At 44.9% G+C, this 72,089-nt stretch overlaps 1 protein-coding gene across 4 annotated transcripts; it reads right to left on the bottom strand.

The window, feature by feature from the left end:
- Positions 1 to 12,649: 12,649 nt before the first annotated feature.
- NGF (nerve growth factor) lies at positions 12,650 to 60,784 on the bottom strand. 4 transcript variants are annotated; one of them, XM_054027164.1, is made up of 4 exons: positions 60,679 to 60,784; positions 16,876 to 17,014; positions 14,687 to 14,761; positions 12,650 to 13,504 (listed from the first exon to the last, which is right to left on the bottom strand). In XM_054027164.1, the coding sequence occupies exon 4, from the start codon at positions 13,490 to 13,492 to the stop codon at positions 12,764 to 12,766; it is 729 nt and encodes a 242-aa protein (XP_053883139.1). In that variant the 5' UTR covers positions 13,493 to 13,504; positions 14,687 to 14,761; positions 16,876 to 17,014; positions 60,679 to 60,784; the 3' UTR covers positions 12,650 to 12,763. The 4 variants fall into 4 exon arrangements, with proteins under 4 accessions (XP_053883139.1, XP_053883138.1, XP_053883137.1 ...); XM_054027163.1 differs by lacking the exon at positions 14,687 to 14,761 and having other exon boundaries at positions 16,876 to 17,017; XM_054027162.1 differs by lacking the exon at positions 14,687 to 14,761.
- Positions 60,785 to 72,089: the final 11,305 nt, after the last annotated feature.

Genomic DNA, 72,089 nt, shown 5'->3' with positions numbered 1-72,089 from the left:
TTGGCACCTAAGGCATAAGCAAGATTCTGACCCACTTGTAAGTGAGTATGAATGTAAGGAGCTAAGAGACTGGGGAGTAAGATTCCTAGCCAAGAACAAGAAATGGCTGTCTGCACAGTGTAAGAGGATGCTCAATATGTTTAATCCCATTGAGCTGCCCTGATGGCCACATAATAGGATTACACAACCAGTATGAAACAAGCAGGCAGGTGTATGGGATGGAGAGAGGCATTTTAATGAAGTCTCCAATTCTAGCTCTCCATAGGGGGCCCCATCTCTGCTCCACTGCTTGGCCAAGTTTCATGTAATTAGATTGGCAGGTACCCAAACATGTTCCACAAGGGAGAAGTCAAACTGTGAACTAAGCCCATGGTTCTCTGGCACTCTCAGATACAGTGTTCCACATTCATTCTCACAGGGCATGGGACCAGTCTCTGTCCAGCAGCACAGGGAGACTCTCAGAGATTCACGTTAGCAGGCAACAAGCTGTAAAATATCAATACAAATATTCTCAGACCTGAGAAATGTCAGCACTGACCAGGGAAGAAGAAATGAGACAAGTCAGTGAAACAAACAGGCCTGTAAAGCAAATGTTTGTGTTGAGTTAAGTTGGTTAAGTGCTGACAGCATGCTTAGTGCTGTGCAAGGTGAGTAAGAGGTGAAGGCATCATTCATCATAAGGGGAAAAGACGAAGGATTTTATTCATCATCCCAGACGGAGCTGTGCTTGTGTGGGGATTCACCCCTGGGGGGGGGAAGGCAAACAGCAATATTGCCACCATCCTCCACTGGTGAGAGCACTTCTAGGCTCCAGCTGGGGTTCCAAAGAAGCCCATTCGAGGCCACACCAGTCAGCTCCAGGTCACTGGCAGAATGGGGTCTGTAGCCCTGCTACTCTGCTCAAGGCGAGCTTTGCTCCAGCAGGGGAGCTCGGTTCTGCCAGTGGAACCCAGGCAGCGATTCAGGTTGCCTTCTGGTCTCTGCCTTTCACACAGAAATATTTTTTGTGGGTAAATTTCCAAAGTCAGTTTATGGCTGGTCAGAGGTGTAATATCAGCAGCTCTAGAGACTGAAGTCATCTGTGTAGCCTAAAAATAGGTACAGCATAGGTCATGGCAGATCAAGCTTCCCTCTTACACTGCCCCCTACCAGCATCCTACAACTCTGATCCCTTAAGAAATAAAGAGAACAATTGTAACAGAATAACGAACTGTTGAGTGTATTTAATCCTAAGAAATACAGCCCCAGTTACAAGCATTGCGTCTTTCCTTCTGTTGTTGGCAGCTTTAGACAGAGCCTGAGGTAGATAGGCTCTGGAGGGAGTGTTTTCCAAGAGTTACAGACACAGATGTTTTGGAAATGTAAACAGGCTGTCAAAACTCATATTTTGTAAGTAAAGAGCTGTTTGCATTTAAAGCGATAATAATACCACTTAATTCAGTGGTTTTTCATTTGTGGAGAGAGCAAATTTAACCCTCTAGATCATCTCTGCACAAGTCCTTTGGTCTTTGGCAGTCATGGCCCAGGAACCACTTGTTACCAAGGCTTTCAATGAAGTATAAAATCAGTGATGTTCCCATCACACGCTCCTTGTAGCATGTCTATAACTTTCCTGCATCTAGAACGACAGTAAAGTCCTGAGATCTCTCCCTAGCTCCTAATTTCTGCAAGAAGGGGTGTGGGAAATCTTCAAAACTAATTAAAAATATCAAATTCAGTAAGGAAATACTCAATGCCAACTTTTAAACGTCTGGAAAGATTACAAGGAACATGTTCCCACTGTGGCAGAAAAGTGAGGGAGTTTGCATTAGAATGAGATAGTGGAAAATAATCCTTACAGGAGCAATTAGCACTAGTGGAAGATTAGAGGCAAAATATCTCATCCAAGGAATTTTGACTCATCCCCAGGGCTTGCCATAGAACAAAGAACATAAGAAGATGAACCTCTGGTGCACAAGCTCCTGCACTTGGGAAGCCAGCCTCTCTTAAGATCGTAATCATCATCATCATTTATAGAACAGCGATGTAGGAAGGTGCTGAAGTTGTAAATTTTATTGCAGGACTAACACCAATAGAACAACACTAGAGATACTTTGCTAGAATACATCTTTATAACTACACCTCGACCCTGATAGAACGCTGTCCTTGGGAGCCAAAAAATCTCACCGCATTATAGGTGAAACCGTGTTATAGCGAACTTGCTTTGATCCACAGGAGTGCGCAGTCCCGCCCCCCCGGAGCACTGCTTTACCGCGTTATATCTGAATTCGTGTTATATCGGGTCGCGTTATATCAGGGTAGAGGTGTATATGAAAATTTCCACAGGAGCCAGTGGGTTTAATCAGGGGAAAGCACAAATACAATGTACAGTAATTCCGACATAACGTGAAGAGACTGTTACATTTACTAGTGGGCAACTTATATAACTGCTCTGGGAAACTGAAGCTTGTGACAGAGTAGCCATCTGGCATCAACAGCATTTCTTTTTATCACAAGTATGAGGAATTTCACCATAACCTGACTCGTGGGGGGCGGGGGGGGGGGGGGGGCGATGCTAGAAGGAGATTTCTGGTGTTCCAGGTGCTGGCATCAATTCAGTAAGCAGAACAGTAATTATCAACCCAACAGGATTTCACCCTTTCATGTTTCAAAGACTTCAGAAACCCATTTAGTAACAGCACTGATGAGACAGTGAGTCCCCTGTTAGGTGATGCAAACTGATTATAATCCCCACCCACTCCATCCTCCAGGAGAAAGAACTGCATTCCCTGTGGCCAAACCTACACTTTCACCTCTTAATCCAGTTAGTGAGCAGTGCTGGATTCTACATCCCAGTGCGTCTAGTGTTGTGCTTGGTTAAAGATGATGCCAGGAAGGTCACTTCCATTCTGCTGAAACGGAGCATATTCTGTTTGTTGGTTTGTTTTCTCTCTTGGGATCTATGGGTGAATTTGGTACTCTTGCAATAAATAATTCACCCATCTCCACTCAGAATCACATGCCTGATTCACAGCCCTCTTAACAACTGTGACTGGCTTCAAGTGGCTTCTATATTACTAATGGGTTTTCATGTTCGTAACACTGATGTTAAGAAAAAAGCAAGACACAACACAATTGAAACACGCCTAAAGGCAATTAACTATCTCACTCTCTACAAACGTCACTGAAATCCTGACAGGCGTCTTAATAATCCAGTTCCCAAAGAGAATTGAGCAAACTAGATGCACAAAACCTACATCTCACACAGGAAATGGCGAGTTGTAGATGTCTGGGCCACTCTTGTGAAATAAGGAGCTGCCTGGTAACTGCTCCTTTCACACTGAACACAGCTCCCATGGTTCTCACTTGTAGAAGTTCTTCTCTCCAAGTTCCCATCTATGCTAAAACTAAACACAGCTCCCATGGTTCTAACTTGTAGAAGTTCTTCTCTCCGAGTTCCCATCTATGCTAAAACTGAACACAGCTCCCATGGTTCTCACTTGTAGAAGTTCTTCTCTCCGAGTTCCCATCTATGCTAAAACTTTGGTGGGACATTCAACACATCTCCTGGTGGAGGGGCTGCAAACCCTCCAACCCGTCTGGATTGAACGAAAGAATCTTGAAATGCTGTAGAAGTTAACATAATGGACTGAAGATCATGAAAATACTGTGTACAGATCACAGTGTCCCAGATACTCTCTGGATACAGCAGAAACAAAGGGAATGTGGTGTATAGTTTGGGAAGGTGTATGTGGATTGAGGTTTTTGTGATAACAACTAGGAGGAATTGCTAGTATCTTGGATTATTCTAATTCTTTCAGACTTCCTCAATAAACAATACACAGTAAAAAGTTATATCGATACAGAGCTCTAGCTCCAACACTTGCTAATGTTGAAGACAGTAGATTCACCCTTTGTATTTTACCTATAAGAAAAGTTGTATATGATTAATGAAGCCCAGGACTGTGTTTACTTGCATTTATGCTGCTGAAATTGATCTGAAAACAGTCCAGGAGGAAGGATTTATTTATACAAATTGCATCTCATTGATAGGCAGGAGCAGTGGTGGATATTGTGAAGGAAAAGCTTGTTAAACATTATATAGTGTTTTATGCCTGTAAGCTATACTTGTCACAATGGCGTTTAAAATGCTGAAAGCTCAGCAGAGGAAATCTTATCACTAATTACATTGTTCTGAACCAGAACAATGTCAGCTCTTTTCCTTGGAAACTGATTTTGTGTTTTGTTTCTTTCTTAATCAAAAACAAACATTTAGCACAGCGGAAAAATATAACCTAGTGACTTAAGTAACTTGCCATACTAAGTCTATTTCCCCCTCACAACTGCTTATGTGTAGGGCCCTTCCAAATGCGCAGTCCATTTTCGTCAATTTCATGGTCATAGGATTTTAAAAATAATAAATGTCATGATTTCAGTATTTAAATCTGAAATGTCACAGTGTTGTAATTGTAGGGGTCCTCACCCAAAAAGGAGGGTGTGTGTGGTGGGTGTTGAAGTACTGCTACCCTTACTTCTGCATTGCTGCTGGTGGCAGCACTGTCTTCAGAGCTGGGCAGCGGGAGAGCGGTGGCTGCTGGCCAGGATCCCAGCTCTGAAGGCAGAGACACTGTCAGCAGTCCCGCAGAAGTAAGGATGGTATGGTATGGTATTGCCACCCTTACTTCTATGCTGCTGTTGGCAGAGCACTGCCTTCAGAGCTGGGTGCCTGGCCAACAACTGCCGCTCTCTGGCCACCCAGCTCTGAAGGCAGCGCAGAAGTAAGGGTGGCGATACTGTGACCCCCCTAAAATAACCTTGTGACCCGCCACAACCCCATTGTGGGTCAGGACCCTCAGTTTGAGAAATGCTGGTCTCCCCTGTGAAGTCTGTATAGTATAGGGTAAAAGCACACAAAAGCCCAGATTTCAAGGGGGGAGACCAGATTTCACGATCCGTGATGCGTTTTTTAATGGCCGTGAATTTGGTAGGGCCCTACTTATGTGTGAGAGATCAGAGCCAACATCCAAGTGGCAGAAGGCATTTACAAAAAGTGTGTCTCGGACCCAGCCAGGTCAATCAGAGAAAGAAATTTTATTGAATCATAAGTTGCGGTTTTCTTGTCCCCAAAAACAATCATTTGGGGAATAAAATAAAAACATGAGGACTTTAGAAACCTCTTAAGTGAACATCAGCTGAGGACAGACCAAGCCAGACTCTCCTGCTGACTTCCTGTAAACCAATGGGGTAACACCGGTGAGCGGCACTATTGGAACTGATGAGAGAATACCTTGCTACAAGGAAAAGGGCAGACAAGTCACTTAGAGACGGCTTTCACATTCTACATACAGCCAGTTTATCTCGTCTGATGTCTACACCACTTTCTGGATGTTGTCAAATATTTTTTTCTAGAGATTGGCATATATGGTATACAGTTCCTATTCTACAGGCCTGAGCTCCTGGATGCCTTAGTGAACTTCACTTGGTCAAAGAGGAAAAGAAATGTGTCCAAGTTTTTAATATGCATTTTTATATGTTTAGAAGTGGCTGAATGTTCTTCTAAAGTTTATGGTTTTATTTAGTGATCCTGTATCTTTAAAAAAGCGAGTCTCATTCTCCATCTGGCACTTTGCTTCCTGCATCCAGACAATCTGTAATCACATTGTATGTATCTGGCTGTGACATCACAAGGTCTTCTGGGTACCAACAGAAATTTTAAAAAAAGAAAGGGAAATATGAGAGACTACAAAATGCAAATTATTTCCAGTTAATAACAACAAAGATCATCCTGACCAAAAAATGTTCCTGGCCAGAGACTCAAGCCAGCAGGATATGCCAGAGGCAGCAAAGAAGCGTTAGTGAAATAAGTCTACTTTTTGCACTTGTCGCCTGGCTACCCAAGTGGGTTCTTTTGTGTGAACTGATAGAAAAAGAGTGAAATGTCCAAGTGGTTTACACAGTGAGGATCATAATCAGAGCCCACATGATGATTTTTCCTTGTGAACATCAGGACTTTGTCAGATGAAAGATTTTCATTTTGATTCAGAGATTGTCCCGAGCATCCTGTTGTTGTAGCATGAATGAATATAAGTGACTTGGTGATATCATCAAATGAAATCAGAGAATATATCAAGCTTAGATTTGTTAATTGCTCAGGCGATACTATGTGGATGTGCCAGTGTTTTATAAATATTTCCCCATCATCCTCAACTGGCAGTTACTTGTTCAGATCCAATATCTGCTTTACCCTCTCAGCTAATCATCTATAGAGATTATAATTATGTTACAATCTATTGTCTGTCATTATTATTTGCTCTCTCATAAAGATTCTGACACTGATGTTAACAATGAGCTGGGAGTATTTCCCTTAGTCTGTCAGGAAAACAACTTCAAACTAATATAGTCAGATCCGTTAGGGATAGATGGAGAGAGAACCTGAAAAATTATTTACAAGGCAGTGTACCAGTCAGTGATGAATTTGCTCTTTTGGTTGCCCTGAATCTCAAATGAAATGTTGCAGCTAGGTCCCTGTAAAGGCCTGAGGTAAAATCCCCATCCTTGGCTTCTGCAAGAGGGCTAGAGCACTGGCACCGAACAGGCAAAGTATCTGTAAGTATCTCATGCAGCTAACCACCGGAGTCAGTGTGTTGATTAATAGTATAGCCAACTGATCGACTATGCGTGCGGTTCATTATAAAGAATGTTCAAGAGACCAACTAACCAAACTTAGCCAAATTTTACCATCTCAAGACAAAACGAAAAGGAGACATACATGCCCTCCTTTTCAAAAGCAATTCTTGTCTCGCAGTATGTTCACCTTACACAGAAGGTATGCTTCAAAGACTCCTCCTCCAAAACAACTTATATTTATGTAATGGCTTTTTACAAGTTAAAGAGCACTTTATAGCCCACCTAAGATCCAGCCCACTAATTCCTTAACATGCTGGTCTGTATCTTTCCTTAGCTCAGTTTTGTAGGCCACACTCCAAACAGTTGGGTGTAGAAGTACAGCCTGTGCTAGGGAACACCATTTCATGAATCTTGGCTTTGACAGGCTTCCTGTTTTCTGTTGCCGAAGCTGACCTCAGCTTTCCAAAGTGTTGTGGAATACATGACATGGGTGAATAGAATCATGGGAAGAGCATAATACATTAAGTTAACTTCCCAACACTTATATACATATATAATGTATATTGAAACCATGCACATACTACCCTTTGATGTGGTGTATACTACACCTATCATATATGGATTGGCTAACAAGTGGTTACAGCCCTCCAATGATATTGACCTTTGCGACCCTGCTCCAGGTCATGTGACAGAGGACAGGACATAAAGTTCAGTCTCTTCCAGCACTCTTATTACACTGGCCATGTCGGAATGCAGGGGGCACAGTGGTGTAGAGGCCAGGGAGCAGCTAGGTGCCCCACTGTTCACAGCTCCCGGGAGTCAAGAGTCCTAACCAGGTGCAGCGGTGCAAAACGCCACCTTTGGCAATTAGAATTCATGACTAGCATTCACGATCCATCACGTCAAATCCAAACTGGAGTCACCTGTGGCTCCTTTTCTTTAATTTCTGGCCACTTGGTGTTAGCTCTCATTTACTGTTGCTTGGGGGCACTGGCCCATCTGGCCCATAAGGACTCATATGTCAACGGGTTCTGTTACAAAATAAGAAAGTAGGTAATGAGAACCCCAGGTCACGCCTTATGTCCAGTGCCAAGGTCAATAGTGCTATTAGATCCTGAGCACTGAATTGAGTGGGAGGAGAGGAGATTAACTAATTGTCAGTTTGTTTATGCTTAAACAGGCTTCTTTTCCTCTGCCAGGTCAGAGTGCTGGTGTGAAAGAAGTTGGTACAGTTCCCTTTACATAATAACATGAACAATACTGGAGCAAGATTATATCTGTCACTGAAGAAATACTATAGTGATGCCTGTCCTCAAAATCCATTAATTGTTTATGGGCTCAAAACCCTCCAGGTCGTGTCAGAAATCCACATAATATTCTGCAGTTTGCATTTGGATCTCTAATTTGGAGAACACATGTGAGAAAACACCCATAACAAGGTCATTGTCTCTTGCATGCACATCTGCAGCTGTTGAAGAGTGTAGATTATTCCAGCTAAAGTTTGCATTAGATTAAGTTGACTTTTTCCTCCAGAGATGCCTTTTTTTCAGACAGTACATTACAACGTTTTGTCTTGTTTTACTAAGAGCACCCACGTTTGTTAGATGCCTTCCTTCTGGCCCACTACTGGCAGGTCAGTACGGATGTTACATACAGATATACAAACTGCGTCATGCAAGCCTCTATCTTCTGTAGGTCAGGGTCAAGAAGCAGCTTCTCCATTGACCTGTAAAAGGCAAGATTTCAGACAAGCATTTCAGTGTGAACGTAAATGTTACTTCCAGTCAGCTTTTGTGTGGGATTCTGCTCACATCATTAATAAGAAAAACTCCTAGAAACTATAATTTGAGAAAAATTGTCCTCTAGTTTTTTAGTAACTTCCCAATCGTGTCTGTCACTGACACTCGATTGGCTATAAATCCTCTGAAGCATGGGAAGCAGGAGGTCATGGAAGTGGTTGTTGCCAACTAACTAAAGAATAACTAGAATTGTTTTTATTTTTAAACCACATTCTTTAAATATGACAGTGCAAACATGCTGCCTTCTGAAAAGTAGAATAAATGACATGAATACTGCACTGGGGAACTTCACAAATCCAGTTTCAGTGATGGCCGCACTGTATATGCAGTTCTGAGTGGCCAGCCAAGGTGACAGCACAAATACCAGGTTAGATCGCAATATTTTTGTTACTAAGTCAATTCATTTTATTTGAAACTTTTCCTTTATTTACATTACCAAAAGATTACAGATTTGCATTGATAATACGTTTTCATTTCCATAGATGTTCTTAGTCTGCCACTTCTCCTGGGCAGTAGGCATCACCCTACCGAACACCTGCTTCTCTATTATGTATCACACTGGAGAGTGGGTCATGAGAAAAGTGGCAGGGCCATGAGAACAGGGATGCATAGTCTTAGCGTTCGGAGTGTCACAGTTTGTAGCTATCTCTACTAAGTATGGAATTCTAAATTCCATGGTTAACTACAGTGTCAGGATCCAGGTGCATAAACTCCCTCTGGGAATTTTCTGATGATAAGGCAGAGACATCAACATGTAGCATAGTTCCTTGGCCATGTTTCTGTAGTAAAGGATGAAGCAATATTCTAATCTCAGTGGTGGGAGCACAGACAATCAATCTCCGAGGCAAGAGGCTGGGTGTAATAAATCAATGCCCTCACTAAAAATATGCATAACCACACTGTATAGCTGAATATTTTACTAGTGGAAATTTTAATCGAAGTCAAGATTTATAATAATGATGATGGTTATTTTATCAGCAACTATAGGCCCCCTAGACTGAGCTTTGTTGGGACTGATCTCATCCTTGGCAAGAATTTGTTTTAAGGAGTAACAGAAAAAACTGCAAGTGGCCTGATTGTGGAAAGAATGCCAGCTCCCCAGATTCCTACTGCAATCAGAAGAAAGCCCATGTCAGAATTCCACAGCTCTTTGAAGAGACTCCAGATCTGACACGTGTTTCAGATTATCAACTACAGTCTTGAGACAATATTTGAGCTGCAGTTTTGTTATGTCAATGGTAAAATAATGGCAGAGTCTTCATAAACCATGAAAAGCTAAGACATACAGAGATTTTATTCTTTGCTAACTGCATTGCTCTCAGGTAAGGCAGATGATCTGGCTAGAACACATAATATGTAACATCATTCATTGCTCTGAGGCCCCCCTGCTGTAAAGGTTGCAACCAAAAAGCATACAAAGGATTTAGCTCCGACTCTGGATAATTCTCTTCTTCAGTTGATCTGCAAGTGGCATCTCATTCCATTACTCCCCAGCTGATGTGCAGGAGGCTGGGTGGCAGATTTATGTTACCAATATGCCTGGGGCTTCAGGTGATCAGGCTGAGGCCGCATGATTGTTAGGGGAGGAGATGAAGGAGCACACCAAGTCACTCAGTTTAAAGCTTTGTTAACCAAATAACAGTGGTGAGTGCTGGGCATACCCCACATTACTCAGAGGGAGGAAGAAAGTGTTAGTGCCCGAGCCCTAACCCACTTTCATACTTACACACGCACAACCCAAGGCTGGCCAAGCCTGGGTGTAACGTAAGAAGAAGAGGGGGGGAAGGGTAGACGAGAGTTCTGTCCTGTGCCCAGATCGTCTAGGGTCCGCTGTAAATCTCCGACTTGCTTGAGCTCTCGGGAGAGTTTTAAGCCCTGGGTTCTTACGGAGGCGTTTTCGTCCAAGGACCCTTGTCCCCTGTGCTCTCAATACTGGTCTGAATTGGCCTTCCGGGGCTCCCTTAGTTTACCCAAAACACACCAGTTTCAGGGTCGCAAGACTGTTGTTTTTCAATTCACTGACCTTTGCAATCTTACTAATTTTGCAACCCCTTCAGTTCTGTCTGGCTCAGTTTTTTTTTCTTACGGCTGGCCGGGGTTGAGATACAGGCTTCTGGCTGTTTGGCAGCAGAGAGCTTGTTTGTGTGCGCTGGCGTTGGGCTGCAGTTTTGTTCCTTATTTCGGGCCTAGCTGGATCATTGAGTTAACCCATTCCTTTCTCCCTTCCTCCCCCTTTGGCTTCTTCTAACCTGCAAAGGAATTTTCCACGCCACACGCGCACCTTTAACCCTTCCCATGATACTTTTCAATGCATATAAAGGTGTTAGCAATATACAATGCTGGTGTTGACCCAGGGGACCCCATGTGGGGGAGGGGGCATTTTATTGTGACAGCTGCCACTGTTAAGAGCACCCATTCCCAGCGTAGCTGGGGGCTGCACCATTATCCATCACACCAGGAATGTGCCTATTTCACATCCATCCCTCCCCAGAGCAAGAATTAATGATTTTGGAGGCTTTGAACGGGTCAGAGTGAGAACCATATGATTCTGCCCTTCCCCAGCCTTCCACCTAGCAGCTGCACATGCAAACTTTGCATCTACCTTGCTGTTGAGAGCAAAAAACGTTAATCTGGTGCCTTTGTTCTGCACTATCACCAGCCACTAGAGGGGACTGGAGAGCAGTTTGCTGCTGTTCTTAAGCCTGAAAACACTCCTGTTTGAATGTGATAAACTAGCCCAAGGGTGGCTCAGACTGATAGGTCAGGATACATAGTACATCCCAATGGGCAGTCAGAATTTGTGGTATATGCCTCCTGAAGCCAGCCCAACTGGCATTATTTTAACACAAAGAATATTTTGTCTAGTTTAGGTTGTTTCCTGCTTAGTGAAAAGACAGTGAGACTGGATGGGTTTGGGGCTGGTTTCAGACAATGTGCGGCCTTCAATGCCAAGATCAATGTCTCTGCAAGTGAAGAATTGAGTGAAGAGTGAAAAGCTGTCCCTCTTTGCTGTTTGTACAGGCCAGGTAACAACGAGGGAGATTTTTTAGAGAAAATAACAGTATTTGTGAGGAGGAGGAGGTGAATGTTGGGAGATGGGTTCATCCTCTAGGGCTTGGGAGACACCACACTAAAAGTCCTTGGAATACTTGCTTTGAAACAGTTTATTGGCGGGAGAGCTGCTGCTTTTCCAAAGGAAACAATGGGAAGGTTTGTAGATTTTGTTCAGATTGCAATGGCTGGAACACACATTACAGGCCTCAGGCTGGCAGCTACACTAGGTCTATAAACCGTAGTGCTCTCAAGAGAGTGTGAGCAGAGAAACCATAAATGGAAGGGTTGTTTTTGGACCATTCTTACTGAAATATGGCCAAAAGATCTTTTTCTAGCTGCCTTAAAACATTTGCTCCCACATTAAGGCACTGTCGCCAAGATCCAGCTTTAAGTGAATGCCTACAGTTAAGTTATACGCCCCCGGAAATAGAGATTTCTGATTAAAAACATCATTAGCCCCATCAGTCTAGTACAACTCATAAATGATACCATTATCAGACAAAAATCTGCATCTTGGGCGACGTCATAATCTTTTCTCTAACATAACTTAGAGCTGGTTATTTTCATAATTGAAATATTTGGCAATTTTTTCAGGCACACTGAGAATTATACTCTGAAATATTCATAGTGGTATAAAACTACTGTACAGTGCACCAACAATTCATAGGATCCTAATGACTGACTAGAAGAATGGGGGTAAAACCAGCAATATATCTGTGTTTTTTTCTTCACGCTTTCATGAGTTGGAGAACAACATAACATTCTGGAACATAACATTCTGGGGGGAGGGATAGCTCAGTGGTTTGAGCATTGGCCTGCTAAACCCAGGGGTGCGAGATCAATCCTTGAGGGGGCCATTTAGGGATCGGGGGCAAAAATCTGTCTGGGGATTGGTTCTGCTTTGAGCAGGGGGTTGGACTAGATGACCTCCTGAGGTCCCTTCCAACCCTGATATTCTATGAAGCCACAGATTTTCACACCAAAAGGGCAGGTTTTGCCTGTGAAAAAGAGGGGGAGATGAAAAGCGCAAAATGTTTGTTTTTCACAGAACTGGTGAAAACAGCACTCGAATGGCCAAACTCTGTGGCTGACAAGGCTGAGATGAACATTTCCCCAGAAGATTGTTACGTCATTAAATTAAGTGCACAACACACAAGGGGTTTCCAAAAGAGTTTAATAAATAGCGAGGTTCTTTCTTTACTGTATAAACTATAAATATACCATGCGGTCCTTATAATTTAAAATAATTTACAGGCTGAGGTAGGGGGGGATGGGAGGATGTGGGCATGAGTGTTTGTTCCATCTCAGGGTCTCGCTGGTTTCCGGCTGAGCACGCACACACATGCGGTATCGATTCGGATAAATCTCCAGGCTGCTTGCTTGCCTTCCATTGTCAGTGCTTTGACAAAGGTGTGCGTGGTGGTGCAGTAGGAATTCCAGTGCTTAGCATCAATTCCCCGACACCCACTGGAGACTGGTTTAGGGTCCCTGCATTTGGTTTCGAAAAAGTACTGCTTGAAAACATTGTTGTTAATGTTCACCTCTCCCAGCACTGTCACCTCTTTGCCTTTGATGTCAGTAGCTGTGGTTTTGTCCCCAACCCACATGCTGACACTGTCACAAACTGAGAATTCTCCCCGGTGCAGCACAGGGTGAGCAGTCCGCTTGGTTCGAATAGTCCTGTTAAGAGAATCGGCACTGCCCAGATACTCCATGTTCTGCCCATCCCCCAACACTGGAGGGGGCTGCGTGCTGAACAGAACCCGAGGGGACCGGAATCGTCTCTTTCTGAAAAGCTTTGGATTGACAGTGATGTTTGTTGCCTGTCCAGCTTCTCTGCTGTCTACCTTCCCAGCAAGGTGATGATTGGCTGTGTGTTGAGCTGCCTTGGGAACGTGATTTGCTTTAGTCCGATGGATATTTGGAATGGTGGGTCCTGCAGGAAACCCCCATGGAGCATTGTCCTCTGACTTTGGTGCTGCCTGTATGCCGAGCAAAAAAGCTATAATCAGAGTGTAGTACAGCATGGACATTACGCTATGCACCTAGAATGAAACAAAAACTGAGGGTTACTACAAATGACAGGGACTTGAACCGAAAGCACTTGTGCTACATGAAAAGTGCCCACTCTGACCTTGACGGGTATTTACTGATCTAATGCTGCTAAGGACAATGAATTTGCTGGATATTTAGTACTGTAATGCTGATCATACAGATCTCATCAGGTATTCATGTGAGTCCCAGATGTTCTTCCAGAAAAGCTCATTCAAACAGCACTAATGTGCTTAATAAAGTGGGAATCCAAGGAAATAATGGCTGGATTATAATTAATTCCTTTGGTATTTGTTATTAGAACATTATATATGAAGCACTTGTTTGGGGTTATTAATGTGGAGACCATAGGATAAGAAGGTGTTCTCTGGAGTACATCTCTCCATTGATATTTTTCTCAAGCTCTTTGACAATGGCTACTGCCACTCTGGGGCCATAGCACTGGGAGTTATGGGTAGAGAAACACCCTTCTTTTTTTCGGACAGTCATGAGCAAGTTCAAGTTCCACAGACATCACTGAATAGAGAAACAGGGCCAGGGCTTGCCGCTCTGGAAACTGGTGAATATGCACATCTGTTTGGGTGTGGAAAAATGTAAAATCAATTTCTAAAAATTCTTCAAGAACAACGTTATGCCATAAGTCCAGTGACAGTGAAAGTTGCATTAGGCAACACAGACGTGTGTTAGGTAATGAATCAGTAGTGGGCATCCTATGAATAAGAGAGACATTTGAAACATAATCTGAAATTGCACTTAAGGGCAGACATTGAATTTCCCCTGCAAAGAGACAGGGTATAAACAGAACAAAAACTATCAAGCCAGACTCCTCCCCTGTCTCAGTGTCTCATTTTGCTTGACATGTTTCAGCTGGCCTTGGATTTCACTGCATGTCCGGCAGGCACGCACTGACTGGACAAACATGATTTCACAGGGGAAAATTCAAACTCTGCAATTTAGCTCTAATTTCCCATAATGTTTTAATATTTTTCTGGACATGGATCACTTATTACTAAAGCTCCCCCTCCCTTTCTGCTCAGCCTTCCCTAGCCTAAAATTGGGAGGATTACTAGAGTACTTGTTAAGTTTTTATGCTTTTGCTAAGACCAAGATCTCATGGAGAACTCAGGAGCCTATGAGGAAACTGCTATCTGAGATAAGAGCTGGATAGAACTAACCAGCTGAGTTTGTGCAGGACTGGATGATCTGATGGATTCAAGAAGCGAGCCGAAGATGCCAAATGGAAGGAGTTACTGAAGATGGTAATGATGCGAAAGTCCCTGCAATAAGGGGAGAGAGAGAGGCCAAGAGCCACTTTAGCAATTCTCAGTGCAGTGACCAAACTGGATTAAGTGGAGACTGAATGTTGGAGCAAGAGGCAGGTCTTGCTGCAGTGAAAATCTTCACCATCCCAAACCTAACCACATTTAGTGGGACCAGAGGCTGCCTTCTTCCCACATTCGGCTTGTGCTACACAGGCATCGTCTGTGTAAGGAAATAGAATTTGGAGGTGGGAGTAGCACTATAGCCATGTGAGTCTACGAGTAACCTCCCGTTCTCCAACTCAAATTAAAGTCAGATGGTTCACAACATCGCTAGAGTTTTCTTTTTTCAACAGAGATGTTATTGAAAAAGGTCTGCAGAACAAAATCCAGACGTAGTTTAAACACCCCCACAGCAGCCTCAACCAAATGTATTTACATATAGACCCTTTGTTTATACTTTCCTTCTATAGGAAAGAGAGCTTAGTGATGCCAATAAAAGCCTGTTTTCTGCTTTTGTGTGATTCAGAATTCACTAAAATGCAGCAACACGTAAAGAATGATTTATCTCCCTTCCTCCTGCTCTTTTATTACACAGTTACTAACATCATTGTAGTCTGTGCTTTAAACCTACTAACACAAAATTGAAACCATCTCCAATTTTTTCTCCCCACCCCCCAACTTTACAATCGCATTGCTCCATATTTCTCTTCACTGTAGCAAGTACTCTGTAGGCAGCACGATGTGAGGTAGGACTAACCAGGACAAAGCTATTTGTTTGGGATTTTTGGTAGTTATTTTTTAACCTTGAGAAAGCATTTTCAAAACTGGATCTCTCCATTTGTTTATGGGAAATGGAAGATGAAGGATTAAAGCAATGTGTACCTGAATCACAGTTAATTGTATGCGCAAAATAAATTTTAAGCCCAGGGAGACCTTGAGTGTGTGAAATATGGATTTGCTGTCTTACAGAAATGGCCATTCCGCAAGGTTTGTTTGTTTCTGTTCTTCCATTCACATGCTTAGTACATATTTGACTCTTAAGTGCTGCTCTTTGAAAATGTGTAAAGTGTATGCCAAGTGCATCTGAGCTTCAGAGAGGTTTTACAGAGCTGCAACCTTTAGGCATGAAATTCAGGGACCAGGGCCGGCTCCAGGCACCAGCATTCCAAGCAGGTGCTTGGGGCGGCAATCTGCAAGGGGCGGCAGTCCGCGTGTTTTTGCCGCTCCAAGCAGCACGCCGAATTGCCGCCGCGGACGGCGGGGGCAGTCTGTGTGCCGTTAGGGCGGCACACGTGTTTTCGCGGTGGCGGCAATTCGGCGGCAGCTTCTATGTTCAGCTGCCCACAGCAACAATTCGGCGGCTTCTGTCTTCCGGCTGAACATAGAAGCTGCCGCCAAATTGCTGTCGCCGCGGAAACGTGCGTGCCGCCCTAACGGCACATGGACTGCCCCCGCCATCTGTGGTGGCAATTGGGCGCGCTGCTTGGGGCAGCAAAAACAGTAGAGCCGGCCCTGTCAGGGACACCTCTTTGCAAATGTAGCCATGTGGGTCATCACAAACCTTTCAATTCTAAAAATGTAAATACTGCAATGGAGAGTATTTCATAACAGATGGGACTTCAGAATGGCTCAGCTTCCATTATAATACAGTAATTAGTAAACATTTCCCACAAATGATGTAATCTGCTAGAAGAAGAAGGAAAGACTCAATGAAATTCAAAGGCAACTGATCAAAAATGTTTAATGATCTGTTTAGTTCACCTGGGAGTTTGCTGCTACGGGCTATTGTTGAGTAAAATCACTTACTAAGAGTCATAACAAATTAGGTGCTTACAAAATAAGAATATTAAGTGCAAATAAACTGGCAAAAATAAAAATGATAGGGTCTGTTGATCTTCTAGCTTCAGAGTATAAACTGATCGCTCTTCGGGCTAAGAAAAAATCTGCTCTTTCCACACCTTGTTGTACAGTTGATCGAGTGTATTATTATTTATTTATTCGTCTGCTTCTCTGATGCAGCTGGTACAAGCCACTGCTGGAGGCAGGAGGCTGGTGTAATTAGACGTGGTCTGTTTTGATATAGCAGTTACTATTGCGCTTACCTCTGGGTGTATTGAACGGAAAGCTGCTCCCAGGCCAGGTCTTTATTGCCTCCAGACTCTGAGCTGAAGTTGGATGCAGCATGCCATCAGGCCAGTCTGACTGCACAGCTAAGAATCTCTGAACAACCTAGTCTGGGTTCTGCTAGAGGAATGAAAGTATCCGTGTCAATAATAATTCAGAAAATGCGCTTTTCAAATAACCTTTCCCCATTGTTAGATGGAGCACAGGAGCAAGGCCTGGCAGGCAGGAAGCTCACTTGCAGGGCTCTTTGAATTACGATTTTTTTTGCTAATTTCATGGCATAGCAGTTGTCTGAAGCGCAGCACTCTATGACTCTGCAAGCACTGGCCTTGAAGAACAGCAAAGCACGAAAGCACACGCTTAACTTTAAGCACACGAATGCCACTGAAATCAATGGAAAGTAAATTTTGGCCAGTTTAACTTATTCGGTGGCTGATCGTGCCAACCTCCCTCAGACTGCATCTGACCTTACTCTGCAAGTGGTCCATTCAGTTTCAATGTGGGTAAAGGTGGCAGAACTAGGCCCCGATAGTGTGGGTGCACTCAGTGAGAGGATCATCCGCCTGGCACCAAGGCATTAAAGAAGCTTTAGAATTTTTTTTTAATCAAGTTATTTTTAAACTGAAATTTCACAGGCCAAATCCATGGAGTCAAACTACGCTTTTGGCTGCACCTGCACAAGTCCCCAGTTTTCATTAACAGGAGCTGCACATCAGGAAGTGAGGTTGTGGGACTTGGTTGATAGCGTGGCTCTTAAAAAATCAAAAGGCAAAGCTATTTCTTTTTAATAGTTTAACTGAAAATTTCCAAAGCACTTTTAGCATGGGGCTTGCACTAACTAAACCTGGGAGCAGCTAGGATAGCATCATGGTCTGTTGGAGCCTTTTGATTTGACAGATCAAGGACCTTGCATCACTTTGATAAGATGAGGTGGCCAATGTCCAAATTCATTACTGCATGTAGATTATGGTCCACAATCTACAGTATGGAGTTTGTTATAGAGAAAATGTCAGAATACAGCAAATTACAATTACATGAATTTGTTAAGTTACATCAAACCCTAAAAACAAAATCTTCATGCTATAGAACTGAGTAGATTATATTTTGGTAAGAACGTACTAGTAAAATAATAACCCTTTCAATGTAGCCTGTTAGTTTAGTAACACTAATGACAGAGTTATAATATACATGCCACTGCCAAAAATAATCCAACAATTTTTCCAACTGTTCTGCCACCCTAAGAAAACACTGCTCAATTCCAACTGGCTGGTTATTTAACCACAAGAAAAAGTTTCATTTCAGCAGTTTTTTTCAAAGTTCTTTTACTCCATGCTTCCCGGATTCACCATCATGGCTGAATCCAGTAAATGATGCAGTGCCATTCAAATGATGCTGAAGACAGCACCTATCCACGTTTCCATTGTATATCCAATTCTCAAAGATTAATCGCATGTTAGATATACTGAAGCAAAACTTTCTTCAGAACTTGTCAGTTTAGATTTCTTTTTTCTAATTTTAAAGCTAGTTTAAGCCACTGCAACAAACATTTTACATGGAATTGCAAAATATACGTTTTCCTTCTTTCGGGATCTTCTCTTACTCATGCACTAGTTAAAGAAGTAGCATGTTATAAATGTGAAGTATCAGAGGGGTAGCTGTGTTAGTCTGGATCTGTAAAAAGCAACAGAGGGTCCTGTGGCACCTTTAAGACTAACAGATGTATTGGAGCATAAGCTTTCGTGGGTGAATGCCCACTTCATCAGACACGTGTCTGGGCATTCACCCACGAAAGCTTATGCTCCAATACATCTGTTAGTCTTAAAGGTGCCACAGGACCCTCTGTTGCACGTTATAAATGTATAAAACACTATTCACATGAGTTTCTACAGAGAAACAAAACACTTTACTACTTAAAAAATAAAACAAAACAAAACAAAAAAACCTCAGACAAATGGTTACTGGAAAAGGCATCAACCTAGATTTAAATAACCTTCTCTCTTCTTTTGTATCACGTGTTAAGTCCTGGCTGCCCACCCTACAATAAAGGCACACTAGAAAAAAGCAGAACAACATGTAATTAACAGTTTGCTAACAAGTAACGGGTTCTAGAAATGATGACCCATATTAAAGAACACAGAAGGAGACTCTCTTTTCACCTGGGAGATCGTAAGCAATGTATGCAGGCAAAGCAAAACCTAACCTACAACACATAAAACGAAGGAACTCAGCTCCGTTTTTCTTCTACTAATAGACATCTTACCGCACATGCTTCAGGATCTGCTTATGAAAATAAAAAAGAACAAAAGGACACATTGCCCGGATGGAGGTTATTCAATACTTGAAATATATGAAATGAATGGCCCCTGTGCCTCCTCCAAGATGAATACCAGTGGTTAACATTATTGCCAAAATCTTTTCTTTTCCTTCTTATGCTAAAAATACAAAAATCCTGTATCCATTGATTTCAATACATGTCTAGGAAATTATTGTGTAGGATTATTCTATATAATCTGAAGAATCAGTAGCCAGCCTGTAAGCACACGCACACACACAAAAGGGGTGGAAGTTCTTGCAGGAATGTATGGAATTAACACCAACATCTGTGAAAATTACAACTAAATATTGGCAGCTTTTGCTAGAAATACAAGAAATAAATACATAAAAAAGGAAGTTTATCTTTTGTTAGATCTATAGTAAGTCAAACCCTTTCTGAAAACTACAAACCTTTTTCCAATGCCATTACAATGGGGAAACAATAGATACTCATGCAACATCAAAAGAATTCTAGTTCATGGTTATAGAGATCCATTACTCTACTAACACAAAATACAGCACTGCAAGTTCAATACTATCTACCTCTTCTTCCTAGGAAATCCAGAGTGCACCAACGCTCCAATAATATTAATATTTGATTTAAACCCACTAAAAGACAAAATTTGGAGTTTTATTTGTCACAAGCCCAGCGCTTTGGTGCCATTGTTTCCTGGCACACTGAATGATTTCACAAATATAAAATCTTGACTCAGGGCACCAGTGATACCTCAGCCTTACTGTGGAATGACAGGCAATACATATTTGGGTCTCCTGTGGCTAAACTGGGAGCTAGAGGAGCTTTGTCACCTTCAAATCAGAATTCCCCTTCCTAGAATTTCCTTTTTTGTGTTTATCAGAATCCTAATGTTGTATTTCATAGTATTTTTCTGTATAATTTTAACCGACAGACATTATAAACTCAGCTTTTATCATAAAATTATATTATATATGCTTGATGGTAACTGCCAAAACATCAACCAAGCGGTTGGATATAATGAAGGCTAGATTTCATGGGTATTTTTAAGCTTATGTTTAAAGTGGATTCATCTAGCTCTTTCATTAACTCAGTAGCAAAGGTCAGAGGAGATGAAAACCTGGGATCCCAAATTTACTTGATACACATATAATTATGTTTCAAAAAGTTCACAGTCTTCTAGTGTTTCTTATTTCTGGTTCCATTTGACCATGACATCATGAACAAAGGACAACTTTCCACCAGGGAAATTCACTCTGGGGCTAACAAGAGCTCCACAGTACTCATCTCTCCCAAGGGACTTGAATCATTTTGAGTAAGAGAATCCCTGGGATTAAGAGCAGATTCTTTTTTCCCACACCTATAGAATGAAGGAAACCAGCCGCTTTCTCCTTCACCACTAACCTAGTGCAATTTAGCTATTTTAGACTCAAAGGAACGTGAATTCCAGCCATTCAATTCCCAGCAGAAATTGCAGTCTCTCTCTCCAGATTGCCTTGTTTCAATTATATAGCGCTCAGTCACCCACTTTTTTGAAAGCAAGAACAATCTGCCTGTTCTTTAATACACATCACCCCAAAACGAGGCTTTTTGTGAGGCCAGGGGAATTTATTTGATGTCAATTCCAAAACTGCTGGAAGTTTTAGCTGCTATTTTGTACAAGATGTTCCCGTTCTGTATTAATCTACAGTCACCCAGCAGTTTAGTAACCATGGTCTGTAATCATTAGATTATAAATGTTACACTCCAATCTCTCTTACTGAATCAGTTAGTGCCTTAATGTGCATCACTTTCCCAGCTGCTCTCCCAATTGTCGAAATCCAATTTATTAATGGATAAATGAATTGTATCCGCTAAATAACGTTGTGCCGCATGCTTGAAAAATATTCAAAGTCAATAAATGGGTTAACCCTGCGTGTGCAAAAGCAGGATTGTGATAGCATTTCCCATTTATTACAAGCTATCTGGACCCAGATTCTTATCGATAATGTCTATAAACAAGCCTCTCCTGTCCTGAACAAGAAACTACAGGAGCAGAGGACATGCCTTCAGAGCCAAACACATTCAAATAAAAATCACAGTCCAGTTAGCTTTTGCAGAACTGTCTATGTGATTTTATTGTTGATAGCAATTAATTCTTGCTAAAACATGAATTCTGACCAAAAAACCCCTTCCATTAGACTGTTAGAGACTAAAATGTGCTGTAAGTATTAACAGCTCATAATTCCCATCATGTCTGGTTGGAATATATTCTTGCTACACGGATTTTCCTTAAAGATTGCCATATTCCATTTTTCCTTTGAGGTTTCACCCCTTAAGTTATGCAGCTCTGTAAAGAAGGTGATTTCATTGCTTTGTCATAGCCCATAATGCAAGACATGAAAGATCAGGAAAATATATAAAAACCTGGTTGTGCAATCAGTAATTAAAGCCATACTCCTATGTTCCATTTTCTTCAGTGTGAACTGAAAACTAAGATGCAAACCTTGAGTTTATACAAGGACACCTATGAAAAACTCACATAATTGGTGGCCTGGTACTAAACTGGTGGGAGCAATACCTGTGCGAAAGCAGACGGTTGCTGTTTGAACTGAAGGAGGAGATTCTCCCAAAAGTTCTGCAGAACCTTCTGACTTGCTGTCCATAAATGCCCAAGTGATTCTCTTCTGCTTCTAATTAGACTACAGTTTCCATCCTGAGTCTTCAGTTCTTGTCACACTATTTTGTGAATGGAGATTACATATATTTTTTTGCTCAACTGAAAGAGACCTTCTTTCTTTTATGTAGCAGTATCTGATCACTTTCTTCACCCATGTTGTTTTAAGAAGACGCAGACCGTTCACACCTCTGGAGACAGCCCTCTGAACAGAATTGGTCTAAGGCTATTAGCAGGGACGACTCTAGGTACCAGCGTTCCAAGCATGTGCTTGGGGCAGCACTATTCAAGGGGTGGCACTTCGGCCCTTTGGGGGCGGCACTTTTCTTTCGCGGCGGAACTCCATTTTTTGTTGTTGTTTGTTTTGCTTTGTCGGCGGCAAAACACCTGGAGCCAGCCCTGGCTAGTAGATTTCAGAAACATCTAAACTACTCAGTTTTTTCACCTACACATTTCTTCTGTATGGATTTCCATCACATTAACCATAGGATTGGTATCTTCTATTCGTTGGCTTTTGTATGGTCTACCGTTGTGCAAAAACCTTCTGCTGGTGAAACCAGCCAAAAGCTACATTTTTATGGGATTATAATAAAAATTATCTTGCACCTTCCATATGTACATCTGGGAGGCAAGTGAATCTTTTAAAGAGGGGCAAATAAAAGTCCAGAGAAGACAAAGGCTTGCTTTTTCAGAGGTGTTTAGCACCCATAGCTCCAATTGTACCAGCTTTATTATGGAATAATGTACCAGTCGGGCCATGGTTAATGTTGCCAGTAACTTTCAATGCTAAATCCTATTTTTGACCCATGGAAGGGAAGTTGGCTGATAGATTAGTAACGACAAAGCCAATATACTGTATGTAAGCTCTGTTATCTGCCCAATTCTTACTGCATATTGGGGTTCCCTGGATACTACCAAAGTCCAGTTATGAATGTAATCATTTCACTGGATGAGGGGAAAATCTGCCTAACATTAATTGGGAAAGATAAGACTCAAGAGTTAAAACCTGCTTTGTTTGCATCTGAGGCATGTTCGCTGATTCTTAGTCCTGCAACGTTTTTCAAACACTGCAGCATGGCATTTAAATGGAACGGACTTGCAGAACATTCAGCTGTGTGTGTGTGGTGGGAGAGAATTCTGAACAAAACTATCAGGTCACAGGAGACCACTTAGGCCCTTTGGCCCTCTTAACCTGCTCATCATCATACAATATCTAATCTTTATGTGTGCTGAGAAACATCATTAAAGTTAATTGGGACTACTAATGTGATGTTACTCAGTATGAGTAAATGCGGCAGAATCAGGCCCTATGTGAGAATAACACAAGGAGCAAGGAACATTATTTTTATCTTGGGCTCTTTTATGGTGCAGATATGTTGGTAGAGAAAACAGAATTCAGCCTGCTAGCATGCACGTTATCACAGTTGTGCAGTAAAACCAGATCTTCTGCATTACAAGGGAAAATATAACTAATATCCCAATCAAAAGTAACTGTAAAATTCCATTCTACAGAAAAATAAACCTAGCCACATGGGTTATGTTCTAGTCTTATGCAAGACACTATTTGGAATGCCTGTTTGTGTCATTTCTGAAACAATACTTTAAGGAGGATGGCAGATTTTTGGGTCGGGTAAAAATGAATAAATACTTAAATAAAAAACACAAGTGATGCAAGCATGTTTTAATGATTAGAAAAATTCAGATGTGCCTTGAATTTATTAACTGATGTGTATGTCTCCAAATGTAAAGTGTACTTCTCCAACTCCTAGTCACTGCTGAGTCATAAAATAACAGAAATGTAAAGCTAGAAGGGCCCTCAAGAAGCCATCAAGTCCCGCCCCCTATGCTAATGCAGGACCAAGTAAACCTGGACTGCACTAGTCATGTTCCCTAGAGCAGGGGTAAAGAGCAAGGCCTGGTCTACTACGAAGTTAGGTGGACATAAGTAGCCTTGTGTTGACCTATTTGTGCATGTATCTATATTCAGATTTGTCACCAGGCAATGTAAGTATCCCATTACAGCAACACAGTAAGACTACCTCCCTGAATGGCATGAAGCCCTGGTTGACCTGCAGATGTTGACGCAGTGCAAGTGTAGACAGTGTGTAGCCTGTGTCAACCCTAACAATCCTCCAGGAGTTGTCCCACAATGCTGAGACCACTTTGGTCACAACTTTAAACTCCACTGTTCAGGGGTCAGAGAGATCAGAAGCCATCCCCCACACTTTAAAACCCTCTTGCATGTTTTTGAAATGCCTTTTCCTGATTGCTCATCTTGGCGAGCACATCTAGCAGCTCACCTCTGTTGGGCGCAACTTCCCAAATTACCATGCCAGCACCATGCACTAGACACACTCCTGTTTGGAGCAGACAGGAGGTTTGGATCTCTTGGGTCCGTGGGAAGAAGAGGCTGTGCAAGCACAGCTACGGACCAGCCATAGAAACATGGACATATCTGAAGAGATTATGCAGGAGATGCAGGCAAAGAGGTACAACAGGGATCAGCAGCAGTAGTGCCAAGTGAAAGTGAAGGAACTTCACCAGGCATATCACAAGGCCAGGGAGACCAACAATAGGTCTGGTGGTCCACTGGAGAACTGCTGCTTCTACAACAAACTGCATGCCATACTTGGTGAAGAACCCACCAGCACCCCTCACGCCTCTGGATACCTCAGAGGAGCCTGAGTCAGAGACCTCCTGCCATGAACAGTGAGGAGGAGGACACAGTAGCCATGTTGTGAGCCACAACCTGTTTGAGACTCCACCATAGTCTAGCCAGTCCTGCCAGGTGAACATGGATGAGCCAGATGAAGAAAACTTGGGTAAATATATGCATGAATTTTTCCTTGCAATGTTTAAATATGAAGATCGTACCTGGTGTCATAACCCACAGGCCTCAAACCCAGGTCTATGGGGTTTACAGGTACAGCCATGCTGCAACCTTCCACTTGGAAGCTTGCTCAGCTCTGCTGACCCAGGACCCATGAAGCCCAGCCCCAGTTTGAGGCTCCACCCCCTGACATCCCATTGGCAGAGTCCCAGAGCAGCCGATTGGCCCACTGCCCTTACTTAAGCCAGCAACAGGCACAGGATGCTTTCTGAACAACTGGGAGTTACCTGGCTGGGATTGTGTACCTTGTGCTGTCTGCTTCCCCCCGCTTGAATTCCTGGTGCCCTGACCTGGCTTGGCATCTGACTTGTGGTTCTGATCTCTGGTTTGTCTCCTGCCTCTCAGCTGGCCTGACTGTGAACCCTGGCTCTGAGCCCTATATCTGCTGCTCATGTTCTACCCCATCTCAAGTTAACAAGACATAGGTATTGATTTTTCATTGTTTTACTCATATGAGAAGCACTAGAGGTAGAGTTGGCATTTGCTTTTCATTCTCCGGGGGGTGGGGGGGAGGGCATGTAGAACACTATATGTGCATGGGGCTGTCCCTTTTACCCTTCTGAGAGATCTCACTGAAACTTCTGCAATCCTTTCCTGAAGGCTTGTAGGAAGAGCTGCCTTATTTTTTCCTCTGCAGTAGGATGTCTTCCAATGCCACTCTGCAATGATTTCAGCTGGGCAAGCTTTACTAGGTTTATAATCTGAAGCAGTAACATGAGTTCTGATTACAGGAAATAGAATGAAGCCAACATCCCAATAAGAGTGTAATAGTCTTTCAGGATGTTGCTTGACTAATAGCGTACCTAAAGCATTTGAGTAGAACTCTGTGCCTCAGCGCGCAAAAGGGATTGCTTTGCTCTCTAGTGATGAAGCACACCTAATTATTGCTACCAGATAACTTGTAAAGTATTGACCGTTCTTGGCCCTGCACCTGACACAGTGACACCAGGTGCTGCCCGGAAGAGCTTACAAACAAAGACAGACAGGCAAAAGTCTGGGTGCACCTGGAACCCCAAAGGGAGTTTTAACTGGGAGGTGAGTCTTCATTGTCCTTGTTGGTGGATCACTTCATTTAGGCACCTTCGAACAAGTGACTCACTTAGGAAGGCTCAGAATTACTAGAGGGTGGTAACTCAGTAGAGATAGGTGTGGAGACAAGGGAACCCAGTAGGGTAGAGTGACTTGCATCCATGGGGGGAAAGTGATAAATGAGATGAGGGAGGGAGGCCACAGTGGAGCTGTGCAGGGCTTTGATGGTGAGAATGTGTTTAGCATGGGAAGCCCATGTTGGGGCTCAGAGTAGGAAGGCTTGACATGGTAGGAGTAACAGGCAGAACGGTAAAGTGGGAGCTGCATTTTGATGAACTATGGGGTCCGATATGGTCATCGGGGAGACTGGAGAGGAGGAGGCTTTAGTAATCAAGGTGGGAGGACATGGACAGCCACCCTAGCTGTCAGGACAGAGGAAGGCATGGATTTTTGATAGGCTATGGAGAATTTGGACATGCCCTGGATATTTGGGCAGAATAAGAAGGCAGAATCAAAGATGATCCCCCAATTGTAAGCTTGAACAGCCAAGAGGATGTGGGAGCAACAGTGACAAGATGGGAAGGTTTAAGAGGAAAAACAAGGAGTTCAAATTTAGCCATATTAAACAAGTTATTAGCAAGCTATCCATGTGACGATGCCAGGGAGATACCTTGCTGGAAGACAGCACTGGGCAGAGGGACACAAGCCTAGAGAGAAAAGCTGGTTTGAGAATGACCAGCTATGAGATAATAGTTGAAGCCATTTGAGTGGATTGGTGTAGGCCCCTGAGTCCTTTCACAGAAGAGGGTGAAAGCTGGAATAGAGCGGATCCAAGCTGGAGTTAGAGGTGAGTGAATGGAGGCAAGGTTTGTAAATAACCTGTTGCCTGAAGGGAGCTGGAGGAACGACTCTGTCCCATGACCTATCCCGGTACCTACTACCCATTCACGGTACAGTCAGACCCCAACAATATATATCTGATTGTCACTAGTAATTCTGGCAGTGGGCTCCAGAGTGACACAGCTGGTTAGAGCCAGGAGCAGGCCACAGAGTGGGGGTAGCAAACATTTTAAGTTGCCATGATACAAGTTTACAAAGGTTTTTTGGGGCCTGATTCTGCTTTCGTACCATTTTTACATCCATATCATTCCACTGACTTTAATGGAGTTACTCCTGATTCTCACCTATGCAAGTGAGATCAGAATTAGGCCCCTTTTATGTCAACTATTTCTATTGTAGGAGAAAAGGAAAATTCCTTGCTTATCCTCAAACAGGGCAGTTTGGCCTCTCCCAGATAAAAAACTAAAACCCCAGTAACATTACATTCCACAGTCATCCAATTTTTGCTTAATATTACCCAACACAGTGAAAACCACTAGGAAATGTGCACCTCGGAAATTCTCCTCATTTGTGACTCTGACTTTGTTAATAAGGGGAGGATGCCCACAAGCTCATCTCCAAGACAAATATTTTAACAATGTGTAAATTAGTGATAAAATGTAACTTCAAACACTGAAAAGCTGGAAGGTCTGGGAAAGCGTGGAACCATGCTGACTAAGAACGGCATCACAATGACTGGGTCTTATCTTGGGTGAGTAAGATCAAGCAAAGTATATAAAAAAGAACTCTGAGCTCATTTCTTAGACTGTTATCAGCAAGTTACCATCTAGGGCAGGGGTGGCCAAACTTCCTGACCTCTGAGCCGCATATGATAACCCTCAGAAGTTTGAGTGCTGCAAGACACGCACAACCTGCCCTGCGGGACAGTGCATGCTGGGGCTTGAGGCTACAGCCCTGGTCCCACCATGTCCCCGCAGGGCAGAAGCCCCCTGGTCCCACCACCTCTCCACAGGACAGAAGCCCCAAGCTCCTCCCGCCCAGTCTGGCAGGTGGAGAATGGGGCTGGGAGAAGGGCTCCATGAGCTGCACTTTAACTGCAAAGAGCCACACACAGCTCACACGCCACCATTTGGCCACGGCTGATCTAGTGCATGTATTACAGTGCCTGTGGGATACCGCTTGTCTCTAGCCCTTCTTACCAATATGCCTCCAATGCTGTAATGTTCCACGAGTGCTTCCACGGGAAGGTGATACCTTTTGGGAATAATACATTGCAATGTCCCTTCCTATGCTGCAGTATCATTCTGCACAGTTGTAGAAGGACGGGCGGCAGATCTACTTCTAGACTTCAGGTTCAAATCCAGCCCAGACAGTGATGATCAAACAGGTACTATCAGCTGGCTGTTTGATGATCAGTGAGGTCGCTGTCGGGTTCATGGGGGTTAAGGAAGACCATGCTAGCAATCTCATTGCACTCACTGCTATTGTTGGCTCACACAAATGCAGGCTAGGGAATTCTGGGGGGAGAATGTGCCGATGTATGAGAGTACCCTCATATTTATGGGTGTCTTTGGGATCAGGGCTCTCGATGGTTTCTCCCAATCTAGAGCACATATTCATGAGGCTTTCTAATCACCAACTGTCTAGAGAACTGTGGTTTCCTTTTAGTAACAACACATGGCCTTTAGAATGCTGCCCCAGTTAAGGGTTTCCAATGGGACTGAGCTGTCACTGACAATCCTGAGGGTTAGCAGGGTGATAAAAGCGCACAAAGTTGCCCTGACAGAGATAAAATTATCTAATTTAGATAATGAAGACAAAATGGCTTACACAGACCAAATGTTACTAAAGTTAGTCATGTCATTCCAAGGGGCCTTTAAACACAGTGAAGGAAAAATGAGTTAATAGTCACTCATGAGACTGGTGGGAAGCTTCTCTGAAGATAAAGGCCAGGACAAAATATGAGAGGGAGAGTGAGGCTCAAGACACAAGGGCCCTAATTCTCAGTAAGTCAATGGACTCAAAAGGTTTAAAGCTGGTATGATGGAGTGGTGAATCAGGCCGAAGATGCCCAAAACTCTGGATGCAAAGCATTAGGTGAGCATGCAGTTGTAGAATGATCAAAATAGTAGCCACAAATCCAACCTAAAGCTAATGGTTGACACATGATGACTAGCTTGGAATCTTCCATTGTAGACTTCGGTCTATGGATGAGTGTTTTATTGGACTTTTGGGTTTCATAAATCCTAACTCACTGGCACAAGGCACTGACTGAAAGAGGCTAAACCCTCACACAGAGGCCTCAGGCACTGACCGACTGGAAAATCACAGCTGAGGGTTCAGGGTGAAATTCACGCCATGAATGTGAAGCCTTCCTATCTGGGGTGGATGGCAAGTGAAATTCACCGCCTCCCTGCCAAATCCAGGGCTAGGGTGCAGGGCTGCCATGCAGCTACCACTCTAGGCACAGGAATAGCATTATAGTGTTCACTTTTTGTTAGCAGTAAAAAAAAGATGTCCGTTTATACCACAGTGCACAGGGAGGTCTCTAAAAAATCTGTTACCTGCCTGAGATCAGTCGTACCTTGTGGAGCATGTAACATGGAAACACAGAAGTGTTGTATAAAATAAAAACTGGGAAATAGAGCTGGGTAAATAACTGACTTTTTGCTTTGATGGTAGTTCTGAAAAATCAGGAAAACTGTTTGACCTCAACAGAATCTGAAACGTTCAGAATTTTCACTCAATTGAAAGTCAATTTTGGATTGAACAAAATGTTTCTGAGCATTTTCAAGGGCTAAATTCACAAACTGGCCAGAGGAGGAGGAGCTTGTGCTGCCTCCCCTCTCCCCCATCTTTGACCCAGTGGTTTGGGAACTCACCTGTGATGTGAGGAACTTGGGTTCAAACTCCTACTCTGCAACAACAATGTGGACTCAGGTCTCCCTCTGTTCTAGGCTATTGGGTATTCTGGGGCAGGTCTCGCTCTCAATTTCTCCAGTTGAAGCTGTTCAACTTTATATAAATAATATTAATTGGAGCAGGAGGATTCAGAACCTTATTTTTTTTTCCCCAACATGCCCCTCCTCCAGTGAGTGCCCTAACCATCAGGCTCTAGAGTAACTGTCTCTGCCTCAGTGACTATTTGAGGTTATCGGGGATGGGGGCAGGGCCAGCTCCAGGCACCAGCGAAGGAAGCAGGTGCCTGGGGCGGCCAATAGAAAGGGGTGGCACTCTGGCCGTTAGCGAGACGGCACATCTGGGTCCGCGGCGGCAATTCGGTGGCGGATCCTTCAGTCCCTCTCGTCCACGTCAGCGGTAGCTCAATCGCTCCGCTTCAGTCTTCAGCGGCAATTCGGCGGCGGGTCCTTCAATCGTGTGTGTCTTTTTTTTTCTTTGCCGCTTGGGGCGGCAAAAAGGCTGGAGCCGGCCCTGGATGGGGGGAGTACGAACACCACAACTTTCAACTCCTCCTGTTAAGTCTCCTTGTGAATCTAGATTGAAAATTGTTTTTGTCCTAAGCTATTCAGTGAATGTGTGAATAATTTCAAGTTGACCAAAATGCATTTTTTTGGCAAATAAACTATTTGTCCAAAAATTTTTGCCTAGTTCTACAGATAAGTCATAATCAGAATCTCTTGGGCAAACAGATTTCATCAATGTAAGGTTTCTCCAAAACTTTATTTTAGAAAAACATTCTTCAAACACACACAACCTCCAGGAAATGCTGACATAATCCTCATGGTATTTAATGATTTTTTGTTGTTGTTTCAATTCTTCATTCTCCATTCACTCTTTATCCAAACAAGGAATTTTTAACTCCTACCAGAGTCTCTCATAAACTTTCCTATGCTTTTACATTTTGTAAAAGCCACAGAAGTTTTTCAACAGGATGGGAATTCTATTCCATGTGATCATTATTACACTTGTTTGTAATTGGCATCACAAAGAAGAAAAATAGATCAGCAGTGAATCAGAGATCAGAGTTTGCAATGTAGGCCCTACAAATTCAGAAGCTAGATGAAGTTCATAAAATCCTTATGATGACATCAAAAACAATGAAATTGTTTTGGAAATTTTGCCAAGCTGTGAAAGACTGGAGCTGTTTTCAAAGATGAAACAGATTTCTGCATGGAAAGGGATTAAAAATTTGAATAGAAGAGATCCCAAAATAAGCATGTAATCTACGAGACGAAGATGCTGCTCTGCTCATACAAGGCTTTCTAAAACTTACAGAAATACTGTTAATACTTAAATAGAATATTAGTTGCATTTACAGAAATGTTATTCAAAGATCGCAAATGATTTTATAAACAATAATTAATTAGGCCTTAAAACAGACATATGAGGTACCAGTAGGAATTAAGTGGCAAATCAGTGACAGTCAGGAATATAACCTAGGAATCCTGTCTAGCAGTTTGTTTCTCTGGCCACTAGATACACTCCCTTGCTTTTCTTTACTTCAAGGAGACTCTTTCCTATTTCTAAATGAGGGATCTGTTACCCACATGAGACATTGGGGGCTTCTTTTTCTTAGCAAATGAATTCCCTCTTTGTTCACTCACATTACAGCCCTGAAAAATAACCTGCCAATTTGAAAAAGGTAACAAAAAATACTAATGAATGCTTCAGAGACATACTACCTCACCGTCCAGTGCACTTGATATATGAAACAGCCAATAATATCCCACTGCAGTACTGTTTACTCTCTGGGTTGTATGCTTTTTATTTCAGGGTTTTTTATGGTTTTGCTTGACGCACTGTATTACAAATCCACGTGAGCTTTAGGCATGATATTTTAATGCAGGGGTTGGCAACCTTTCAGAAGTGGTGTGCCGAGTCTTCATTTATTCACCCTGATTTAAGGTTTCGCGTGCCGGTAATACATTTTAATGTTTTTTAGAAGGGGTCTCTCTATAAGGCTATATATTATATAACTAAACTATTGTTTGTATTGTAAAATAAACAAGGTTTTCAAAATGTTTAAGAAGCTTCATTTAAAATTAAATTAAAATGTTAATCTTACGCCGCCGGCCCACTCAGCCCGCTGCTGGTCTGGGGTTCTGTTCACCTAGGCTGGCAGAGGGCTGAGCAGGGCCTGCGGCCGGGACCCTGGCTGGCAAGGGTCCGGCAGCCAGAACCCCAGACCGGCAGGGGGCTGTGCGGGGTCAGTGACCAGGACCCCATAGCCCACTGCTGCTTGGGGTTCCAGCCGCCAACTCCTGCCAGCCGGGATGCCGGCTGCCGGACCTGCTCAGCCCGCTGCCAGTCTGGGGTCCTGGCCCTGCCCACACACAGTGGGTACCTACCTTCTCCCTGGTTCTGGGCCATTCTCTTCCTCTCTCTGCACTGAGCTGAGGGTGGGAGTGCACTGAGCACAGGGCTGGGGATGAAGGGTCTGGCCAGGAGCTAGAATGAAGGAGGGGCTCAGGGTTGGGGCAGGAGATTTGGGTGTGGGGCACTTACCTGGGCAGCTCCCATTTGGTGCGAGGGGTGCAGGTGCAAATGTCGGTGTGTGTGTGTGCAGGAGCTCCCGTTCGGTGCTCAGGGTGGGAGTATGGGGGGTGCAAGAGTCAGGATGTGGAGGGTGCATGAGGTGTGGGGGCACTGGGTATGTGGGGAGTGGTGCAAAAGTCAGGGCAGAGGGCTGGGGGCATGTGAGGAGGTGCAGGTGTCAGGGCGGGGGGGGAGGGCTGGGTATGTGTGTGGGTGCCAGAGTCAGGGCTGGGGTCGTGGGGGGGGGGGGTGAAGGAGTCAAGCAGAGGGCTGGGTGTGTGTGTGAGGGTGGTACAGGGCTCAGGGCAGGGGCCTGGGGTGTGTGCGGGGCACAGGGCTCAGGGCATGAGCCTGGGGGGCATGTGGGGCTGCGTGGCTCAGGGCAGAGGGCTGTGTGTGTGTGTGTGGGGTCAGGGCTCAGGGCTCAGGGCAGAGGGCTGGGTGTGTGTGTGTGGGGTCAGGACTCAGGGCAGAGGGCTCCCCCCACTCCTGTGGCTCCCAGCTGGCTCACCCACTTGGGGCCCCGCAGCGCACCCCAGTGAGAGAGTCCCCTCTGGCTGTGTGTGGAGGAGCCGCTCCGGGCGGCGCATGACCCCGCGGTATGCAAGCTCCTTGCCCCAGGGCTCTCTGGCCACCACCGATTCCTGCTCGCCCGCACCTGCTGTGTGCTCAGCGCCACCGGGCCGCGCGGCTCTCTGCTCCTCCCAGCAAGTACTGATCCATGGCCGGGCGCCTGCTCCCGGGGACGCTCAGCAGCCAGCGCTGCTGCCGTCCCCGGCCTCTCCCGCCTCCACCGCCCCCGCTTATTGCTGCTGGGAGTCGGGACTGGATCCAGCAGTGAACCCGCTCCCCTGGCGCGCCGCCAATCCACCATGGCCAGCTATACCAAGTCGGCCCAGGTGAGCGGGCCCCTGGGCAGGGCTCCTCGCTGGGTGAGGGGATGCGGGAGCCCACAGGCAGGCCACTGAGGCGGCTCCTCTCTGGGGCAGCGCGGGTTCTGCCCCCCACTGGCTGGGTGTCCTCGGGCAGGCAGCAGCGTGCCATTAAAAATCGGCTCGCGTGCCATCTTTGGCACGCGTGCCATCGGTTGCCGACCCCTGTTTTAATGTAAAATTTAAATGTTGGTGATCTAACTTAAATCAACAAAGCCTTAGTTAATATTTGAAAGCGCTTTGAGAGCCTCCTATGAAATGGTCTATAAATGTGGAAAACATTGTTATAATACATTCTGGAACATGAGTTCTGTAGATGACTAGGTACCATTGGGTGTAATGAGTTAAACAGACTGAACCTGGAACACAGGTCTTTAAAATATTTTATGACCTGAATTAAAGCAATATTTATTTGAGTAGAAGAATGAAAAAGCCAATAAAAACCAAAACAAACCCATTTAACTTATAGTATATCAAATCCTAAATTTGGATCCATCATTAATGGGTTGAATTCTGTGCTTGCATTTACATCCAGGAAATCCTATGCAAGCATATTGGTTCCAAATGACCAACCCTACATATGCAAAAGGTGACACATAGTGACCTAACATGCATGTTTGTGCATATTCTTGGTGTGAAGTCTGAGCCCATTCTAGAGATTGTATCCCAATAATTTCAAAGCAACCATTCATCAGCATACTCCAAAGCAATTACTCCATCTGGTAGCTGTGATTTTCTTTTGGCAAATTAAGATTCTATTGCTTCAGTTTAATCCAGGAAAAAAGGTAATTTTTAGGGATTTCATGTTGGTTTTTGGCGACCTCCAAATTATCACAGATGAAAGTCAAATGTTCCCTGCCTCTGCACAAACAAGACCCATTTAAATCTGATGCAATTTTGAAATGACCAGTTGTGAACTCCTAAGAATAGGGGTTGTAGCTGAATTACCCACAAGAAAACGATAACCTTGGAAATGCTACCAGCATACAGTATAATCTGTATTACAATTGTAATGTTCCCTGGAGCCACAAGCAGTTCCTCATGAGAATGAGGCTCTTCTGCCATGTTGGGTAGTTCACCAAGAAAAACATCAGATAATAAAAGCAATTTGTACTGATGCTTTGGCTCTTCTAGACATCATCAGAAAGAAAACAGGCAAATAAAAGTTCAGCTTTGAGTTCTTTGCTTGCAGTACATGAGCAGAGCCACTGAAGTGCTCTCTAGGTAGAGACAGAGGCACGTTGCGCATAGTGGTGTTCCCAGAATTCATGCTTATGTGACTTTGTAGTTTGCAGGTTTTTGCTACCATGAAGATGTGGGGTTTGCATAAATCTGAATAATTTAAAATTTTTTTTTAAAAAGCCCCCCATCTAATTTTTTTTTTTTGTCGGTATTCTACCCTGGACTGTCTTTATATTGCTCCTTTGTCTTTGATTATCAGCAGAGTACACCACTGTCATTCCTGTCTGTGTAAATCTGCAGGATTTGTTTGTGCAGCTGATGCGGTTACTTGGCACTCCTGTATTTACATTTCTTGCATTTTTTCCACTTTGCCCTCAAGTGGTAGGAAATGCAAATGAATAGATTCTACGTGGCCCTTACTCTGGGATGTAGGAGTGGGAGTAAGGAAGGGTAATTCTTTCCCCAATCTGCATCATCCATTGCAGGGCCAAGCTAGATGGCAGACCCTGTTCCCTAGTGACCCTCAGGTAGGGTGTCCTGATTTTATAGGAACAGTTCTGATATTCAGAGCTTTGTCTTGTATAGGCACCTATTACCCCTCCCCCCCCCCCATTCCGAATTTGCACATGCTATCTGGTCACCCTTCCGTCAGGACTTTTTCTCTCTACTTGTTTGCTGGGATGTATGGCACCCAAAGGACCAGAGACATCGCTCCATGCCTCCCCCCCGAGCCCCGCACAAACCAGTGGAGGCAGAAGGCTGCATGCCTCCAAGGGATGTAGCAGCGCAAACACAGAACTCCAAACTGGGAACTCTGGGAGACACTGGGTATCACAGTGGTTCTTCTGGGGCATTACAGAGCTGTAGCTCCCCTGCCTAAAAGGCAGTCTGGACCTTGAGTGTAAGGACTACGGGGCTGTGAGAACTGTCCAGTTTGCTGGGCTGCACACTCAATAGTCAGGCATCACAGTTACTTGCCAGTATGAAATTTACCTCTAAGAACATTTAAAACAATCCTCCAGACTTTAAAGAGCCCTGCTCCAGCTACACCACCCGGCTCCTCCCCTGACTCTATCTCCCTTTCTTGGGCTGCATTCAAGCTTCCTGTGCTCTGTCCAAGTACCTCTGCTGATAAACGCCCTTCGGCTCCAGCCTTTGTACTTCCCTCCATGCCCACCCACAACGTTTGGGGAAGCCTCTCCTTCAATGTTGGCCAAGCTCCCTCCTCCTTTCACACACTGAAACACCTCTCCTGTGAAGAGTTCCTGCTCTGCTGACCAATCTCCTTCTGTCCTGCACTCCCCTGCTTTCTGGTGTTTTTAGGCTACAAGATCTTTGCTGGGGGGGACTCACTTGTTCTCCTTGTACCCAGCACACAATGTCATGTACAACTGTGGTGGTCTACACATGGCAGAAACCACACAGTCGGGCAATAAGTCACTAAATTTCTCTTCATTTTCAAAGTGAAATAACTTCATTCAGAAAGATTATTGGGTTCCATTGGGATGTAACGAGAACCTGACAGTGAACCCAGTCAGGCTGGAAATACTCAGCCCTACTTTCTTCATTGGTGGAAATCCCAATACCATGTGAAAGTGTCAGGCCACACAGAGGTGAGCTGGTGCTGCCCAGAAATCCAGCTAATGCTTCCAGGGAGGAAGGAAAGTTTGAACTGAGTTCATATCTTAGCTTGAGTTGTGGGCTCTTGGGAGTGGACCCAGTGTGGAGTGGGATTGCTTTCTGTATCATGTCTGAGTTTGAGGGAAGGGAGCAGCTGCAAGTGTTTCATGGCAAGACGGTTTCTCACCCACCAAGAACATTAGGAGGAGCTTGAAAAGAGGCTGACTCCGCATCAGAACTCAAACTACAATTGTTGGGGCCTGAGAAATACTGATCTACACAGGTGCAGAGGGGGTGCAAACTGTGACTGTTATGTTATGGGGTGAGGTTATACTAATGTGAATAATGTACACCTGCAGAGCCCTGTTGCCTGATGGTCAGCATCCAGCCCAAAGACCTCAGGAAGGGTTTTGTTTTTTTCACTGGTAGATCTTGGGGAGTTTCTGTCCAGCTCTGCTGATCCCACATCAACTCACTGCAAAGGCTCAGATGAAATGCTCCTTAGAGAGATGGCCCAATCCTCATTTATGCTAAGGCTACTTTTACATTTATGCCCACTATAAGGCAACATAAAGGGGCCTTAGTGGAAGTGGGAATCAGACTGCTGAGCAACTTCTGCTTACAAACAGGAAATGTTTCACTATTTTAGAAGGGCTTGGACTAACCTGTCATCCTCAATATCCTTACAAAGCTACAGTTGGCAATAGAGGTTCCTGGTAGCAATATTTGTGCGCTTTTTTATTATTTGTTTGGTTTCAGTAGTTTGTGGAGATTGAATGCGTCCTACAAAATACTTGGAAAGTCAGGAACCTCTTGCTGTCATCAAGGTTTTTGTTTTTTTAAGCATTTTGTAAGGTAATGTTCAATCTACTTTAGCTCGTGCTACCTGAATACTCACATGTAGTTGAGTTTTTCACCATATTCCTCCAGAAATATGGCTTTCCAGTGTAGGCTAAATTACTCCTCGTGTTTAAATTATAAAGTATTGGTGGTGGTTTTGCTTGCACAGTTTTGCAGTGCTGGTACTTCAGCTGGTCCTATATCTTTCACTGATCTTCTGACTGTGCTGGGCTCTAAAATGTAGTAATTCGGCAAAGAATGGACCAAGATCAGATGCAGTGTTACTGTGCTCACGTACGCCCTGTCTAGATTTGGTATGATTTATTTATCTTCCTCATAGCTCCTTTGCTGTATTAGATATGAGCCTTTCTCCATTTTCACAGTAAGATCACTCTATGGTCTGGCTATGGAAATCCTTGGGATTGGGGTGACCTGTCTTTTGAAATAATCCTAACTCTTTATGTGCATTAAAAGAGTCTGGCAGAAGCAAGTTATGCTAATACCTCGCCTAGTGCTGTAGCTCCCTTGTTAGAAAGTGGAACCTGCAAGCAGATGAGGGGGAGACTAGACAGCAACCGTGGGAAGAGGGTTAAGCACTGTTGAGACCCCAGAAAGATAACTTGTGAGAACAGCAACACAATCTTCAGAATTTATTCCAAATACTTCTCTCAAACTGATCAATACAGTGTTGACATTTACCTTTCCAATTCAAAAATACTATGGGCCTGATTCTCATTTAGTCACTGCCCTGTGAAGGACACTTGCAGTGGGTATAAATATAATTTTACCTAAGCATGTAAAGGTGGTGAATGTAATTGAGAGTCAGGTGCTGTACATTTTAAAGGAAGTATTAATGCATTTGGTTTCACAGACGTAACATTTAGAGACCAGGTCCTCAGGACTAAGGGGACCAGATGTCCCGATTTTATAGGGACAGTCCCGATATTTGGGGCTTTGTCTTATATAGGTGCCTATTACCCCCACCCCATGTCCCGATTTTTCACTCTGGTCACCCTACTCAGGACTGACACTGTCACTTGTAGATTTCCCCACAGAGGGAGAATCCTTGGCTATCCATTGAAACCAGTTTTGCAGATACCCACAAAGCTGCTCCCTGACGGCCAGCACAATTCTCAGCAGGATCTTCACAAAATATAATTTGGCTGAGCGCCTTAGTATGAACTAAGGAAGAGGGATAGTTTCAACTCTGTAGCTCTTAGATGTGTATGGTAACTTTTTTAAAAAAATATTTTATTTGTTACATTCAGGGAACAATCGGGATCGCAGTTGAAGCCAGTTCCTGTCCATATGTAAGGGGACTGTTGGCTTAGTGGGGTTTTTGGTTGGCCCTCTCCCAGTATCAAGGGAAAAGGCCAATGGGAAATCAGAAGCCTGAGACTCCTCAGGGCCAACGGGGAGAGGTCAGTGCTCTAGGTCAGCCCGATTGACAGGGCAGACAGGCCAATGAGGGAGTTAGGAGTCCGGGGTCCTGTCCTTCGAGTGGGCTGGAGCTGCCCGAGGCAGTGCAGGGCCGAGCTAAGGGGAGAGCAGGGGCCGGGGCTGGGCCGGGGGCACAGCCAGAAAGGAGCAGCCCAGAGAGCAGAGCCGGGCCGGGAGCAGAGCCGCGCCGGCCAGAGGGGCAGCCCAGGGAGCTGCGCTGGAGGCAGAGCCGCAGCCGCGCTCAGGCAGGAGCTGGGGCCGTCCGGAGCCGAGTGCGGTGAGCAGCTGGGAAGCGCGAGGGGGGACCCCAGGCAGAGGGCCCAGTGCAGGGAGAGGTCCCCAGCCAAGGGGTCTCACAGGCCGGACTGGGAGGGGGCAACGCTGGGGGGAAGGGCCCTGCCACCTAGAGCCTGAGGGCGGCCCCAGCCAGAGCAAGTGTCCGACCCGCCGCGTCTCTGCAGCATGGCCAGGGCAGGGGCCTGGGGTGTGCGAGGGACAGACTGACCTTCCCTTGCAGCCCAGAGGCGGCTGGTGGCATCCCCGGCCCACAGAGGGGGTGACGTGGTTTCCTTTAACTGGCCCGTTTTTCCTTATTTTGTTTGTTGGTTGCTGTTTAATCAATCGTGTTTGCTTTGAACTCTATGTAATGAGCAGTGGGTCGGGGACGTGGCCGGGGGGGAGAGAGCACCCTGCCGTAGGGATACCCTAGCCACTGTCCTAAGTGACCACAACGAGACTGGGGGTCCAGCCCCCCAGGGATCCTGGGCCCAGCCTTGTCGGGATTACGGAGACTCTGCCCCATGGGAGGGAGGAAGGGGACCCTCGATGGCAGGCAGGCTCCTGGGTAAAGGGAGTGGGAGAGAGGACTCAGATTCTTTCACTAGCCAATTCCACAAGGGTGGTGTCTAGGCCAGGGAAATTTCCCACGATAGCAGGACCATTCCTCCGCTTACATGTGTTAATCTGTTCCCTGGGTTTTGCAGTTCAGTGGATTGTGCACTTGCTTCCTCACACTGCACCTCCAGTATTGGTTACACAGTTCTGATTAAAATCTCCACTGCATCTCCTCCTCACTCACTTTAGCTTTCTGAAACCTTTGCCTTTGTTGCCAAACTTTTGCATGCTTGGACTCTGCCTGAGGGGAGGGAGTAATGGGGTTGGGCTGAGGGAGTTATACCAGTTTTCCACTGATTGCTAGCAATCTACACAAATTCCTGCAGGGAAAACATCATCTGGAAGTGGAATGGAGCATTTTGAAGTAAATCCAAATGCTGGCTTGAATGCTTGGTAGCTTCTTCTGTTCCTGTTTATGGGAATGAAACCCAAAAGGATGTTACTAAGACTTCGTATTCTACATAGGGAACCCCCATATTTCTCCTCTGAGTTGATTATAGACTATCACTTTTGACAAACCTTTGGCAAATTGAAAAATACGTGTTTCCTTAAGGCACTTGTTGGATTCTTAATCTGCCCCAAATTGTGCAATGAGAATTTTATCAACAGCACTTTTGTAACTAAATCATCCTTATTTCCAGCCCCCTTGTCGTTGTGCATTTGTAATGTTATCTGTCTACTTGCTTTGATTAGCATGTGTGATAGTTGCTATTTTATCACATTTGTAACATAGGAAATTCCATACAAACCTAATGCCCCTGACACAATCTCACACTTAATACATTCAAAAGGCATGAATAATCATATCCTAACTGTATCCAACTTGATGCAATACTCTTTAATTACCAACCACTTAGTGATTAAAGTTTACAACACAAGGTTGCCTTCAAATTATGTCTCTGGAGTTTAACATCTGTTCTTATAGCTGTACTGTATACTGTAACACATACCACATAATGCAGGCAGCAGAAACATGAGTAGGGTTCATTGTTACAGTAGAAGCAATTACTTCTCTTCCTCTGCACCACTGAACATCACAGTAAATGCTGAAGGGCGCCTCCTGCCCGTAAGGCTTTCCCCAGCACAAGCCTGAAGCTAATCTCGTTTCTCCTCAGAAATGCTGAATATTTCGTCATTTTCCTTAAACAAAAGGAAAGTTCACTAAAATGTTCCCTCTTCCTGTCTGTTTTGCTGTTTGTTGAATGGAAATGTGAGAAGGAAATACAAGAGCTTATTCAAGGGTTTAATTAGCTGTTCTAGAGAACTCACTTCTGCTTCACCTTATCCCCTACACTCTGATTCCCAGCACAAATCTGTGGTGCATCATTACAGGAGCCTGCCTACTCTGAGGCTACATCTACACTACAGGGGGGAGTCGATTTAAGATATGCAAATTCAGCTACGTGAATAGTGTAGCTGAATTCGACGTATCGCAGCCGACTTACCCCGCTGTGAGGACGGCGGCAAAATTGACCTCTGCGGCTTCCCGTCGACGGCGCTTACTCCCACCTCAGCTGGTGGAGTAAGAGCGTCGATTTGGGGATCGATTGTCGCGTCCCGTTGGGACACGATCATTCGATCCCGGGAGGTCGATTTCTACCCGCCGATTCAGGCGGGTAGTGTAGACCCAGCCTGAGTGTGGGCTTGATGCAAAATTCTATCAGATCTCTTACTGACACTGTTTTAAGTCTTAGCTATTTAGCACTGCAGAGCCTTGGGACAGAATTAATTGAATGTGCAAACAGCACCATTGCTAGAATGTATAGCTCTATTACATTTTTTAGATAATATAAATACAAAACCTAAATCATTTATCTAGCCTGGTGCTGGACTCTGCCAAACATGGCATTTACATTTAAGCAGACTTACTTCAGAGTTCAATGTTACCTTGGACAATGATCTGTGGGGCACTTCGTGATGGTGTACAGACAGCTGGCTAGTAACAGATTGACGTTTCTCTTCCTGTTACCATGTGATACTTCATAGTAGAAGCAGCTAAAAATGCATCAGATACTTTTCCATGTAAGCAATTCCAGTAGTTTGTTTTTCAATTAGCTGTCCACAAACACTTTCTCTGTAGGTCACTGAGGCTAAGCATGGGTGCACAGAGGAATGATCAGGCAGCAAAAATACTGCACAGTGAACAAATTAGTAAACCAGACCTTTCTAAATGTATGTGACGCACTGAATCTGATTTATCCTCTAACAAAGATTAAGAGGATTCACAATGTTAAGGATGTAAAGTTGTGGCCATCTGGTGGGTCAAACTCTTCTTTTCAGTGTTGAATGAAGTGATTCCAATACATATAATTTAAATGAGTTCACAAAGTTCTCTGGGATCTTTTTTTAATAAAAAGCATCAATTGGGATGATGCTCAGGCTGCATTATAGAGATGTGCCCAAACCCAAATGTCAAGACCATGCACATTTTATAGCTTCACAGTAGCAGTTAGGGAAAGTCTGATGGAAAATCCATATTTCAATCTACTGTGAGTCAGTATTAGACAGTAAAATAACCAGTCACATTTGAAGTTTGCCATCATTATATCATTCATTATTCACTGTAAAAAGTTTATAATTTGAGGGGGGGGAAGAAGCGGTGTATCTGGATATATTATATACATTCAAGGAGTTTTACTTTAATACATTGTTATTGGACCAAGAAATTAAGACATTTACCAACAGTCCTCAATAGTCAGTTGTTGTAATGACATTCTGTTGTGAATGGGAGGGGATGTAGGGCACACAAGTGTGAAGGGAAAGAGATGTACAAGATAATCTCTGTATTAAATTGTCGTCTACAGTACAAAAATGTTTCAGAACACCTGCTCTGGGAACTGGTTCTAGAAACCTATGTGGTGTTGAATAGCCAGGCTGTGCTCACAATCAATGTCACAAGAATGGACCCTCTTTGGCCATTTCCTATTTTTATTACAATTTTTCACCAGAGCAATGAGGCCTCCAGAATTGCAGAATAATCAGCACAACAGGAGAAATAAACTATGGAGGAGACGTTCAAAGACATAAATGCAAGTTTGTTCTTTGAAAATCTTCCCCCAACCTGTAAAAAGGCCTTATATATCTTCTGTCTGACAACACTATTTCTGCTTTTGCTGTTTTCTTCTGGATGAACTCTAGAGTTTGAAAAGGATAATCAAATCATTGTGTTACGCAAAAATCTCAATTTATGCATGTCACTTTTTGCCTATTGTAAAGTCAAAAATCTAAAAAGTTAAAAATAAAAATGCTTCAGAGAACATACTTCCTATGCCCAGGATACCAGAGTTTCAAAGTGCCATTGAAAAGTAATTTTGATTACTTTCTTTGATTAGGTTACTAAGATCTTACTAGGAATATAAAGCAATTAACTTCAAAATCTTAACAGAGACCATAAAATCAGCCATTTTCCAGCATGAAAAATGTCTGCCTCTTGGCAAATTATTTCCTTTCACTTCCAAGACATGTTGAGTTGTCAACAGGCCATAAAGCTGCAGGCTGAATTGAAATTGATTATGAACTCTCTTAAAAAGCTATCTTGTTAAAGGACAAAACACTTAAAATTCAGATCAAAGCAGGAGGAAATTCTGCAGTTTGTTAAATTGTTGTATGTGACATGGAGAAAAATGTTCCTTATCAGGAGCCATAATTTCTTTAGTATTCTTGCAACAACTAAAAAAAAAAAAAGAAAAGGGTGGAGAAGCACATTCATTCTTTCCCTCCCCCTCTGAGTCAGACACAAAAGTGGGAGAGGGAGGAGGGAGAAATATAGTTCATTTGTTGGACCCCATGTTGCCTTAGCTCTTTTTTTGGGAGGCACACAGATAGTACAGTGATGGGTGTCTAGATAAGAACGTAGTTTGCAGCCTGATTTCTTCTCCCTCATGTGAGTGGTTCCACGTGCTTTGGCAAAGCTGGGAATGCACAGTTCTGGCAGAGAAGAGGCTCCGGAATGTGTAGCTCTGCACTGAACCTTGTGCACTCTCCTATTTACAGCATATGCCTGAGAAGATGAGAGAGAAAAGAGTTGGCAAGAATTCCTGGGGCAGGACAGATTTGCATCTGGGAAGAGCTGAAACATCTTTGAGTATTTATAATGTGGATAAGATGCATTAATAATAGGGATAGAAACGGGGCCTGGACAGGAATCCTGACATGGGGAATTAAAAGACTGTCTGTTATCTCTGGCCTGTACTTTCTGTAAGTAACGCTTAAGCCACTATGCGGGGTAAGAAATCACTTTCTCCTCCCACAAGAGGTTTTTTTGAGATTTTTGAAACTTTTCTCATCTCAAAATGGGACAAAAAGGTCCATCTTCAAAATTTTCACAAACTGATCATTTGAAAAAAATCTGATTGGGTCAACTAAAATGTTTTAACTAACTAACATGACCTTGTAAAAATGTAATGTTTTTAGTATAAATTAAATAAAATTTCTTAACCAAATTGTTTCAGATTGGAAAAACACAACTTTTCATTTTAAAAAGTGAAACAAAACATTTGTCAAAACCGACCCTTTCTCAAACAGAAATTTGATAATAGAGAGGTGTTCACTCTAGCAGACAAAGGTATAAAAATCCAGTGGCTGGTAGTTGAAGCTAGAGAAATTCAGGCTCAAAACAAATTACACATTTTAAATCGGATAATTAACTATGGAAGCAATTTGCCAAGGGTTGTGGTGGATTAATTGGAAACTTCTAAATAAAGATGGTATGTTTTCCTAAAAGATGTACTCTAGTTCAACCACAGCTACTGGCCTTGAAGCAGTAACTGATTAATTTAGGGGGGTCCTTTGGCCTGTTATGAAGGTCAGATTAGATCACAATGGTCCTTTCTGGCCTTAAAATCTGACAGTGGAGTCATGGCCCTTTGCCCAGTCTTCATCAGCCCCTGGAGCTGCCTGGCTGCAGAGGGGAGCACAAGGATGTAGCTGGGTGGGGGGACTCCCCTGTCACCCAACAACTCTGGAAGGGATTGGGCTCTACAGTGACCACAGTGTGGGATGCTGCCTAGAGGGCCCAATCCTCACATCACTCATGATGGCTATGGTTAGGCTAGCATAGGAAAGCAACAAGCATCTCATGTGATGGTCTGTTGTTAGTGGATTGGGATGTTCCAGGGCAGGCAAGATGCAGAGAGAGCATGATCAGGGAGTGGTCCTGTCTGGGTGGGATATAGGTTGCCAGTTAGGGTTGGTTGTATTCCTGGAGGTGTCATCCCATGACATAAGCTTTAAAGATTCATCTTTAATTCCTGGAGACTCCAAGATAATCCTGGAGGGTGGCAACCCTAGTGGGATAGAGGCTTATCCCTATATTGTGCTTATCTTAGATGACAAATCTCAAGAGGAAGGAACTGAGCTGGGGACAGCCAGAAAGTGAAGGTGACAGACAGACAAGAGAAAGGGTTTTCTAAGTGAAACATTCTGACTCTGCCCTGTGGGAAAAATTATTGGTCACAGGTTAATGAAGTTTCTTCTGAATTTGTATTATCCTGCATAGTCTGCTCCTTTTCTTCTTTTGATACAATGCACAGGCTTGTCCCTTTCTTCCCCAGGAAAGGGGTTGAATGTCTGAGCTGCTCTTTTGATGACAAAATTGAATAGGCCGCTTGGGGGCGGGGGGGAAGAATCAAGTGTGTTCCCAATTAAAGAGAATCATTTTAAAATACCCTTTCAATGGTATCTTGCGCCTATAGGACTTAAATACATATCCATAGTAGTGTAGAGTGCTGGAGACTTGGGCATAATTTCTGTCCTTTGTTACAAGCGCACCACTCCCATTGACTTCAAGTCATATACACTGGCTTGGTTTATACCATAGGAACAAACAACTGAGAGAAGAACTTGGCCCTTTGTATGGATAAGTCTCCATATTGGTGGAGTCACTCTGCTTGGGCTCCTAGTCAAAGACAAACATGAAAAGATATATGGAGCAAACATAACTCTTATTAATAGTTGCTCATGGTGAACAGCAGTCAACTTGAACAGAAAGGAGGCCCTGGGCATGGAAAACCAGTTGGATAGGGAATAAATGGGAGCTGTTACTTTATGGGTGCCAACATTATTATGCAGGAGATATCATATACAGCCAGGGCCAGCTCCAGGGTTGTTGCCGCCCCAAGCGGGGGGGGGGGGGGGGGGGGGGGGGGGGGGGAGCCACAATCGCGATCTGCGGTGGCAATTCGGCGGAAGGTCCTTCGCTCCAAGTGGGAGTGAGGGACTGTCCGCCGAACTGCCACCGAATAGCTGGACGTGCCGCCCCTCTCCAGAGAGGCCGCCCCAAGCACCTGGTTGGCAAGCTGGTGCCTGGAGCCGGCCCTGCATACAGCCATCTACTGATGGAGTAAGGAATTAGGAGAAGCCAGTGGAATCAACTGGAGTTTTGCCTGAGGTAATTGAGAGATTGTCAGGCTCTGGCCCATAGTGGGGGTCCCTCTTTATAAGTCTATTGAGGATCAAGCTGTCGGGACCTATTTGGCGCACCCAGTGTGTCCTGTCTTGATCCATAATAACAGTACTCCTCTCTCTGCACTGACCTGACTCTACATGAAATATCACAAATAGGTTAGAAAAGGAGTGACATCACTGTGGACTAGTTGATGAAAAGATTCCAAGAAAATAAAATTGCACAAAGCTTGGTCCACTTTATCTAATACGCAGTGCTAACCTTTTTGTCCAATGTTCCTGCCTGTTACAAGGAGGCCATTTCCCCCTCAGAATCCTTTAAGGTGCTGATTTGTATTTACCCTTCTGTGCTGCACCCCTCCCCCCACCAAATTAACTTGTATCTGATACATTATATCTGCTGAACATTCAAAACAATACTTATTTTCACAAAGGAGAGGAATATGGCATCCACTAGTCCCTGAAAAAATGATGCTCTGTGGCTCAACTCAACTTGCTGTGGAAACTGGCTTTTGTCTGGATTGCCTGCACATACCACAACGTTCCTGTTGAGTGCACAGGACTCTGCCTTTCTTGAAATGCTGTTTTCTAACTTGTCACAGCAGTAGTCCTGAACTTGAGTAATAGCTATGGGGAAATCATCCTTACTGTGGCAAAATTACAGCGAAGGTGCTATTTTTCTACATCAACTGAAGAACATTACTACCACAAAGCTGTGATAAATTGGGTCATTTTCCATTCCTATGCTAATGCAACACAACTCAAGTGCAGACATAAGATGATTATGATGATACTCCATGCCCTCCTCTTTTACTTCTCTTGCAAGGATGTCCAAGCACCTTGAAAACATTAAATACTCATAACTTGCATGTGAAATAGGTAAATCATTGTATCCCCATGCTATATACACCTCTACCTCGATATAAGGCTGTCCTCTGGAGCCAAAAAATCTTACCGCGTTATAGGTGAAACCACGTTATATCGAACTTGCTTTGATCCACCGGAGTGTGCAGCCCCGCCCCTCCGGAGCACTGCTTTACCACATTATATCCAAATTCGTGTGATATTGGGTCGCGTTATATCGGGGTAGAGGTGTATTGGGGAAAGTGAGGGTCTGTCTGCACTGCAGCCGGGAGACAGCCTCCCAGCTCTGGTAGACGCTCGCACAAGCAGGGCTTGAGCTAGCCCACTAACAATAGCAGTGGGGATGTTGCAGCTTGGGCTGTCAAGCCTAGAGAATCAGATGGGCTGGGATGTACAAGCCACAACATCCACACTATTAGTGTATCCTAAGCCCCAATAGCACAACTCTGTATACCCGAAGTAGGAAGTGCGCTCCCAGCTGCAGTGTTGCATACCTTGAGGCACAGAAAAGTGAAGTGACTTCCAAGGGCGACAAGTACTATATGCTGTAAAATAGAATACTTTTTTCTCATCTTGTTTTGTCTTTTCTGCGTAGAATATAAGTTCTTCAGGGCAGGGACCATCTCTCATTGTAGCACCTAGTATAATGGGGTCCCTGATCCTAATGTAAATAATACCACCCAATCAATGGGGGTCATCAGTGTCCTAAAAAAGACCATTGTTAGGGAAGAGGGATGCTAAGTCTCTCTAGGCATTCAGTTCTTGTCCTCTGAGATTGCCAAGTATGATGGCAATTTAAATCAGAAACAAATGGGAGCAAAGATAGGGTTACCATACGTCCGGATTTTCCCGGACATGTCCGGCTTTTGGGGGCTCAAATCCCCGTCCGGGGGGAAATCCCCAAAAGCCGGGCATGTCCGGGAAAATCGGGAGGGCTGGGTGGTGCTCGGCCGGGGCCGGCGGTGCGGGGCCGGGGGCATGGTGCGGGGCCGGGAACCAGGGGCGCAGTGCAGGGCCGGGCGCGGGGCCGGACGGGGAGCTGGGGGCGCGGTGCCGGGCCGGGGTCCGGGCTGGGAGCCGGGTCGGCCGGGCCGGCGGGGAGCCGGGCCGGCGGGGAGCCGGGTCGGCCGGGCCGGCGGGGAGCCGGGTCGGCCGGGCCGGCGGGGAGCCGGGCCGGCGGGGAGCCGGGTCGGCCGGGCCCGCGGGGAGCCGGGCCGGCGGGGAGCCGGGCCGGCGGGGAGCCGGGGAGCCGGGCCGGGGGTGCGCCGGGCCGCCGGGGGCCGGCAGTGCTGGGCGGGCCGGGGGTGGTGGGCCGGGGCCGGCACCCCAGGGCCCGAGCCGACCCAGGCTGGAGCCGCCGGGGGGGCTAGCCTGGGCTGCGCCTCCTCCCCCCCACACCCCCCTTACCTGCTTCAGGCTTCCCGCGAATCAAATGTTCGCGGGAAGCAGGGGAGGGGGCGGAGACTTTGGGGAGGGGGCGGGGTTGGGGAGGGGGTATGGGCGGGGCTGGGGGCGGGGCCGTGGGCCGTGGAGTGTCCTCCATTTGGAGGTACAGAATATGGTAACCCTAAGCAAAGATGAAGCAAATTGAGGCCTGTATCAGATGAACTCAGATATGGTTGATTGGACTGTGTTTTGGGATTATGATTCCAAAAGTATCCGTTATAGTCTTCAAGATTTGGCAAAGTACTTCTCTGTTCCTTTTTAAATTCTCTGAATATTATCTGTTTGCAACCAGAGGGGCACTTGGATTATCTCTTTTGATGCCAGCATTTCCAGCTGCATCACAATATACCAATGCCCTTGCTGATGGATTACTAATATTTAAGAAGGATTTCCCACAATGAGTTGCTGTATATAAAAATTAAGAATTAGATTAATATTTGCATAACGGTAACATTTACAGGCCCCTTGGTGCTAGGCATTATACAAACATGCACCAAAAGGCAGCCCCTGCCCCAAAGAATTTCCAGTCTAAATAGATAAGACAGAATAGGAGACAGGAAAGTATAGTTTATACCCATTTTATAATAGGGGAACTGAGGCCCAGAGAAATTAAGTGACTCGCCCAAGTTCACAGAGTAAATTTGTAGCAGAGACAGGAATTGAATCCAGGTCTGAGTCCTAATCTGTATCTTAACCATAAAACTCTCCTTCTCAGAGGAGACTTGCGGATGGGATCACAATATCCTTCCATTCCTATGATTATATCCTTATAGGGATCAAACCTCAAACAGATACTGGCTACATAAACTGTAACTCCAGTCCTCTTCTGTAAGAGTGAAGACCAGATATGAATCCAAATATAATAATTTCAGATAACCTCCTATTCCCTAATAGTGAGGAATGCCCAAAGAGTCAGATATTGAAAGGAATACAGAAATTTTATTTGTCAAATAAGTGTGGAGGCTCCAGCATGGCATTGGGAAGCACAGGCCACTGGCTGCACAGAGGTGGGAGATCACTGTGCAGCTCCGCCCCCCTAGACACAGACTCAGCGGTGAGGCTGCACCCAACCCTGACACAGCACAAGGACCCAGCCTGCCCCAGAAACACCCCAGGGCCCTGCCTCTCTGTATGGGCAGGCAGGCTCAGTAAGGCAGGATCCAAGTGTGGAGAGGCTTAATGTGGGGGGGATCCAGGTATGGGTTGAGAGGATTCTGTATGGGGCAATCTGGATGCAGGCAGCTCAGTGGGGTATCGGTGGGGGGAGATCTGGATGCACAGGGGCTTGCTGGGGGTTCTGGGTGCAACAGTAATGGGACTCTGCAGGGTGGACAATGTGAAGGTGGTTGGGGCTCAGTGTGGGGGGGGTCTGGCTGTGGGGGGATGGAGCTTGGCAGGAGGGTCTGGGTGTGGGGGACTCAGTGGAGGGTCCAGATGCTGAGGGAGTGGGGCTTAGGGGTGGGGATCCAGGTGCCACTGGTTGGGACTTGGTGGAATGGGGATCCAGGTGCAGGTGGCTTGTCAGGGTGGTCCAGGTGCAGGGGAAGTGGGGCTTATTGCGGAGGGTTCTGAGTGTGGGGGGTGAGGTGTGGTGGGAGGGTCTGGGTATGAGGGGGTCTGGATGCATGGGCATTGGGTGGATGAGGGAGCAGCTCCCTGTACAAGGATCCCTTCCCCTGCAGCTGAGGAGAGATGGGTGCAGGAAGTGGTGGGGAGGGGGAGTTTGCAGAACATCTTGCACTCAGGGGAGTAATCTGGGAGTAGGTCTGACCTGGCCCTGGATGCTGTGCAGGGACAGAAGTCCCATCCTCCCCAGCCCAGCTGTGACTAGCAGCTGAGCCAAGGGTAGGAGCCACAAAGCTGGGTCTTCCCCAGTCCTGCCCCACAGTGATTTACCTCTGCCGGCTGCCCTGGGCACCCAAAACATACTGCTGGGGAGGGTCACATGACCGCTCTTTTGGCTTCCCTTTGCTTCCCCATCTGAAAGTCATTTTTCTGGGGGGAAATGAAGAAATTTGCAGGGGACATAAATTCTGCACATGCGCAGTGGTGCAGAATTCCCCCCAGGAGTAACATAAGTGTTTACTTCTCAGACAGTGAATCTTTCACATTTAAAGGGTACACAGAGTCTTTAAGATTTCTGGGGGCATTTAAAATTAAACTGCTAATAAAATAACATGAAAAGTGCACTGATCTATGATAAATGGGATAAATAACAAAAAAGATCAAAAATAAAAATTGGTGGTTTTGCTGGAACTGAGACTTTTATAATGTTCTAGTTATTGTGAGACCTACAAAATTATATATGGACACACAGTAATAAATAGGAAAACTAAGCAGAAATCCGGGATTCATTACAAATAGCTGTCCTCTGGTCTTTCAGAAATATTTATGCAAATCATTATAGGCCCAATCCTGGGGACTTCTCAGGCAATAGAATGTGACCAAACTCACTGCCTCATTACTGTGCAAACTAGTATTTTCAAAAGTGGCCTTTACTTTTGGGTGCCTTGATTTTTAAATGCCTAATTTTACATATCTAGGGCCTGATTTTCAGAGGTGCTGAATGCCTAAAACTTCAAATGGAGTCCATGGGAATTTCTGGTGCGCAACACCTCTGGAAATCAGGTCCCAAGTATATAAAATTGGACATTTAAAAATGGAAGCAGCCAAACTTGGACTACTTTTGAAAAATTGGTCTTTATTTTCCTAGTTGATGCAGAGATGAAACTGGTGGTACAGTGAATTTGGAAAGCTCTGAGCAGCAGCAGAGGCACTCAGGAGCAGTGCCAGGGTTTTTGCCACCCTAGGCGGCAGTGCTCCTCCTCTGAGCATTCAGGGGGCCTGGGGTCTTCGGCGGCGGGGGTCCCTTCCACTCCGCGTCTTCGGGACACTTCAGCGGCGGGTCCCGGAGCAAGTGAAGGACCCGCCGCTGAATTTCCGCTGAAGACCCGGAGCGGAAGGACCCTCCGCCGCCAAATTTCCACCGAGGGCGGCAAAATGCCGTCCCCCAAATCCTGCCACCCTAGGCAACCGCCTAGGGTCACGTAGTGGAAGTGCCGGCCCTGGAGGCACTGGAGCAGTCTGCCTGCAAACTCAGAAATAGAACATTGCATCAGTTGCATTTAGAAGATTTTCCTTCACATCCAAAATAACTAGAAACAAATTTAATATCCATAAATGTATGGCTCAGCCTGCTTCCATACTGTTTACCTGGGAAAACTGCCCACTGATGGGTGGATTTTTTTAAGCCTTGATATGTAGCTATCTCAGGGCAGGTCTACACTACAGGGTTAAGTCGACCTAAGTTATGCAACTCCAGCTATGTGAATACCATAGCTGGAGTCGACGTAGCTTAGGTTGACTTACTACAGTGTCCACGTCGCACTGGGTTGATGGGAGAAACTCTCCTGTCGACTTACCTTATGCATCTCATTCCGGTGGAATACCGGAGTCAACGGAAGAGCTATCTGCGGTTGATTTAGCAGGTCTTCACTAGACCCGCTAAATTGACCCCCAGTGCATCGATCGCTGCAGCGCCGATCCCTAGTAAGTGTAGACATACCCTCAGTATCCACTTTCAGACATCTGCATGACAGAAACGTAGTCCTTTTTGCTTCTGTAAAAATTTGAAGGGCCAAATTCATCCCTCCACTAAAGCCACCAGAGTTGCATTGCTTACATCAGGGCTGAAGTGAAAAGTGTTTAATCACTGATGGCTACATTGTTGCATAGTTATGGGTTTGATTCTGGAAGGTGCTCAGCATTGGAGTCAATGGGACTCCTCATAGGGTTAAAGTTAAGCCTGTGCTGTGGGGCTTTGGGGCCAAAGTGCTCAGCACCTTGCCGGAGCAACCCCCTTCAGAAGTGATGACCAGATGAAGATGCATGATGCACAATTTGAGTTGTCCTTGAAGTTACTAGAAATCTCTTTGAACCTAATTGGCACCGAAGTGTGGACATGCTTTTTCATAGTTCCGTGAACTATCCCACACATGGCCACGTCTCATAACAAAGGGTAAATTTCAAAACAGAAAAAAAGTGCTCACTTCTGAGCCAAAACTGTTTAACCAGGAAACAAAGATAACATGTAATGTGGGGTGGTTGGCAAGTCCTCACGTGGAAGATTTCTGATGAACTCAATACACTTTCTGTTTTTTATTTAGATTTCATATGGCTCGACTGAAAACAAAATAAAGAAAATGGATGAATGAGACAACTCTGTTAAAATCAGGAAGAGTTCTGAGGCACAATTACACACTCGATCACTTAGAGAAAAAATTGTGAAATTAATGAGTTGTAAAACATCATAAAAAATCATGTTTAGACTAGCAAAACCACATTAGTTGACAGCCAGAAAAATACTCAGAGTAATAGGAAATCATCAAAGAAATAATCCCCATCCCATTGACATTGGTAATCTAACTTCCTCTGTGTGACTAAAGACTGTCAAACAGTCTAATCTTCTTAGTTTTCCAAGCAGCCACTATATAGGCGCGATCTCTAAATAAGCTTATCCCAGCAACTTCAACACTGTAGCACCTCTCACAAATGTAGCAATTAAAAATAAATGACCAGCCACCAGAGTGAGAATCATGATCACATTATTTCTGGAAAGGATTTGATGTTTGAATCATATATGATTGTCATAGTTTTGATGAGGGTTGGCAAGTCAAGTTATTCCCCCCCCCCCAAAAAAAACCAAAAAGCCATAGAAATCACCTCGTCTGTGGATGGACAATTTTTTCTCTTTATGCTTGAAACAGTTTCCACGGAAATCAGTGGGAGTTTTGCTACTTAATTCAGTGGGAGCAGGATCTGCTTTTTTATTGGCACATTGTTATGATATACCACGGCAAGGGACATAAGATTTTGGAGACAGGATTATACATTTAAAGAATGATCTTTTGGAAGAGTCCTTTTAAAATATATTCAATGGGCCAACTTCAGTTTTCAATTTTCGAAACTTCCTGAGCAAAGCTATAACAGTATCAACTGAATCAGAAGTTGCAGGTACCACTTTACAATCAGTGGGTTCTAGGCCAAGAACATCTGAATATCACCAGGAAAATAACATTGGGGTTTGCCAATCCAAGGAGAATGCCTTGGGTTTGACAAGCTGCAGAGCCTGTATCATGCAACTTCTTTGGATTTTTATTGGAGACTGTAACCATAACACAATTTTTTTTCAGAGGATTCCACTGTATGTAATCATGCAAAATGTAATCATACAATACAACTGTTCCCAGTAATGGAGAATGTGACTTTGATAGGAGTTGATATGGCCTTCTGCCAATGGGAACCACTTTACAGTAACTCTTTGAGGCTTTATGGCAAATGCAGGATCCTTGGAAAAAGAAGAAAGGATCTTTGCTAGGAGGTAAATATTTCTCTCCTCAGTGTTTGAGATGGAGTCCAAAGGGTTTCTCATACACTGAAGCAGGGGATTTAAAGTGATACTGCTGAAGCTTGATATGCTCACTCAGGCTTTTCAAACTATCTTGTACAAAAGTTTTGATCTGGGACTCTGCTCCACCAAAATGTCATCAAGATTTGGAAATACAAAGGGCCCTGGTCTCAATATGGTAGCTTTAATTTTCACCACGAATAGCTTTATAGGTCCTGAAGAAGAGCTCTGTGTAAACTCGAAAGCTTGTCTTCACCAACAGAAGTTGGTCCAGTAAAAAGTATGGCCTCACATCTTGTCCCTCCACTAAATGTGACCCTTATCTAATGCCCAGCAGTGACTTTGTATACGGCTTCCTATACAGGATAACATTCTGAGTATTGACTCTTGTGCATGGCTGAGCAGGCACATTCATTATAAGCCCCTGTCTTCAGGTACTTATAACTCTCAGAAAAACATAGCCTTTGGGCTCAAAAGTCTCATGCTTGATCTTAGAATAAAGGAGGTGTTTGTGTGTGCCTTGAGAGCTCAGTATAATTCTGTGACCTTTTATGCATTCTCAAAGTATGAAAAAAGTTGTTCACATATTAAAATAATTCAGACACTTTTGAGGGGCTGGACTCTATTAACCACTTCAACTGCAGTTGTGCTTACTGAGGACTTTATTAGAGATCTACCATTTAGAATCTGCTCCTTCTCACATTTCTACTTCATTAGTTATTACTGATTTAAACAAGCATAAGAGGAATTAATCATTCCCAATTAATGTATAAGAGTCAAAGTTACGTATATCACACACAGGTGTTGCTTCGCTTGTCTTTAGGGACGTTCAGAGGCAGAGCACTTCAGCTACAGGCGCACAGTTGGAGCCACCAGACATTGCAATAATGTCACTTTATGCACAACGCATCATAACTTGCAGTTGTAACTTGGTCACACTTGCACATACCATACAGTACAATACATAGATCGTAACAGCAATATAAGATGCTACTCACATGGAAAGGGGCTACATTATGCTTCTTGTAGGAAACATAACATTGGTATTTCCAGATTTTAATTGTACTTTTATCTTAGCTAGCGTAACTGAGATGCTATTTGTAGTCACATAAATCTTTAGTCCTTTCTGGAACATTCCTGGGCTACTTGCCTCTATATGGGGGAGGGGGGGGGAGTATTAATTTAAAATGGACAAAATATTTGCTTTTTAATATGAACTCGCAGTGTGACACTCTGGCCAAAAGGGCTAATGCTTGGATGCTGTGATGGGGTGTACAAACCCCTCTCTGGGCCCAAAGGGGTCAAAGGACAATACTGGATCCAGGTAGCCCTGCCCCACCCCTCCAGGCCTGCAGAGCATGCCCCACCTGGAGAGAAACCTTACAAAGGAAAAGACAGGGGAGGAAGATAGACTTATGGTAAGGTCTCCTGAACAAGTGTCGCTGTGAGGAAGATGAGTCCAGCTGAGATTAAAGGTTTAGGTGTCTTCTTTTTTTGCTATATTGGACTTGCTTGTCTTGGTCGGGGAGACGGGTGGTAGCATGTGGGCACACCAGAGTGCCTGACACTGCTGCCTCTCAAAGGGTCAGTGGTGTGGGAGGGCCCTGGCCCCCTGTGATGGGGTGTTCACCCCACATCTGCCTTGAAGAGGTTAAGGTAGCAAGGTGGGCCAATTAAGTGCCTAGGCTACACCTGGAGGAGGAGCTAGGGAGCAATGAGGACTAATTAAAGGAGGAAGCTCACCTGGACAGGAACAGGCAGGGCTGGTATAAAGCTGGGAAGCTGAGGGCAGACAGGGCGGTGGCCTGGAGTCTCTCTGAGGTGAGGAGGAAAAGGGAGTTTGGCCTGCAGGGAAGAGTGCACCTGGAGGTGGGTGGAGAAGGAGGCTGATAGAGGTAATGTAGGAAGCAGTCCAGGGAAACAGCAGCAAAGTGTGGGGCAAACCTTAGCTGCTGGTTGTAGGGTCCCTGGGCTGGAACCCAGAGAAAAGGGTGGGCCTGGGTTCCCCTATCAGCCACTGGGGAAGTGGCACCATTGAGAAACAGTGAATTGGAAGACTACCTGGGACAGCTGATACAGAGAGACTTTGGTACACAATTGCATCCCCCACCCAGAAGGGGAAAATTACAGTGACCAGGTGGGAGGGCCAAGGGAGCAGTTGAGGAGGGGAGTGGAGAGAGAGATGGAGTGAGCGCCCGCTGGAAGGGGCGCAAGACTGTCCGAGCTAATCGCCAGCCAGGGCTAGAAGGCGGCGCTTCAGTGGTGAGTAGAGCACTGTGTGATGCTCCCCTGCCAACTGCCCGTGTTGTGAGGGGGTAACCTCATTTCCACCCCACCTCCCGCTCTAGTAAGGAGAGAGTAAGAATGTTGAAAACCCTGAAATGAGGATAAGCCACTGAAGGCCCTTCCTGCTGGGAGGGGTGAGACTGGAAACCAAGTGCACTGAGCACAAGGCCACCTGGCTCTGCTACAGATGTAAAAGCAGAACTCTTAAGTAGGCATAGAGAGGTTAATTACTTCTGTATTTGGCACTGATGCAACTACTGCTGGAATACGCGGTCCATTCTTGTGTGTACAGTTCAAGACGGATGTTAATACATTTGACAAGGTTAAGAGAAAAGCCATGAGAATGATTCAAGGATTAGAAAACGTGCCTTATAGTTACGCTCCAGGATCTCAATCAGCTTAATAAAGAGACCATTAAGGGGCATCTTGATCACAATCTATAAGCACCTTCATGGAGAACAAATATTTAATAATGGGGGGGGGGGGGGGTCTTCAGTCTAACAGACAAAGGTATAAACAGATCCAATGGCTGAAAGTTTAAGCTAGACAAATTCAGACTGGAAATAAGATGTAAATTGTTAACAGTGAGAGTAATTAACCATGGGAACAATTTACCAAGGGTCTTGATGGATTCTCTATCACTGGCTATATTTAAATCAAGATTAGTTTCTTTTTGTTTTAAAGAGATGCTGTAGTTCAAAGAATTATTTGGGGTAAGTTGTGTGGCCTCTGTTCTACAGGAGGTCAGACTAGATGATCACAGTGATCCCTTCTGGGCTTAGAATCTATGAGCTTCAAGTGCTCTCTTACTCTGGTATTTCAGGAAAGAGTTAATTACAGTGCCCCCTTACCCTTGTCTGTTCAGCATTTCATGCCTCTTATACCACCTCGAATATTCTTCTCCTCATGCTGAGGATCCCCCTTGTACCCAGAGCCCCATTATTTTCATTGCCTTTCTCTGGACTTTTATTTCAGCTGCATATATTCCAGCTATGATGCAGTATTCACGGCAGGGTTGTATTAACTTTTCTATACTATTTCCTTGCTATTATTTATCTCCTTATTTTTGTTGCACATTTGGCAGATGTCTGTCTTGAGCATCCCATGCTGACAATGAAATTCTTCCTTAGACTTTACTTACAAACTTCACCACTATAAACAGATAACCTTTTTTTTCCAGCATGCAGAACAGTGAACACGACTCTCCTGAATTACAGCTGCCCTCAAATTGACCTATTATGTAGTTTTGTTAGGAGTTTTCTGCAGTTCTTTAGTCATCATCCTCCCTGCTCTTGAATAAATATTTTTTGGTGCCCTGGTATGAACCTCTTTTTACAGTGAATAAATGAATGCACATTGCCTATATCATTCATTTTTCTTTGCTGTTAGTCTTTAAACCAGTAGTTCTCAAACTGTTGTACTGGTGACCCCTTTCACATAGCAAGCCTCTGAGTACGACCCCCCCCCCCCTTATATAAAAAAGTGTTTTAAATTTATATTTAATACCATTATAAATGCTGGATGCAAAGCAGGGTTTGGGGTGGAGGCTGACAGCTCATGACCCCCCATGTAATAACCTTGTGACCCCCTGATGGGTCCTGACCCCCAATTTGAGAACCACTGCTTTAAACAAACCAAATACAGTTGGTATAATTTTACCAGCAATGAAATGACAGCCTGTATTAAAGTGAGCTTTGTGTTCTGCAAGACCACACAGTATTTTACATGTTAAAATAATTAGGGTAAATGAAACTCAGACCCTTTGGCCTCTTTGCAGCACTTTGGCAGTGTAAAAGGACCTTAATGTAATTTCCACCCATTTTCTAGCCTCTCTTTGCTGTCAGTATGGTGTAATCAAGCCTTTGTACAAGTGAGAATAAGGCCCAGGTGCTCTCAGTGTGTGCGCACAAATCATGTTAATGGGTTTTATGAAGCCATATCTAGAGCAGAAATGGTTCAGTAGTGTTTGACTACATTGATTCCTATTGTACACGTAATAAAGCATTGAGGCTTGATTTTTTTTTAAAGGTATTTAGGCACCTAACTCCCATTGATTGAGGTTCCAAACGTAGATTTTACTGAGCTTTATTTTTACAGGAACTTGGAGAGGAGTTAATTTAAAAGGTAGAGTTAAAACTTATGAATTTTTAGGGCACTTCACTTAGGAAAATATTTTTCACAGCATGATTTGGCGCTTTTCTGTTCCACAAGTTGCAATTCTTGCCGGGGACCCCTTATGGAGTCCAAATCTTATGGTTCTAATCGATGAACTGTCTTCCATGTCGAAAACACTTCAGCAGGTAGATCCCATCTCCTTCACAAGTCTCGAGTATTCTCTGGTTCGTTGCCTTAGTTACTTCTTGCTAGTGGATGAATGTTTCCATTCTTATGGGTGGTCTACATTGCCTATAGGAGTTCCTGTTCCTTCAGGAGGCCAGATTTTCAGCTGGTATAAATTGGTGTATTTACACTACAGTCACCCATTCAATCTAGCTGAGAATCTGGCCTACTAGCTACATGTGGATCAGGCTGGGTGTCAGTCCCCAGTGCCGTCAATCTCATAAGCAGAAAATCCAACAGGACACTGAGCCAGAGCTTTTACTCGGCTTCCATTTGGGGAATTAATTCCAGGCCATTGCATCTTTTAATATTTAGCCTATAGTGAAGTCAACTATTTCCATCTCAAACGATGACAGTTCAGGCAGCAGATTTCCCCCCGAAAGTGTTAGTGCTAAAATTACTCCCCAACAATGGACTGAACACAGTATTGCAAGCCTTGCTGGAGGAAACTTAGAGAAACATCTCTGTCCCTGGTTTAGGATATGTGTATAATGGGCTCTATTGTTCATCACAGATGTATACACGCACATAGATGTGCAGACACCACTAGAGCTGTTCATTAATGAAATCTAGAGCAATTTCTACATTTTATCAAATAAACCCATTACACTCATGGTGATGAGATGGCAATTGCCAGCAGAGGTCACCATTGCTTTAGATGGTTTGAAAGATCCTGTCTTCATTTGCTTTTGTAGGGCAGAGATTTTAATGACACTCAAATCTCTAATTCCACCAATATTGGACTGATTTTATTGGTGGTGAGATTTAATTTCAATCTTCTACTACAGATTTTATTTCAAGTATAAGTAATGTAGGCAGAGTTGGTCCTAAAATAACTACAAAACTGTATTACTGCCTTAAAACTACAAATATATAATTCCCCAGTATATGTAAAAATAGCCTTTATAATTTAAACTAGAAGAGGTGGTCAGAATGCAAGAAATGTTCATTAAAATGTATTAGGATTTTCAAATGTTTTTTTAAATTTTTATTTCTTTAAATTCAAATTAAGAGTAAAAGGGAGCATCATATACATGACCAAAGCAAGTGGAGTCATATATGAGCTTTTGCGATCTAATCTACCCATTAATACGCTGCTGCAGCCTTCACTTTGCACAGCTTCAGTCCCTACATGTGCCCCAGCGATCTCTCTTCTATTTGCTCCTTAAAGGAAGGGCAGTTAGCGTAACACTGACCTCCAAAAACATGTTCAGTGTTTCTAAACACAAATTTTTGATGCACATTTTAAAGCAAGTGGGTAACGACTGTAATGAATTAGGGTCGCAACTGTTTTTATTTAATACATGTGATGGAATAAGCCATTGTGCTTTGTGTAACTCTTAACTGAAAGCCCAAGAACACAGCTGAGAAGAGGAATTCTTAAATTTTGAGTGAAGAAATTAACATTGCGTAGCAGCACTCAGAGAAAGTAATGAGCAATATAGTCATCACTACTTCCTCTGCTATTACATTGTGAAATAGATAGATCCCTTTAGGGTGAGTTGTCTGCATTTCTCAGGTTGTTGAATAACTCCTACTACTTTGCATATACTCAACAGAAAAGTTACTGTCTTGCTGTAAGATCTCTCCAGATCCTGCTGAGATTTATTATAGAATGACTCATGCATTTGAGGGCCAAATCCTGCTTCTCTTACTCATTTGGACAGTCCATTTAATTTGGCCATTGATCCCATTGTTGCAGTCCTCTTGAGAAAGTACTGACACCACAGCAAGCTTGTGAGTTTGACGCACATGACATAGCAGTTGACAGAGTTGTTGTTTTAAAGGAACTTCTTTCTGTAATGTATGCAGCAACTCAGAACTGTAACCAATGTGCACGTAGGCAGGACCCTCAGATGACTGTCTTGGGGTGCAGAGGAGAACTCATGCATTTTGTTTTAGCTTATACCAAAAAGTACCCAAGAGGCTTTACTGTGCTACGCTTCAAGGCATGAAAACACCCATGAATTATTTTCCTAACAGTTACAGAGCAACTTCCAAGTTGTGGCAATTTGGAAAAACCAGCCTGACAAGCAAGCTTACTATTTTTTTCCCTAAAAGTTCTGGAGCATATAATAAGAATTTAAAGTGAAGGAAGAAACCCCCAAAGTGCGCACAAACTTTATCTAGTTACATTTTGTTCTGAGCTCCCCAATTCTTTCCCTTTTCCTGATGGGTCCCCATCTCTGTCTCCCTGATTAGTGTCTCTTCTATATAAAACAGCTTTATCACCAAATACAAATAAATAAACAGTTTCATCCTATCACAGCAGGCAAACAACAAGGAGTTTGTAAGCTTTTCCATGTGAACCTAGAGAATTTGTATCTCTGGTGAACTGCTGCTTCTGCCAATGTCTGATAGCCTTGAATCAATTCTGCTCAGCCTTGCACCACAGTTCAGTTCTGATAATGAACATTTTCTGAACTAAGGTAGGATTGTTTTAGGAAAAATGTGGTTAATATTAAATGAGCCAAATTCTCTGAAACGAGCAGGGTAATGGTGATTTCTTAGAGGTACCTGTGAACATTAAATTAGTCTGATTTAACAGGCTGGAAACAGATGAGAGAGAATCCTTGTATTTGTTTAAGACTGGGCTGCTCTGTAAGGATGTCACAGGTTTTTAACTTAGCCACAAACGCTTATTGAAGCCTTCCAGATAAGCATGACGTCCAACCCATATTAGGTCTATTTTAAGTCTCAATACACCAACCAAAATATGGGAAAAAATATCAGGCTTTTTGCATAAATGTTACTTTCTAGTCACAGCCAATATAATCCATCTTTCAAACACATCTGGACTGCCCCCATCCAGGAGGATAAGGATCAGAGTACACCAAAACCATGTTTGCTAAATATAAAAATCCCAAACTTCTACAACAACCATTGTGATTGCTTTGTGAAAACCCTTTGATCAGAGTGTTGTCACTCACCTCCGAGCTCTACCCTGAACACCACTGGGAGATGGAATCCTAAGGGGTGCCCAAGCTGTTCCGTAGACCGTAGTATCCTAGTTTGTGGACACTTTCCCAAATCAGATGAGCCATTCACACACACTCTGCTTCTCCAGCCTTATTCACTGCTCTGAGGGGTGAGAGCAGCACTGACTCATATGAGATTCAAGCTCCCCCTGGGTCCTAGTGCCTGAAAACCAGAGCGCTGCATTGATTCAGGAAACCAGTCTTTGGCTCAGAGCCTAAATCCATGCAGAGATGCACAGATGTGCAGTGGAAGTTTCAAAGTGTGTGCACGGGCTCTGTAGGAATATACACCATACATATTAAGTGAGGCCAGGGACTCCCCACTGCATAAATCTAACACTTTATTCTCGGCCTCCGGGCAGTGACTTTAAAATGTATGTTAGTTTCTGGTCTGCATCTCAGTTCCTGCCTTCTGCATTGTACATTGATCTTGGTCTTAGAGGAGCTGCATGTATGTAGAGGGACCATCCCAGCTCCCTGTGGGAAGGGTCCTTATAGCAGTGGCTCATAGTGTCCCTCCTCACGGGATATTTCTGGACAAAAGCCAAGATTACAATGCACAGTAAAAGGAGATACAGGGAGGCTTCTCTTAATTCTTTGTGTGCAGAAGGATTAAACGCATTGAGAAATGAATAGTGTTTGGGGCACTGAGTATTCTGTTACCGTGTTTTGGGAGGGATACTGAGACATACAGAGAAGAAAGCAAGAGGAACTCTGGAAAATCTTGTAGAAGAGTTATAGACAGACCCCAGAAAAAAATCAACCCACTCCAAGAATCTTTTAACAAATCCCTGGTTTGGCCACTTAGGACTGCATTTGCCATTTGCCACAAGGAATAGCCCTTGGCGCTTCCCAGAGACAGGAGGGATAGAACTTGGATGTTCTTCAAGTGCTTGTTCATGTCAATTCCAATCAGGTGTGTGCACGTGCATGATGGCCAGAAGACTTTCCCCTTGGCAGCACCCATCAGGTCAGCCTTGGCGCCCCCTGGAGTTGCGTCCTCATGGCGCCTAATATATAGCCCTGCTGACCTCCCACCCCTTCAGTTCCTTTTTACCACCAGTGACGGTGGCTGGAACGTCCCTTAGCTCTTGCTCAGCAAGTTTCTTTGTTATTTTGTGTATCTAGTTAGTTGTTGGTAGTACTCCAGTTAAAGTTTAGTATAGTAGTGTGTGGGGGGGGTGTCCCCTCCAATCCAGCCCCGGCGCCATGGCATGCCGCAGTCCCCGGGATTTAAGATATGCGTGGCTTGCGCCAAGCGCATGCCTAAGAGTGATTTGCACTCGTTGTGTCTTAGGTACCTGGGGGTGACCCATCAAAAAGATCGTTGCAAGATCTGCCGCGAGTTCCGCCCGAGAACGCTTAAAGAATGGGAACAGCAGCTGAAGGTGATTCTTACGGAGGCAGCCCTGCGCCCCCATTCCGACCTGGGCTTGAGAGACCTGACCCCTACAGCAGCGTCCTCGACGCGGAGCGGCCCGGCGACTTCAGCGCCGAGGAAGGACTCCTCCAGGGATGCTCGGCACCAACACGGCTCCTCACGGGGCCCATCCGATAGTAGTCACCGCTCCCACTCGCCAGTGACTCAAAAGAAGAAAAAGCCAGACGACCGTTCTCCTCCGGCTAAGCCTCAAGAAGTGCGACCCCTCGGCATCTCCTTCCGGGGCCGTGTCGACTCCTGTCTAGGTGAGGCAGTCGAGTCCAGCCCCGCCTCTATCTCCGGCGCCTATGCAGCAGTTTCAGCTCCCGTCCACGTCAGAAGCATACCAGGTTGCCGGAGATCTCCTCCACCTGACGGCACCTTTTTCGCCTGCCAGGGAGGAACCGTCAGTGCCGACTGAGCCCCGTCCTCCAGTGCATTCCAAGGGAAAGCTGCTATGATGTCGAGGCGCTCCCCTTCGCCTTGTCCATCGGCACCTACATGCTCCGACAGAAAGCCTTCCCGCTCCCTGAGCTCTCGACGTTTGAGGCACCAAGGATCGGCTCCTCCGTGGTCTTCAGTGTCTGAGACCTTGGAGTCGAAGCCCGACTCCTATCGCTCAAGTAGGAGCAGAAACCGTAGAGCGAGGCTGGGCAGAGACAGAAGGGAGCATCAGGCGTGGCCTCTGCAGTGGCAGAACCCACCTCAGTGGCCCTTCTGGACTCCCTGGGCTTATCACCAGGGCCAGAGAAGAACCCAGGGCCCATGCTCAGCAACGTCTTCAGTTGCTTCTGCCACTGTTGTGCCACCTTCCACTGTGCATATGTACCCGGTGTCTACGGTCCCAACGCTATTCCCCTACAGCGCCGTGTTCGGCTCCGACTTCGGCAATGGCCTTCATGACGGCAAGACACACCAGTCTCCCACACGTGCACCATTGCTGACGTCAACCTCGATGCAGGCACCTACAGCCCAGGTGCCAATGTAAGCACCTGGCCCCCCGGCCCCGGTGGCTCCTCTGAGCGTGCCGATGCAACACTCTCCTGTGAGACTGATGCTGATGTTGACTACGACACCTATGGCCCCGGCACCGACATTGGCACCACTACCTCCAACGCTGCCCCGGGAGTCATGTGACCCGTCCAGGGCAGATGGCAGGGAGCTTCCACCACTGGCACATGCTTCCTCCTCTTCACTGCTGGACGAAGCGTTGGCAGAGACGTCCATAGCTCCTGTGTTAGAGGACAACAGAGTTCTACAGCAGTTGCTTCACAGGGCTGCCCAAGGTTTGGGCATCAAGGCCGAGGAGGTGGTTGAGGACAAGGATCCCATGGTGGACATTCTAGCACCCTTGGGGCCTTCATGGGTAGTGTTACCCCTCATAAAGACGGTGGTGGACACCACCAAGACTCTATGGCAGATGCCGGCATCCCTGCCACCTACTGCCAAACGCAATGAGCGCCGGTATTTTGTCCCTTCCAGAGGCTTTGAGCATCTCTACTCCCATCCGCCTCCGGACTCGCTGGTCGTCGATGCAGCTAACCAGCGGGAGAGACAAGGTTTCCAAGGTCTTTCCCCAAAGAATAGGGACGCTAAACACCTGGACCTCATGGGTGGAAAAATCTACTCCACTGGTGGTTTACAACACTGTGTTGTGAACTAGCAGGCCATTGTGAGCAGGTACTTTTATAATACCTGTGCTTCCATGGCTAAGTTCACGGAGCTCGTCCCTTTGGACTCTCAGTCAGAGTTCACCGCCTTGGTGGAAGAAGGGAAATTCAGTCTCCTGTGCTTCACTGCAGGCAGCCTTAGACGCTGCCGATGCTGCCACAAGAGTCATGGCAACAGGGGTGGCTATGTGGCAGGGGGCCTGGTTGCAAGTCTCAGGGTTACCCTACAAAGTCCAACAAACAATTCAGGACCTCCCGTTTGAGGGTGAGGCTCCGTTTTCAGAGAAGACCGACAAACGGCTCCACAGCCTAAAAGATTCCCAAGCCACCCTCAGATCCTTGGGCTTGCATACCCCCGCCACACAGCAGAGACACTTCCACCCACAACCTCCTCAAATGTTCCAGCAGCAGAACCGCAGGACAATTCTAGTTGGAGGAATGGGAGCGGTAGGAGAAGGCAACATCCCTCCACTAATCAAGGCAAGCCCAAAATGCCCTCTGGCCCTAAACTGGCCTTTTGAAGGTGTGGTTGAGGACGGCGCACCAGACCAGAGACTGGATTCACCCCGCCTTACCTTTTTCCTCCCGACTATCCCCTTTCTACCATTCATGGTCCCGTATAACTTCGGACTGCTAAGTGCTTCGCAAGGTAGAGAGGGAATATTCCATCCAATTCTGTGCCCTCCCGCCCTTCCACCCCCCCCTTCCCTGTTCCTCTTCAGGGACCCTTCTCACAAGCAACTTCTCATTCAGGGGGTGCAGTCGCTCCTAGCACTGGGGCGGTGGAGGAGGTTCCACTGGAACACAGGGGCGAGGGTTTCTATTCTGGCTATTTCCTAATACTGAAGGCCAAAGGCAGCCTCAGGCCTATCCTGGACCTGCGCGACCTCAACAAGTTTGTGAGGAAACTCAGGAGTTCCGCATGGTCTCCCTGACCTCCATTATTCCTTCACTGGATCCAGCAGACTGGTATGCCGCCCTTGACTTGAAGGACGTGTATTTTCACATAGTGATTGCGCACAACCACAGAAAGTTCCTCAGGTTTGTGGTAAATGGTTCCTATTACCAACTTACTATCCGCCCTTTCGGCCTGTCGGCGGCACCTCGTGTCTTCACCAAGTGCATGGCAGTCATCGCCGCCTTTCTGCAGAAACATCAGATACAGGTGTTCCCATACCTCGACGACTGGCTGATCAAAGGCCGATCCAGGTCTCAGGTGGAAGCTCAGGTGGCATTCATCAGAGCCACCTTCAAGAATCTGGGCCTCCTACTGAATGAAATGAAATTGACTCTGTCCCTGGTCCAGAGGATAGAGTTCATAGGGGAAGTTCTGGACTTAACCCAAGCCAGAGCATTCCCACCGCAGGCGAGATTCCAGGCCCTTGACACCATGATCCAGGGACTCAGGCAGTTCCCCACCACCACCGTGAGAAATTGTCTCAAACTTCTCGGCCACATGGCAGCCTGTACGTATGTGGTTTGGCATGCCAGACTCAGGCTTCGGCCACTTCAGTCGTGGCTTGCGTCAGTGTACGGTTCAGCTCAGGCCCCATCCGGCTTTCCTCCCGAATGTGCCAGGGACAGCTTGGACAGGACTGTGACCCTGCCTTCCCCTATTCTCGACTTGCTCCTGTGGTGGATGGACGCTCAGCATGTGTGCTCAGGAGTCCCCTTCGTTGCCCCACAACCATCCCTGACATTAGTGACGCATGCATCAGAATTGGGGTGGGGAGCTCATCTGGGGGACCACAGGACGCAGGGCCTCTGGTCACAGACAGATCTCAGGCTTCATATCAATGTCAGGGAGTTCAGGGTGGTACGCCTAGCGTGTCAGTCATTCCACCCATCTCTAGCAGGCCAATGTGTATCGGTCATGACAGACAATATGACCGCGATGTTCTATATCAACCAATGGGGGTGCATGCTACTCTCCCCTGTGCCAGGAAGCCCTCAAGTTATGAATAGAGCACTCCGTCGATCTAAAGGTGTCATACCTTCCAGGGGTCTAGAACGAGCTGGCGGACCACCTCAGCAGATCTTTTCACAGCCACGAGTGGTCCCTTCGCTTGGATGTTGCATCTTCGCTCTTCCTTATCAACCTCTTCACCACGTGACGCAACAGGAAGTGTCAGCAGTTCTGCTCCTTCCAGAATCACAGTCCGGGCTCCACAGCGGACATGTTCCTCCTCCATTGGGGACTGCTTCTGTACGCCTTCCCACCCATACCGCTCATCCACAAGGTCCTGCTCAAGATCCGCAGAGACCGGGCTCGGGTCATTCTAATAGCACCAGCCTGGCCCCACCAGCATTGGTACACGTCTCTCCTAGACATGTCAGTCGGAGCCCCAATTACCCTGCCGTTCTTCCCAGATGTTCTCACGCAGGATCACGGGCAGCTCCAGCACCCGAACCTACAGTCACTGCATCTCACAGCCTGGAGGCTCCATGGCTGAATACATTCATGCTCTTTTGTTCAGAACAAGTCAGACAGGTTCTCTTGGGTAGTAGGAAACCCTCCACTAGGGCCACATACCTGGCGAAGTGGAAGAGATTTTCAATCTGGTCAGCTCAGTGTGACTTTTTTTCCCAGAGCCTCAGTGCCCCAGATTTTGGATTACCTTTTCCACCTAAAGCAAGAAGGTCTCTCCTTGTCTTCCATAAGAGTACATCTAGCTGCCATCTTGGCTTTCCACCCGGGGGTACAGGGCCGCTAAGTTTTCGCTAACCCCCTGGTCAGTCGCTTCCTGAAGGGCCTCGACAGGTGTACCCGCACGTCTGCCAACCGGTTCCTGGTTGGGACCTTAACTTGGTCCTCTCTAGGCTCATGGGGCATCCCTTCGAGCCTCTAGCAACATGCTCCCTGCTCTACCTCTCCTACAGGTCATGTTCCTGGTGGCAGTAACTTCAGCCCGGAGGGTGTCTGAGCTCAGGGCTCTAACATCCGAGCCTCCCTACACAGTGTTTTTTAAGGACAAGGTTCAGCTCAGGCCCCATCCGGCTTTCCTCCCGAATGTGGTGTCCTGGTTGATGTGGAACTGCGATATTTCCTCCTGGTTTTCTACCCTAAGCCTCATGTGACTAGCAGGGAGCAGAGGCTCCACACTCTCGACATCCACAGAGCGCTGGCCTTTTACATCGAAAGGCCGAAACCGTTCAGGAAGTCAGTACAGCTCTTTGTCGCAGTAGCGGACAGGATGAAGGGCCAGCCTGTTTCGACACAGCGCATTTCATCATGGATTGTGGCCTGCATTACCGAGTGCTACAATCTAGCAGGGATCCCAGCGCCCCCGATAATGGCGCACTCTACAAGGGCACAAGGTTCATCAACAGCTTTCCTGCCTCAAGTCCCCACCCAGGAAATTTGCAGAGCAGCGACGTGGTCATCGATACACACTTTCGCCCCACACTATGCAATTACTAGGCAGGCCAGAGATGATGCGGCCTTTGGTAGAGCAGTTCTCCAGTTACTGGACCGCTCCGACCCCATCTCCTAAATTTGCTTGGGAGTCACCTGATTGGAATCAACATGAACAAGCACTCGAAGAAGAAAAAACAGTTACTCACCTTCTCGTAACTGTTGTTCTTCAAGATGTGGTGGTGTTGTCCATTCCAATACCCACCCTTCTACCCCTCTGTTGGAGTAGCCAGCAAGAAGGAACTGAAGGGGTGGCAGGTCAGCAGGGCTATATATTAGGCACCACGAGGGCACGACTCCAGGGGGTGCCCAGGCTGACCTGACGGATGCTGCTAAGGGAAAAATTTTCCGGCCCTCGTGCGTGCGCACACACCTGATTGGAATGGACATGAACAACACATTTCAAAGAACAACAGTTATGAGAAGGTAAGTAACCATTTTTTCCTCCTCCAACGTATTGTCCCCTGCCATTTGGCTGCTACACCTTTTAGTAGTATAGGAATTATCACATATTTTAGCACTTCTAATTCCATTCAGCAGATGGCAGTGGTGTGAGGAGAGGCATGTTGTTTCTTTAAATCCATCTCAGGAAACTGTATAGGCAAGAGGGAGATAGGGAAGATTCCAGATAGAAGCTGTACAGTGAAACAGAGGGTATGTCTATACTATGGAGATTATAATGGCATAACTATGCAACATAACTTTGTAGTGAAGATGCAGCCTACACTGCAAGAAAGTATTTATTTTTTCTGAACACCACCTCTCCAAACAAAGTTAGTTATCTTGACGGAAGCCCTCTTCTGTCAACATAGTTGTATCTACACTGGGGGGTTTGTTGGCATAACTATGTCAGCCAGGGATTTCATACCCTTAGCCATGCTGATATTCTATTTCAGTGTAGGCCAGGCCAGAGAGAGGCTAGATTTAGGGATACTATTTTCTTCTAATAAAGTTCCTTGTTCAACATCAGAAGAAATTAATTGATTCTCTTTAAATGGTGTACACAAGCACTTGCCAGCCTATTACAAAAAACATCTTGGTGTATCAATGAGATTAGTAGACAAATTTACTGTTCCTTTCACAGGGTGGTAGGCACACTGAAAACTCCAGTTGTGGAGCCCCCACATAGTTGGTGTCAATGTAAAAGTGTTGTAAAATCCTTAAGGGAATTGTAATACAAAGTGCTTAGTAAAAGATACAAGAACTGCTGTCCCCAGAGCCAGATTCAGTTTGGTTTGTTTTTTTTTTTTCCAAAAGAAAAGTGATTTCCCACACAAGGTACTCACCACAGGTGAAATGCTGAAGTCATCCTTGAGTCCGCAGTCAGGTGGACTGCCATCTGATTCAGTGGGAGTTTTGCCTGGATATGGGTGGCCGGATTTGGCCTCCAGTTCATATTTCACTGTAGAAGTGTGAGGCTATATTTGTGGTGAACATTTTTATTGCTCAGCTAGAAACTGCTCATATTAAATCTTTATACTGGAAAATCTGTAAAACCATTATGAGCAGCCTTGAAACAGATACAAAAAAACGTTTCTTTCTGTATAAAAGTCAGTGAACCTTTAATCTAAATCCTAGTGCTCAGAATTCCTGCAATGGATTTCATGACAGGAGCGACCAGTTTTCCTGCAAAATCAGTATGGACTCAGAACATACTTTGTACACAGATAAACTTCTTCCCAGGTTGATCTTGTATTTACATCTATTTCATTATCACTGATGTCCAATGAGGTACAAAGCCGTTTTTTTTTTACCTTGCCATCCTCAAGTTCACAACATAAGCTGGTGGACCAGAACAAAAAAGATCATTGAAATCTCCCTTGACAAAGGCCAATCCATTGTTCGTCAAATTCCCATCGTGTCCCAAATAAATTTAATTTCTGGGCTTCTGAAGTAGGTGAACCCTCAGGGCACAGCTGCAATAATTACTAATTAGAATCCCAAGTGGACTGCTGTCTCTGAGCTGAACTGCAGTTGTTGGCCAGAAGTCATGCATCTCTTCTTTCAGCATTGGCTCAAACCACTACTTAGGGGGAAAATTCTTGTTTCATGAATGGACAGTTAGCTTTACTTCTCTCATTAGTTGGGGATTTGTTTATCTTAAATCTGGATATGAATTCACTGTTCATGAAAGTGTTGTGCTGATAGCTTTAATCTGAACTAGAGCAGAGTGGTGTTCTTGAATCAGCTGAACCACTGGATAAAGTCAAAAATAGGAACACGCCCATTGTAACAGGATTTAAAAGGGCAAAGCTGCACTTGCCAATTTGATTTGTTACCCAAATATTCCCTTGATTTTTGGAATATCAAAATTGTTAAATCCACAAAAGAAAAGCAGTGTTGCCCAGCATCCATGAATACAGCCAAAATACTTTGTGTGTTACTGAGATGCACTCTTTAACTATATGCAGGGCTGATGAACAGAACTAGATGAAGAAGTAAGAAAAAGACTTGCTTGTTAGCCAGTGTTCTTGAACGCAGCGCCAAAGTGAAGTGACCTAGAACACCGGTTCCCTTAGTGCATCCCTTTCTGCTTCAGAGCTTGACAGGTTCCTTCACTCAGACTAATGTTATGCTTCTTTCACTGGTGTTTTATTTTATTTTTGATGTTTAAATGGTCTGAGACCCTGATTTAAAAAACAAGAAAAAACTAGTGGCTTATCCCTTCTCTAGCTAGCTTGAGAAATATTCCCAATCTATCCTGAGTCCTTTTCATTTCACATAGTTCACATTAGTGGGGTGTTCTGGTCAGACTGTAATGCACTCGAGCAAAATAAGTTTTTCTCAGAAAAAAGTACCCCAAAACCTGACCTCATGTATTGGTTTTAGAGATTTGAATACAAGCCACATTCTGGTAAAACCATATATCCAAATTTCCAATTATGCCTCAACCCAGCCTCTAAATTTATTCTTCAGTTTTGCACATAATTTTTTTTTGTCAAGCATACACCTGTTGCATCTGCACCTAGAGTTTTATGCATGCAGAAATGTATTGGTGCAAATTCAGAGCTCACATTTGAAAATGTAATCCTTTTGATAAACTTTGTTTTCCCCTCAAGACTGTCAGATAATGAGATTTGAAAAATAAAGCATATTTTAATGAAGCTGGACACATTGTCCTAACCAAGGGTCCTTGGTGACGTAGGAGGCAGTTACTATTATGCAGTATTTTGGCCCATCGCACCAGCCACAGCAAAAGACTCTCCTGCATTCTAAGGCCTTCTTTTTCCCTGAATGCGACTTTACATTTCTTGCTGTGAAATTCTCAATTACATATGGGAACAGAAACTGTAAGCGCAAAAAAGACCATGAAATGAGGCCCCCAGAGAATCAGACACATTTGGAGTATCTCCTAAAACTCTCAGGGAGGGAATGAGGAATAGCTCTTCTTTTTTGTTCCAAAAATATATATCTGTGTTAGTGTTCTGGGGGCAAGGGAGGGTCTCCTCCCTACAGTCAGTTACATTCATTGCTCCCCTCTTTTTTTGTTACAGTTAGTATCTGTTTTTTTCATATGAAGCTTCTATACAAAAGAATTAGAAGCATTGACTTGTGAGTGCAGGAGATTTCTTTAAACACCATAAATGGTACTTTGAGTATGAGCTATAGTCTACATTAGCCACTAAAGATTTATCTTCTCCAAATAAGTAAAGGAATTTCTGGAAATAATAATGTTGAGATGAATATATTCTGTTTTTTGTGCAAACTTGTCTGAAGGCCTCAGTCCTAAACCTGGATAATCTTGAATGAGATACCACACAACAAATTCTGTTTCTATTTCACATACAGTAAAGGAAGAGTTGGAGTCAGGAACTAGGTGTTTTGTTTTGACTGTTTTGTCTCAGAGTCAGAAAGTGTACTACGAGAGAGAAACTGTTTCCTATCAGTGAAATGTATTCTGTAGTATTACATTATAGTACCACGGTTAAGAGCAAAATTATTACAGAGAATCAAGAGCTCACTCATGAGTTATAGATAAATGGGTCATGTAAGCCAACTCATTACTGATTTGCTGTAGAGCTCAGTGTCCTGTAAATATTGTCTTAACTGTTTCTGCCATATGAGTTCTTGCTGAAATCAATAATGCACAGAATTCAGCTGGGGCACAATCAGAAAATTGATCCACCCTTGATTAATTTATATTATACTGCAGCTCAGACCAAGCAGTGCTAGAAATGTTGAGAGCTGGGGAATTATGCAAGTGATCTGTGCTAGGCTAATTCTTTTTTCTTGTTTGGAAGGGCACAGTAGGAATGCACTGTCTTGTTGTTGATAAGAAAAAAATCTCAAAGATCTGGGGAAAACGGCACTGAGTTTAGTAAGGGCAAAATGTGTGTTGACTATACAAGTGCAGTAACACCAATTGAAACCTATAACAATAGGGGGGGAGGGATAGCTCAGTGGTTTGAGCATTGGCCTGTTAAGCCCAGGGTTGTGAGTTCAACCCTTAAGGGGGCCATTTAGGGAACTGGGATAAAAATCTGTCTGGGGATTGGCCCTGCTTTGAGCAGGGGGTTGGACTAGATGACCTCCTGAGGTCCCTTCCAACCTTGATATTCTATGAACAATCATGATTGTGTTATAGCGATGGAGCATCAAGTAGGGGTTGGAGGTGTCAACTTTAGAAAGTTATGGGGAGATAATAGGGAGACCATATTTCAAAGGTTAAAAATTGGGCTGCTGTAGCGTGGGGTGGCAGTGCAGGGGATTGTCAGAGGGAGGTGTGCCACAGGGAGAAGGACTCCAACGGAGTGGGGGGAAGCTCATTTGGAGGCCTCATGATCAGGAAGGTGACCATATAAGATTGGCTTTGTGGAGGTCATTGAAGTTCATGCATGCCACTGGTATTGGTTTCATT

This window comes from Malaclemys terrapin, chromosome 4 (assembly GCF_027887155.1).
Source record: "Malaclemys terrapin pileata isolate rMalTer1 chromosome 4, rMalTer1.hap1, whole genome shotgun sequence".
In the NCBI taxonomy this organism is placed as follows: Eukaryota; Metazoa; Chordata; order Testudines; family Emydidae; genus Malaclemys; species Malaclemys terrapin.
This window is presented reverse-complemented; position numbering and strand designations above follow the sequence as displayed.

Excerpts from the sequence above, each read along its gene's own strand:
- NGF (XM_054027163.1), bottom strand. The coding sequence starts at position 13,492 with ATGTCCATGCTGTACTACACTCTGATTATAGCTTTTTTGCTCGGCATA.